A 60,039-nucleotide genomic window follows, 5' to 3' on the forward strand; every position below is an offset into this window, starting at 1 on the left:
TTTTTTTACTAAAAACAACGCGGTGGAATTCAATCTCTGATTTATGAAGATCGTTCCGCATCGCGAGTAGCCGCGTGCGTGCGTCGTGGCTCGAACCCGCGATTGTATCGCCGGCGGTCTACGGGCGCGACGTGGGCACCGGCTGCGGTCGCGGTGGTGGTGGGGGGGGGGGCGACCTCGGCCCGCAGTCGCGCTAGGCAAGACCGTGGTCTGCACCCCCCCTCCTCGTTCCGACCAGGCCGCAATGGGGGACCGCTGATTTTATCTGCTTATTTAAAGCGAAATTTATTTTGTAAACATTTCCACCCCCCTTCCACCACCGCGTATTTTCCCAACAGCGCTAAACAAAGTAAGTGCATTCGTCTGCTCCGAGCTTCGCTGCTCGTTGTGGATGTTTATTTTATTGCTGTTTTGTGTGAAACCGGTTTAATGTCGTAACCTCTAACGCGAGATTGCAGTTCGCTCACGGGTCGAGCAAGAAGGGGGAGACAAAGGCAATGTTCTAATTAGACGGGGAGTCGTGCACATCGTGAGAATAATGCGGGTTAACGTGGGGGAACATTGCGGGCCGCGCGATGTTTCCGTAGCGCGGGCTCGGATAACGGAGCGCAGGAATTGATAACGGGGGCGTTCGATCAGCCGAGAGCGAGCGAGCGATACTCGATAAGAGGCATCTCGTGTCACGGTATTTGGTATTTACGATCGCACGTTCGCGCAACAGCGATTCGGAACGGGATTCTGAACAGATTTGCTGCGATGATGGCAGAGCGGTAAACCCGCATTATCGCGAGGCCAGTTGAACGAGCTGCAGTACGACATTTAGGCTCGGCCAAACACTAATTAATCAATCACCAGCTACCTCTGGTATTTTAAACTATTTACTCTAATAATAGTGTTATTATTTAAAATTCGCATTTGCTGAGCGACAGACCCAATAGCCTCCCCCCCCCCTAAAAAAACGACGCGCGGCCAGCAACTAACAGCACTAATTGAAGGTTTAAACGCCGGTACCAAGCGACCTCATCGGGGGCGCCTCGCGCCGCGCCCCGCGGGCGCCTCGCGCCGCGCCCCGCGGGCGCCTCGCGCCGCGCCCCGCGGGCGCCTCGCGCCGCGCCCCGCGGGCTCCTCGCGCCGCGCCCCGCGGGCTCCTCGCGCCGCGCCCCGCGGGCTCCTCGCGCCGCGCCCCGCGGGCGCCTCGCGCCGCGCCCCGCGGGCGCCTCGCGCCGCGCCCCGCGGGCTCCTCGCGCCGCGCCCCGCGGGCTCCTCGCGCCGCGCCCCGCGGGCGCCTCGCGCCGTGCCTTGCGAGGGTCTCAATCCGCACCCCGCGGGCACCTCGCGCCGCGCCCCGCGGGCATCTCGCGCCGCGCCCCGCGGGCTCCGTGAGCGATCTCTCGAGACGCGCATTCGAGCGAGTCAACTGGGCACCCCCCTCCACCCCCCTCCACCCCCCGCGGGTCCTTCCACCGTCGTTCTTGTCGAGTCTCACGCCTCCCACGGGCTCGGAAATCTCACGGCCCTGCTCGCGACCTCCCCCCCCGCCGCCGCCACACCGAGAGAGGCGACAGAGACGGAGGGGGAGGAGGAAGAGGAGCTGCTGTAAGGTGCGTGGTGGAGGAGCGCCGGCTATGGACATGGCGAACCACGCCGCCGGCGTGGGGAGACGCAGGGCCTCCGTCAAAGACCGATTCTCTGCCGAGGACGAGGCGCTGAGCCAGATCGCCCGAGAGGTAGCGTCCTAACACCACCGTGTGTGGTGTGTGTGTGTGGTGCGTGGGTGTGTGTGGGGTGTGTGTGTGCTACGTGTGTGGTGTGTGTGTGGATGTGTGTGGTGTGTGTGGATGTGTGTGGATGTGTGTGGTGTGTGTGGTGCGTGTGTGTGGATGTGTGGTGCGTGTGTGTGTGGTGCTTGTGGTGTGTGTGTGCGTGTGTGGTGTGTGTGGTGTGTGTGGTGCGTGTGGTGTGTGTGTGGTGTGTGCGTGTGTGTGGTGTGTGCATGTGTGTGGTGTGTGTGGGCGTGTGGTGTGTGTGGTGCGTGTGGTGTGCGTGGTGCGTGTGTGTGTGGTGCTTGTGGTGTGTGTGTGCGCGTGTCTGTGTGTTGTGTGTGGTGTGTGTGTGGTGCGTGTGTGTGTGGTGTGTGTGCGCGCGCGTGTGTGGTGTGTGGTGTTTTTGGTGTGTGTGTGTGTGGTGCTTGTGGTGTGTGTGTGCGTGTGTGGTGTGTGGCGTGCGTGTATGTGGTGCGTGTGGTGCGTGTGGTGTGTGTGTGTGTGGTGTGTGCGTGTGTGTGGTGTGTGCATGTGTGTGGTGTGTGTGGGCGTTTGGTGTGTGTGGTGTGTGGGCGTTTGGTGTGTGTGGTGTGTGTGGGCGTGTGGTGTGCGTGGTGCGTGTGTGTGTGGTGCTTGTGGTGTGTGTGTGTGCGCGTGTCTGTGTGTTGTGTGTGGTGTGTGTGTGGTGCGTGTGTGTGTGGTGTGTGTGGTGTGTGTGTGCGCGCGCGTGTGTGGTGTGTGGTGTGTGTGTGTGGTGCGTGTGGTGTGTGCGCGTGTCTCTCGCTGTCTGTCTTGTGTCTCTGTCCGATTCACGCTCACGAGACGATAACGGTGGCGGATGTGTATATGAACGTGTCCTCGTGGGCCTCCTCTAGGTTGACTCGGCCTCAGGTGAGTAGCTGGTGTCATGTGTAAACATCGCCACTCGGGAGACAAAGGCGGCCGGGCGTGGTGACAGCGACCCGCTCCTTCGCGAGCTGTGCCGGCCTTCATAGGTGCTCGCTAGGATCTTCGTCTTCGTTGTCGAGAGGCTGTGTGTCTCATGTGTGTCTCATGTGTGTCCTGGGTCTGTACCTCACGTGTCTCTGTGTCTGCATGTATCTTTGCCGTGTCTTTGTAGCCACTTTTTCCCCTTTGTGTCTCTTGCGTTTCTGTGCCAAGGGTGTCTGCGTCTGTGTCTGCGTGTATCTCTGTGTCTGCGTGTATCTCTGTGTCTGCGTGTATCTCTGTGTCTGCGTGTATCGCTGTGTCTGCGTGTATCTCTGTGTCTGCGTGTATCTCTGTGTCTGCGTGTATCTCTGTGTCTGCGTGTATCTCTGTGTCTGCGTGTATCTCTGTGTCTGCGTGCATCATGTGTCTCATGCGTAGACGGTGGCCCTCTTGTCCGCCTATGTTTCCTGTCTCCATACTCATGCCTTGTTCCTCTTTTCTCCGTGTCCCTGTCTCATCATGTCTGTCCCTTCTCCCTGTCTTTATTATGTCCCGGTGTCTTTTTATGCTCCCCGTATCTGTTTTCCTCTTCGTTACTCTTTGGTTTTTTCGGTAAAGTCACGTAGGTAAAACAATTAATCAAATAAAATAAATGAAAACAACTAAATTAAATCACGACGTTTCGGAGGCAACACGAGCCTCCCTCATCAGAGTATGAATCCTTGCAGTCACGAAAGCTTCGAATCTATAATTAATGCCTCTTCCTTCTCGCTGGGTCCCCTTGCCCTACGTATGTATATGTGTACGTATGTTGACATTCTTTCCCACCGTACATAGCCAGCAGTGCTAACTGTAGGTGTGTCACTGTCCCTGTGTCTATGTGCCTTTGCGTCCCCCTGTCCCGATGTCTCCGCGTTCCCAAGTGTCCACGTCCCCATGTCCGTGCGTCCCAACGTCCGTGTCCCTCTGTCCCAGTGTCGCGTGTCCCTGTGTCTCCATGCTGTCACGTCCCCGCGTCCCCTGCGTTTCCCGTGTTCACGTCTCCTCGCACTCCCTGTGTCTCCCTAACCCTCCTGGTGAACCGCGTGAGTTGATCGCGCAGCGCTCGCTCGGCTGACTCCTCTACTTGAAGCGGGCGAATGAATGGGGGTCCATTGACGCAACCACGTGCACCCAGCAAGGAGAAAGACCTCCTCGACGCGGGGGGGGGGTAAATAAACAGACCTGGGCCATCCATTTATTTATAAGCTCCGAAATCGGCTCTTGCCAGGCGGATTGTTCCATCGCAAAGCCGCGAAGAGATGGTGACGACGAGGGGGAGGGAGGCCTTCATCCAGCAGTGGATCAATCACGGCCGCTGACGATGACGACGACGCTATGCAGGCACTGTTATTTTTCCACGATATTTAGCTCCCCTCTCTTCACCTCCTCCCCTGCTGTGTCCGCCTCTGACCCGGCTCGGCCCGGCCCTTCTCTGCAGGGATAGAAACACGAGCGCACGGAGAGTTTTAACACTCGCTGCATTGTTCTACCCTTCGCCACCGCCACCGCAAATGCCTTCTGTCCACGCACGTGGAAGCCTCGCTCAGACCAGGGCCTAGAGGCCCCGGGGCGGACTGCGGGCAGTGCCAACCCTCGCGCCGATGTTGACGCTGGGGACTCACGAAATTAGCGATGCGTTACGTAAATGAAGGCAGTATTTTTGCGGTCGGCACGCTGGAGTTGTGACCCAGATGTCGCCGGTTAGATTCCGTCTCCTGGCGCGGCAGTTGAAACGTCTGTGAAAAAGAGCTTTGTAGCTCATCGGATTCCTCCAGTATAAATAAATATCCTGATTCTGAAACAAAGTCGCAAGTATCTTAAGTCCGCCAACCCCCCCCCCACCACCACGTCTGTCCACCCAGTGCCAGTGGTGTGAATGGCTAACGGCACCGTTAAGTCGGTCGGCAGGTCGCGTGCGGTGGCAGAGTAATGTGTGGGTACTCCCACCTCTTCCAACAACTTTGACCAGCGTGGAAGAGTAGGCCAAACAACTTTTACAGAGGGGCTATTCAGTGCTCCCTCAAGTGTGGAGGCCCTTCTGCTCGCAGTGGTGTGATGCAAGCAGTCACAGGGCTGCACCTTTTTCTGAAGCTCGCGTTGGCACGAGCAATAGCCTCCACCTTTCAAACTCGACGGTCTGTTGGTTGCTCACTGAACCGGATTATTAAACTTGTATATGAACCCGGTATTGAGCTCATCGCTCCGTCACTGAACCACGCATTGAAGTCGTAGCTTGGGTCACTCGCTGAACTACAAATCTGTAGCCATCGCTTACCCAATGAATTTGGTGTTACACCATCACCCTGTCGCTGGTGTTGAGCTCATCGCTGTGCCGCCGAACGGCTCCTGTTCGAGTCCTGGGAGGGGAAGGGAAGAGGCAGCGATTCCGTGGCGTCGACGTTGACGTTGGGGGAATTGAGAATCGGCGATGCGGTAAAGCCGGGGCGGTCGCTGCCAATGGTCTATACAGCTTCAAACTCGACAGCCTGTCACCCCGCTCACTGAACCAGGCGATGAACTCATCACGTCACTCACCGAAGGTGTTGAACTTATAACTGTCTCGCAAAGAATGGTGTTTCGCTTCATCGTCATCATCACTGTTATCACAACGGCCAACTTCACTGCTATCATCATTAACATCGGCACCATCATTATCATTAACATCGGCGCTATCATCATTAACAGCAGTTCCATGATCGTTAACGTCGGCACCACCATCGTTAACATCAGCGCTACCGTCATTAACAGCAGTGCCATGATCGTTAGCATCGGTACCACCATCGCATGGCTGTTGTGCATTCAGCTCTCCCCGCCTCATATCACCGCAGCGTCGCTTTGGCATCAGAAGCACTTACTCTGCGATCACATGAGCGGGGTTTTTTTTTTCTCTTCTACTCATTACAGTTGGCGTTCACGATCGAGTGTGAAAAGTGAGGTCATTGTTTGCTCGCCGCGTTACACGGGGACAAGCGGCCATGCGGCCGCTGGTGGCTACGCCTTCGGCACGCGGCCGCTAACCCATTCGCTGTGGAGGCAGCGGCGGCGAGGGTTGGCGGATCGCACACCGATGTTGAGAAACTCACTTCTCGTGCGTGGGCATCGAGGAGGTTTTTGTTTTTTTGGAGTGCAATTGTGGATAGACATACGAGACACGAGTACATCCATCGAATCGGCATCGTCAGTGGCTCACTGCAGCTCAAAGACTCAGTCCCTGCAAGGCGTGCGCTGAAGTTAGGAGATGTCCCATATGTGTGTGCTTGGCATTTGAAGGTCTGAAGACCACAAACGGTGATTTCGCCAGCAATGTGTTCAGGTAGGCAGTTCCATATCCGGGCAGCAGAGTGAAGAAGGGAGCATGTCCTGGCATACCCTGGCTTGCCATGAAAAAGTGGAACAGCAAAGTGTGGACTAATCCCCGTCTGTCACGTCTGTGTGGGATAGAGTGTTGCCCCCTCGCTTGTGTGGGCTTTTTTCTCCGAGCGCCCCGGTTTAAATAGTAACGTTAGGTTTTGTATCGCATTTTGGTCGATGCAAATTATATCTCACAAGGGGCGAGGAGAGAGAAAGAAAGAGAGGCTGAAGAGTGGAGCTCTGTGTGTAGGCTGTAGAGTGGAGGTCTGTGTAGGCTGTAGCGTGGAGCTCTGCGTGCAGGTTGTAGGGTGGAGCTCTCTGTGTAGGCTGTAGAGTGGAGGTCTGTGTAGGCTGTAGAGTGGAGCTCTGCGTGCAGGCTGTAGCGTGGAGCTCTGCACGCAGTTGTAGAGTGGAGCTCTGTGTGCAGGCTGTAGCGTGGAGCTCTGCGTGCAGGTTGTAGGGTGGAGCTCTTTTTGCAGGCTGTAGTGTGGAGTTCTGTGTGCAGGCTGTAGCGTGGAGCTCTGCGTGCAGGCTGTAGCGTGGAGCTCTGCATGCAGGTTATAGGGTGGAGCTCTTTTTGCAGGCTGTAGTGTGGAGTTCTGTGTGCAGGCTGTAGCGTGGAGCTCTGCGTGCAGGCTGTAGCGTGGAGCTCTGCATGCAGGTTGTAGGGTGGAGCTCTCTGTGTAGGCTGTAGAGTGGAGCTCTGTGTAGGCTGTAGAGTGGAGCTCTGTGCAGGCTGTAGCGTGGAGCTCTGTGTGTAGGCTGTAGAGTGGAGCTCTGCGTGCAGGCTGTAGAGTGGAGCTCTGCGTGCAGGCTGTAGAGTGGAGCTCTGTGTGCAGGCTGTAGGGGGGAGCTCTGCGTGCAGGCTGTAGAGTGGAGCTCTGCATGCAGGCTGTAGAGTGGAGCTCTGCGTGCAGGCTGTAGAGTGGAGCTCTGCGTGCAGGCTGTAGAGTGGAGCTCTGTGTGCAGGCTGTAGGGGGGAGCTCTGCGTGCAGGCTGTAGAGTGGAGCTCTGCGTGCAGGCTGTAGGGGGGAGCTCTGCGTGCAGGCTGTAGAGTGGAGCTCTGTGTGTAGGCTGTAGAGTGGAGCTCTTTGTGTAGAGGGGGTGTTGAGCTCTATGCCTGGCCTGTGCTGAGCTCCCCTCCTCGCTGCGTGCGGTCGCGCTCTTTGCACTCGCAGCCGTTTACCAGTGGAAAATGTGCGCTCATGGGGAGCGTGCCTCTAGCAGTGGGCGGCCAAGACACCCTCCTCCTCCTCCTCTTTCTCCTTCTCCATCTCCTCCTGCACGCTTGCACGCACGCACACGAGGCCAGCGCGGAAACCGTGGCGCCGGCGAACCGACACTGCACGGTGTGGGAAGATATCGCACCTGGTCAGGGTGACCCGTGACCCTCGCTGACCTTGAACCTGACCAGGGTCGCCCACGACCCTGACTGACCGGCGACCGGCGACGACCGGCGGTGACCGTGCCGGCGCGTCTGCGCTGTCCCGCGTGCAGGCCGAGGCGAGGCTGGCGGCGAAGCGAGCGGCGCGCGCGGAGGCACGGGAGTTCCGCATGCGGGACCTGGAGAAGCAGCAGAAGGAGGTGCGGAGCAGCGGAGCGCACGCACACACACACACGCACACACACACACGCACACACGAGCACGCACACACACACACGCACACACGAGCACGCACGAACACACATGCACACACACGCACACACACGAACACGCACACACACACACGAGCACGCACACACACACACGCACACACACGCACACACACACAAGCACGCACACACACACACGCACACACAAGCACGCACGAACACACATGCACACACGCACACACGAACACGCACACACGAACACGCACACACGCACACACGAACACGCACACACACGCACACACGAGCACGCACACACGCACACACGAGCACGCACACACACGCACACACACACGCGCGCACACACGCACACACACGAACGCACACACATGAACACACGCATGCACCCACACACATGCATGCATGAACGCGCACACACACGCACACGAACACGCACACGAACACGCATGCACGCGGGTGTACACGCACACCAGGGTATAGGCATTCACGCACGTGGGTGTACGTGCACACCAGGGTACCTGCATTCACACACGCACCTACGCGGGTGTACGTACGCACCAGCGTACACACACACGCGTGTACAAGATTCCCCATATTGCCCTAACAGGCTGTAGGGGCAAGTGCTGTTAGCGAGCAGCAGCACCTGTGAAGGCCGGCACGGCACACGAGGGGGTGGGTGGCCAGCACCACGCCCGACCGCCTTTGTCTCCTCGGTGGCAATGATTTACACACCCCGACACCACCGACTAAACGTCGGTGGTGTCGGCTCGCCGCCTGGGCTGCCTTCCAGCTCGTGTCTCTGATTCCGCAGCGATCGTGGGAGATGCAACTACCGCATCGGTGACGGCGATTAGACGCTCTGCACGAGACTGCTACGCCGTTTCATTCGGTCAATTAGCAAGTTTCAGAACTCGTGTTCTGGGCAGCCCCCCCCCAACCCCCAGGTCACTCAGCCTGGGTGTTGGAGCCATCGGATGTGAGACGTTTTCCTTTTGCTTTGCGCCCTTTTTTGTTTTAACCGTTGTGCTCCTGCCCGTGGCCTTTTCTTAAGTCGCTGCTGAAGCTCGTATCCTGAAAACTGTCTCTGTCTCTCCTCTCTTTTAACGCTCTCCACACACTCCCCCCCCCCCCACTCTTCCTTGTCTTCCCTCCATCAGATGTTCCAGGTGCAAAAGGTAACTGTGTCGTGATCTTGGTCTGTGCTGGCTCGGAAGGTTTATCTCTGTTAGCTATGAGGGTTTATCTGTGTTAGCTATGAGGGTTTATCTGTGTTAGCTATGAGGGTTTATCTGTGTTAGCTATGAGGGTTTATCTGTGTTGACTATGAGGGTTTATCTGTGTTGACTATGAGGGTTTATCTGGGTTGACTATGAGGGTTTATCTGTGTTGACTATGAGGGTTTATCTGTGTTGACTATGAGGGTTTATCTGTGTTGATTGAGGGTTTATCTGTGTTGACTATGAGGGTTTATCTGTGTTGACTATGAGGGTTTATCTGTGTTGACTATGAGGGTTTATCTGTGTTGACTATGAGGGTTTATCTGTGTTGATTGAGGGTTTATCTGTGTTGACTATGAGGGTTTATCTGTGTTGACTATGAGGGTTTATCTGTGTTGACTATGAGGGTTTATCTGTGTTGACTATGAGGGTTTATCTGTGTTGACTATGAGGGTTTATCTGTGTTGGCTGTGAGGGTTTATCTGTGTTGGCTGTGAGGGTTTATCTGTGTTGACTATGAGGGTTTATCTGTGTTGACTATGAGGGTTTATCTGTGTTGACTATGAGGGTTTATCTGTGTTGACTATGAGGGTTTATCTGTGTTGACTATGAGGGTTTATCTGTGTTGACTATGAGGGTTTATCTGTGTTGACTATGAGGGTTTATCTGTGTTGACTATGAGGGTTTTTCTGTGTTGACTATGAGGGTTTATCTGTGTTGACTATGAGGGTTTATCTGTGTTGACTATGAGGGTTTATCTGTCTTGACTATGAGGGTTTATCTGTGTTGACTATGAGGGTTTATCTGTCTTGACTATGAGGGTTTATCTGTCTTGACTATGAGGGTTTATCTGTGTTGACTATGAGGGTTTATCTGTGTTGACTATGAGGGTTTATCTGTGTTGACTGTGAGGGTTTATCTGTGTGACTGTGAGGGTTTATCTGTGTTGACTGTGAGGGTTTATCTGTGTGACTGTGAGGGTTTATCTGTGTGACTGTGAGGGTTTATCTGTGTTGACTTTGAGGGTTTATCTGTGTTGCTATGAGGGTTTATCTGTGTTGACTATGAGGGTTTATCTGTGTTGACTGTGAGGGTTTATCTGTGTTGACTGTGAGGGTTTATCTGTGTTGACTGTGAGGGTTTATCTGTCTTGACTATGAGGGTTTATCTGTGTTGACTATGAGGGTTTATCTGTGTTGACTGTGAGGGTTTATCTGTGTTGACTATGAGGGTTTATCTGTGTTGACTATGAGGGTTTATCTGTGTTGCTATGAGGGTTTATCTGTGTTGCTATGAGGGTTTATCTGTGTTGACTATGAGGGTTTATCTGTGTTGACTATGAGGGTTTATCTGTGTTGACTATGAGGGTTTATCTGTGTTGACTATGAGGGTTTATCTGTGTTGACTATGAGGGTTTATCTGTGTTGACTATGAGGGTTTATCTGTGTTGACTATGAGGGTTTATCTGTGTTGACTATGAGGGTTTATCTGTGTTGACTGTGAGGGTTTATCTGTGTGACTGTGAGGGTTTATCTGTGTGACTATGAGGGTTTATTTGTGTGACTGTGAGGGTTTATCTGTGTGACTGTGAGGGTTTATCTGTGTTGACTATGAGGGTTTATCTGTGTTGGCTATGAGGGTTTATCTGTGTTGACTATGAGGGTTTATCTGTGTTGACTATGAGGGTTTATCTGTGTTGATTGAGGGTTTATCTGTGTTGACTATGAGGGTTTATCTGTGTTGACTGTGAGGGTTTATCTGTGTGACTGTGAGGGTTTATCTGTGTTGACTATGAGGGTTTATCTGTGTTGGCTATGAGGGTTTATCTGTGTTGACTATGAGGGTTTATCTGTGTTGATTGAGGGTTTATCTGTGTTGACTATGAGGGTTTATCTGTGTTGACTATGAGGGTTTATCTGTGTTGACTATGAGGGTTTATCTGTGTTGATTGAGGGTTTATCTGTGTTGACTATGAGGGTTTATCTGTGTTGACTATGAGGGTTTATCTGTGTTGATTGAGGGTTTATCTGTGTTGACTATGGGGGTTTATCTGTGTTGACTATGAGGATTTATCTGTGTTGACTATGAGGGTTTATCTGTGTTGACTATGAGGGTTTATCTGTGTTGACTGTGAGGGTTTATCTGTGTGACTGTGAGGGTTTATCTGTGTTGACTATGAGGGTTTATCTGTGTTGACTATGAGGGTTTATCTGTGTTGACTATGAGGGTTTATCTGTGTTGCTATGAGGGTTTATCTGTGTTGACTATGAGGGTTTATCTGTGTTGACTATGAGGGTTTATCTGTGTTGACTATGTGGGTTTATCTGTGTTGACTATGAGGGTTTATCTGTGTTGACTATGAGGGTTTATCTGTGTGACTGTGAGAGTTTATCTGTGTTGACTATGAGGGTTTATCTGTGTTGATTGAGGGTTTATCTGTGTTGACTGAGGGTTTATCTGTGTTGACTATGAGGGTTTATCTGTGTTGACTATGAGGATTTATCTTTGTTAGCTATGAGGGTTTATCTGTGTGACTGAGGGTTTATCTGTGTTGATTATGAGGGTTTATCTGTATTAGCTATGAGGGTTTATCTGTGTTGACTATGAGGGTTTATCTGTGTTGACTATGAGGGTTTATCTGTGTTAGCTATGAGGGTTTATCTGTGTTGGCTATGAGGGTTTATCTGTGTTGACTATGAGGATTTATCTTTGTTAGCTATGAGGGTTTATCTGTGTTGACTGAGGGTTTATCTGTGTTGACTATGAGGGTTTATCTGTGTTGGCTATGAGGGTTTATCTGTGTTGGCTATGAGGGTTTATCTGTGTTGACTATGAGGGTTTATCTGTGTTGGCTATGAGGGTTTATCTGTGTTGACTATGAGGGTTTTTCTGTGTGACTATGAGGGTTTATCTGTGTGACTATGAGGGTTTATCTGTGGTGACTATGAGGGTTTATCTGTGTTGACTATGTGGGTTTATCTGTGTTGACTATGAGGGTTTATCTGTGTTGACTATGAGGGTTTATCTGTGTTGACTATGAGGGTTTATCTGTGTTGACTATGAGGGTTTATCTGTGTTGCTATGAGGGTTTATCTGTGTTGACTATGAGGGTTTATCTGTGTGACTATGAGGGTTTATCTGTGTTGACTATGTGGGTTTATCTGTGTTGACTATGAGGGTTTATCTGTGTTGACTATGAGGGTTTATCTGTGTTGACTGTGAGGGTTTATCTGTGTTGACTATGAGGGTTTATCTGTGTTGACTATGATGGTTTATCTGTGTTGCTACGAGGGTTTATCTGTGTTAGCTATGAGGGTTTATCTGTGTGACTGAGGGTTTATCTGTGTTGACTATGAGGGTTTATCTGTGTTGGCTATGAGGGTTTATCTGTGTTGACTATGATGATTTATCTTTGTTGACTATGAGGGTTTATCTGTGTTGACTATGAGGGTTTATCTGTGTTGGCTATGAGGGTTTATCTGTGTTGACTATGAGGGTTTATCTGTGTTGGCTATGAGGGTTTATCTGTGTTGACTGTGAGGGTTTATCTGTGTGACTATGAGGGTTTATCTGTGTGACTATGAGGGTTTATCTGTGTGACTATGAGGGTTTATCTGTGTTGACTATGAGGGTTTATCTGTGTTGGCTATGAGGGTTTATCTGTGTTGACTGTGAGGGTTTATCTGTGTGACTATGAGGGTTTATCTGTGTGACTATGAGGGTTTATCTGTGTGACTATGAGGGTTTATCTGTGTTGACTATGAGGGTTTATCTGTGTTGGCTATGAGGGTTTATCTGTGTTGACTGTGAGGGTTTATCTGTGTGACTATGAGGGTTTATCTGTGTGACTATGAGGGTTTATCTGTGTGACTATGAGGGTTTATCTGTGTTGACTATGAGGGTTTATCCGTGTTGGCTATGAGGGTTTATCTGTGTTGACTATGAGGGTTTATCTGTGTTGGCTATGAGGGTTTATCTGTGTTGACTGTGAGGGTTTATCTGTGTTGACTGTGAGGGTTTATCTGTGTGACTATGAGGGTTTATCTGTGTGACTATGAGGGTTTATCTGTGTGACTATGAGGGTTTATCTGTGTTGACTGTGAGGGTTTATCTGTGTGACTATGAGGGTTTATCTGTGTGACTATGAGGGTTTATCTGTGTGACTATGAGGGTTTATCTGTGTGACTATGAGGGTTTATCTGTGTTGACTATGAGGGTTTATCTGTGTTGACTATGAGGGTTTATCTGTGTTGCTATGAGGGTTTATCTGTGTTAGCTATGAGGGTTTATCTGTGTGACTATGAGGGTTTATCTGTGTGACTATGAGGGTTTATCTGTGTGACTATGAGGGTTTATCTGTGTGACTGAGGGTTTATCTGTGTTGACTATGAGGGTTTATCTGTGTTAGCTATGAGGGTTTATCTGTGTGACTGAGGGTTTATCTGTGTTGACTATGAGGGTTTATCTGTGTTAGCTATGAGGGTTTATCTGTGTGACTGAGGGTTTATCTGTGTTGACTATGAGGGTTTATCTGTGTTGGCTATGAGGGTTTATCTGTGTTGGCTATGAGGGTTTATCTGTGTTAGCGGGTTACAGTCGTGTCACAGCGAGCATCTCTTGTGTGTGCTGCGGGTGTGCCGTGTACTTTTGGGTGCTTCAGAAATCGAAAATTGCCGGCCTCAAACTTACTCGACCAAAATAGTTTCCAAAGCGGCTTCAACACCGCGACGAATGCTTGTGTTGTGTCTGTGCTTGTGTGTGTCGTGTCGTGTCTGTGTCGTGTCTGTGTTGTGTGTGTGTCATGTCGTGTTGTGGTGTCTGTGTTGTGTCTGTGCTTGTGTGTGTCGTGTCGCGTTGTGTCTTTGTTTTGTCTGTGTTTGTGTCTGTGTTTGTGTCTGTGTTTGTGTCTGTGCTTGTGTTGTGTGTGTGTCATGTCGCGTTGTGGTGCTTGTGTTGTGTCTGTGCTCGTGTGTGTCGTCTCTTGTTGCGTTGTTCGCGCTACGTCATGTGTCTTGTGGCCTTTGCGTGTGTGTCGTGTCGGTGAGCGGGTGACGCTGCATGCGTTTGCCAGTCGCTGTGATTGGATTATTCCACCTGATGATTTGCATGGGAAATATCTATGTATTTTTTACGTGGAGAGACGGATACGTGTACGAGACGTACTCATGCCCGCTTGTTTATTTTGTGACCTGTGGTCTCCACAACGGCGCTTATGGCTCATTTTGGGTCATTGAGGAATCGATCCCATGCCTGTTGCCCGGCCTCACGCTCTGTGTCTCTCCTAGAAACAAGGGCAGGCCGACTCGAGCTTCGGACACATCCAGCAGTGGATGGTACGGGCGAGGCCGGGGGGGGGAGCACGCTCCTAGAGAATCGTCGTCCTGGTCGTCACCCTCCTCATCCTCGTCATCACCACGGTCAAATTCATCATCAATGGCACCTCAGTGTCGTCATCGCCACCATCATTGTCACCACCGCCACCACCAACATCGTCATCGTCACCTCCGTCACAATCAGCTTCGTCACATCACTGTGGTCACCATCATCATTCGTCAACATCGTCATCACTTTCACCCTCGTCATCACGATCATCGTCACCGCTCTAGGCTTTAAGGACAGCAATTGCAAATCGGCTTTGACCAGCGGCTAATTAATGTCACGAGTAAACGAGGCTTGTGCCACTCTGTCTCTCGCCGTGCGCACGCGTGGTGTCGTATCACCCCTGTAAGAACCAGTGACATACAAATTATGCTAACAATACGCAGACGTTACCTTTGGGCTCACGGAACAAACGAAGCGGAGGCAGCATCATCTGCCTCTGCAGTCGCTTGTAAAAGTCAGTCACGTATATGCGTGCCCACCTTCAACTTGCACTGACCAGCATGATGGACGTATTAACTAAACACTATTTTTATTTTACCAGGTCAGGCCCACTGAGCTAAATGGCTCTTTTTCAAAAGCGACCTCGCCACAAATGATAGCCCAACGAAGTGGCTTATCGTCACGTGGAAATTTATAGCAGCCAAATACTGTAAACGCGTGTTTCTAAATGTGGAGAGACCAATTCGGAGGCCCCGGATAAAAATCCACGCGACCACGGGGAGAGAAAGAGAGAGAGAGAGAGACACGCAAACTCCAAATATACAGCGGGCGTCAGGGTCGGTATCGAACCCACACCCTCCTGGTGTGCGGTGGTTTAGAGACGGCAGAGAAGGGGCCTGCGGCTTGGTGTGCACGTAGCCGTCGCATAACATTCGGTGGCAACGCATCGCCTCCACCCGCTCCGAAAGCTCTCCAGGACCCTCCTGAAGAGGCATCTTGAGACTCGTTGAGGCTTTTCTTGGGTAAACGAGCGTCATGGTAATAATACAAAAAGATATATTCATTTTCTTAAAAATGTAATGTAGGCCATGAGTTGTGGGGTGGATGGACCGTTGCGGCTCTGTCGATGCTCGCTAACGCCCTCGACCTGCTCACTCGCTCCCCCCCATCGCCCGCTCGCCCGCTCGCCCGCTCGCCCGGGCAGGAGGACTCTGAGAGATATTCCCGGAGGCGGCGCTGGGCCACGGTTTGTAACGACGTGTCTCTGATATGTCACCCCGCGGCCACCAACGCCATCTCCGAGAGCACCAGCTCCATCCTCTTATTCACCACCACCAGCTCCATCAACATCATCAGTACAGAGCAACCGGCATCTCCTGGTTCACTCCAGAACCACCACCACCTCCATCTCCTGGTTCACTCCAGAACCACCACCACCTTCATCTCCTGGTTCACTACAGCACCACCACCACCACCTCCTCCATCTCCTGGTTCACTACAGAACCACCACCACCTCCATCTCCTGGTTCACTACAGAACCACCACCACCTCCATCTCCTGGTTCACTCCAGAACCACCACCACCTCCATCTCCTGGTTCACTGCAGAACCACCTCCATCTCCTGCTTCACTGTAGAACCACTACCACCTCCATCTCCTAGTTCACTCCTGAACCACCACCACCTCCATCTCTTTGTTCACTGCAGAACCACCACCACCTCCATCTCCTGGTTCACTCCAGAACCATCACCACCTCCATCTCCTGGTTCACTCCAGAACCACCACCACCTCCATCTCCTGGTTCACTCCAGAACCACCACCTCCATCTCCTGGTTCACTACAGAACCACCACCACCTCCACCTCCTGGTTCACTGCAGAACCACCACCACCTCCATCTCTTTGTTCACTGCAGAACTACCACCACCTCCATCTCCTGGTTCACTACAGAACCACCACCACCACCATCTCCTGGTTCACTACAGAACCACCACCACCACCACCATCTCCTTGTTCACTACAGAACCACCACCATCTCCTGGTTCACTACAGAACCACCACCACCACCATCTCTTGGTTCACTACAGAACCATCACCACCTCCATCTCCTGGTTCACTACAGAACCACCACCACCTCCATCTCCTGGTTCACTACAGAACCACCACCAATTCCATCTCCTGGTTCACTACAGAACCACCACCACCTCCATCTCCTGGTTCACTACAGAACCACCACCACCTCCATCTCCTGGTTCACTACAGAACCACCACCACCTCTATCTCCTGGTTCACTCCAGAACCACCACCTCCATCTCCTGGTTCACTACAGAACCACCACCACCTCCTGGTTCACTACAGAACCACCTCCATCTCCTGGTTCACTACAGAACCACCACCACCTCCATATCTCCTTGATCCCTATCTCCTAAACCACCACCACTGGCCAAATGACACTGCACCTTCACCACCACTTTTATCACCCACCCCCCTGCTCCCGCTTCTGCGTCCATCGTTTTGTCTGAGATGCTGCATCGCTGCTCCGGGTTGTGAGTGTTCGTTGCACTGAGCGAATTGGTGCTGGTGTGTGTGTGTGTGTGTCATGTCGTGCGTGGGGAACCCGTGTGTGTGTGTCATTTGTGTGGGGATCCCATGTGGCTGTACCGGGTGGGATGGGCATGAGTCACGCCGGAGAGGACATTCTGCATTTACATCAACACCGCTCTTTATTTTTATATTTCATAACTCATCTGATTCATCGCGGCCTCTTTGCCTCTTTATTTCTGCCCTGGCGCGAGAGTGTGGTCCCGCCTCCCGCCTTGCACAACAACACTCTCGTTCACGGCCTGCCAATGTCTCTGATTGTCTCCCCCTGCCCCTCTCCTCCTGTGACTCTCACTCAACCCTAACCCTCCCCTTCTGCCCATGCCCCCGCGCCGGCCCCCCATCCTCCCTGTCTCTGCCCCTGTCTCCTGTACGTCACCCGCTGTCTCCTGTACGTCACCCCCTGTCTCTCCTGTCTCTGTCCCGTGTTTCTCCTCCTGCGGTCGCCCCGCAGCCTTCTGAGTGTAGCTTCTACCCGGGCTCGAGCTCCCGGGCCTCTTCCAGGGCCTCGTCACTGAGAGCCAGCCCCGTGGTGAGCAGCGCACGCCACCCATACAGCCAGCTGGTGAGCCGGCCAGTGAGCCAGCCGGTGAGCCAGCTGTTGAGCCGGCCAGTGAGCCGGCCAGTCAATCGATCAGTCAGGCTGACTTGGTGTCGACGTCCGACGGGTCGTGCCGCGCGTTGTGGCCGCACGATGTCCGACGTTCCGCTGCACGTGCCCGGGAGTTGCTTCAGCAAGTGACAGTGAGTTGTGATGATAGACCACCTTCTCAAGTCCCCAGTGAGTTCACGAACACAAAATAACAGCGCGCAACATTCCTTCTCTGCGCTTAGTTTGGCTTACTTCCAGCTCTGAAGGTTTGTAGAGCTGTGGTTCTTCTTCTTCTTAACCTGGGGTGCACGCTGCACTCCGTGGGGTGCAAGACATGGGCAGATTTCTTTAGAAGGTAAATCATTGAAAACACAAATGAAGCACGGGGCAACGTAAGTACAACAACTAACTTTGTTTCATCAAACCCTCTGTCTTTATTAACATTGTACATTTTTTGAACGATTGAGAGCCAAACGGGGTGCAAAGCTGCGGCAAAGGTTAATTGTTCGATTGTCACGCCCACGGACGTTCCTTGTTATATGGCAGAGCGGGTAGGAGAGCACCGCCCTCCCCCCCCTCTGTGTGTAGGCCAGAGCGTCACTTGACCGAGGGGTTTCATCGGGAGCCCTTGTCAAAGACCCACGCAGATCCCCTGGGGTTTGATCTTTCACGAGGCTGCTCTTGGTCCACCCCTAAACCGCATCCACTGCACAACCCACGGCAGTAGATGCGGATGCCCTGATGATGCACAGATAGAAAACTAAACACTGTCCGGTAGTAGTGATCGTGCGACTGGTCATCCAGAACGGACCGTAGTACAACGGGTAACGACGCAACGCCCCGATCCGCGAAGGAGACGCCGCAGCGAGGATGATGATGATTGATGATGATTGATGATGATGATTGATGATGATTGATGATGATGATGATGATTGATGATGATGATGATGATTGATGATGATGATGATGATTATGAATGATGATGATGGATGATTAATGATGATGATGATGCACTTACTACTCCCCTGCTGCTCCTGGCGTGGTTGTCTGGGCTTGACCTGAATGTGAAATTGTAGTCGTTGCTCTGCATCGACATCTGCAGCCCATGCGACAAGAGTAAGATACTGATTTGTGTGTTTAGTTTGTTGTCCTTCCCCTGCGCCTCCGATTGGCTACGCACGGTGCGAAGGAAGTTCAACATACGCACATGCAGCATACGAGATAGGTGGCTCTGTGCTGTCCGCTTCCGTGGATCGTTTGTTGGCGTGGAGAAGGGTCGCGCCGCTCAAGAGCGCCCCGATGGGTTCCCCGTGCCTCGGCGATGCGACGCCGTTCCTGTGAGTTCGTGGGGAGAGAGAGCGGGGGAAGTGAATGAGTCGCCCCACTTTCGTGTCGTTTCAGTTGGATGAGAAGAGCGACAGGGAGGGCATGGAGCTCGTCCGGGTAAGAGTGAGCTGACCTGTGTCTCGTTTGTGTGCCTGAGGTGTCTCTGTGTCTCTGTGTCTCTGTGTCTCTGTGTCTCTGCGTTTCGTGTGGTGGGGAGTGGCGCAGCGGTTCGCGCGCTGCGCTACCCGAGTTCGATTCCCGCTCGCGGCCAACACCGGTGACGGTTATCCGAACCGGTCCTGGGCCTCCCCTAGGTCGATTCGGCCTCATTTGAGTACCTGGTGCGGTGTGTAAACATTGTCACTGGGAAGACAAAGGCGGCCGGGCACGCTGCTGGCCACCTACCCCCTCGTGTGCCGTGCCGGCCTTCACAGGTGCTCGCTAACAGCACTTGCCCCTACAGTCTGTTAAGGCTACACGGGGGATCTCTGTGCTGCGCGTGTATCCGTGCGTGCGTGTGTAGCCCACCTCGCTGTGCCGCGCTTCCTCGGGCGTCTCGGGGCTGTCGGCCGCCACCCTGGCGTCGCTGGGCAACGGAGGGGGGCCCCGGGGGGGGCCACCCGGCTGGGAGGGGGTGCGGGGGGGGCCCGCGGGGTCCTCGCGGAGGGGCAGCGGAGACACGAGCGCCTCCCTCGAGTCGGAGGCGTGCGTGCGCGAGCTCCGGGTGAGGCGGCACGGGGACACGGACACGGGGGGACACGGGGACAAGGGGACACGGGGACAAGGGGGTTCGGTGGCACGGGGGTAGAGGGCACTGGGGCACAGGGAACGGGGACGGGGGTAGAGTGCACGGGGACACAATGACCTGGACAAATGGAGGTGCAGAGGTACAGAGGCATGGGGACATGCTTCAGATTATTATTTTGTATTATTACGTTTGCGAGACAACTGTGGAGATGGAGCGGCCGTGCACGACCCGCGAGCGTAGGACTCTGGGATATGGGGTGGGGGTGGGGGGGGGGAGCGGCGCAGGTGCCATGGCGCAGACGTCCGGAGGGAGATGGAATCACCCCGAGGCCACTCATGAATCGTTAACGCGTGCACGTGCACGCGCGTGCACGGAATTGTGTCCGCGCCGGTTGGGGCTTGTGGGGTAGGAAACAATAAGGGGGAGGCATTCGTTTGTTCTGCCAGATGTTCACCTGGATTAAAGGGGGGGCACGCGACCGACACTTCGTCACTGCAGTGGCAGCAGCAGCGCCAGCAGCAGCAGCGCCAGCAGCAGCAGCGTGAGCACCAGTTACCCTGACCTGAGAAACAGCAACAGCAGTAACAGCAGCGGTAGCTGTATCAGCAGCGCTGGCATCAGCAGTTACAACAGAAGCAGCTGTAGCAGGAGCAGCAAGGGCAGCTGTGGCAGCGCTATCAGCAGTCGTGACAGAAGCAGCAGCAGCCTCATCAGCAGCAGCAGCAGCATCATCATCATCATCAGCAACAGCAGCAGCAGCAGCAGCAGCATCATCATCAGCAGCATCATCATCAGCAGCAGCGGCAGCGGTGAAGCAGCAACTGTGAGACGGCCAGCCCGCGTCTCTACGGAACTCTCTCTCTCCCTGCTGCGTGTAGAGTTCCTCACGGCGTAGGGGAACTGTCAAGTGGTGCTCAAGTGAGAGGTTGGCTTCAGGTTTCAGCGGTTTTAGTTGTCGCGGTTCCCAAGTAGAATATAAATTTCCTATCGCGGCCGCGATTCGAATTTGCGCGGCGTGCAAATCTGCGAACGCGGCTCGCGGTGCCGAGCGGACTACCGGGTCGGGAGCGCCGGGAGCCGGGCTGAGAGAGTTTTATTTTTCGAAGATGTCGTCGTCCGAGGAGTCTCCGGAACGTGACCTCACGGTCCGGACCCCCCGACCGGAAGAACCGACCGCGGGGCGTCGTGACGATGGCGAGGAGGTGGAGGTTGAGGTTGAGGAGGAGGCGCGACTGGGAGGCCCTACTCACAATGGCGGTGCTGGTGACGGACGACGTGGCCTTGATAATGGTGGTGGTGGCGATGGCAACGATGTTGGGGGACAGGAAGAGCAGGGGAAGCAAACAGGACCCGACTGCTGCGATGACGACGACGATGCTGCTGGTGGTGATGATGATCACGATGATGGTGTTGAGGTGGAGCGTCGAGGACCTGATTCTGACAAAGAAGACAACAAAGACGACCATCAACATCATGATGACGGTGGTGGTGATTGTCGTCGTCATCATCAGGATGATTTCCACCGTCAAAATGATGAGCAGCGACGATCTAATGAAGGCAGCGACGGTGGCGACGATGGTGGTCAACAACATCAACCTTGCCCTTCCAGCGAAGATGATGACGGCGGTGGTGGAGATGACGGTGATGATGGGGCTGATGATGATGATGATGATGAAGAGGGTGCTCTCGTCGCTTTGCCACCACGATCGTCGTCATTGCTGCTTCTGTCTGCGCTCCGTCGAGTCGATATTGATTCCCAGCATGCTGGCTCACTCGGCTCCGCCCAACTCAACATCCCGGACTCCCTGGACTCACCGCCACACGGCTTACCGGACTCACCACCGTACGGCTTACCAGACTTTCTGAGCTACTCACCACACGGCTTACCGGAGTCACCACTACATGACTTAACAGACTCTCTGGGCTACTTACTACCGCACGGCTTACGGGACTCACTGCTGCACAGCTTCCCAGACTCGCCACCGCATGGCTTAGCGGACTCACCAGAACCTTCACACATCCTGTCAGATTCTTCACCTCACGGCTTACCGGACTCGCCAACGCACGGCTTACCAGACTCATTACTGCCTGGCTTAACAGCCTTGCCAGACTCCTCACCACAAAGCTTACAGAACTCATCGCCGCATAGCTTACCAGACTCATCGCCGCACGGCTTACCAGACTCATCACCGGATGGCTTGCCAGACTCATTACCGGACGGCTTACCAGACTCATCGCCGCACGGCTTACCAGACTCATCACCGGATGGCTTGCCAGACTTACCACCGCACAGCTTGCCGGTTTTAGCAGACTCCACATCACACATCCTGCGGGATTCTTCGCCACCCGGCTTACAGAATTTCCCACCGAAGGACTTCTCGGAATCCCTTGGGAATAGCTCGCGGGACTCATCGCACCATGGGTCCTCGCCGGACTCCCCCCGGCTCGGCTCATCGGGCGACGTCGGAGACGCCGGGATTGCCGGGGCGGACGACTCGGACGACGACCGGGACTCGGATCGCACGGTGGGGCGCTCGGTCTGGCCGGGCCCACGTGGCTGCCCCGGTCGCACTCGCCCCCGCCGGCGGGCGGAGGAGCGTTTGCACTACCGCGTCATCTTGTGCCGTGCCCCGCTTCTCCGTGGCACGCTTCTCTTCCACCCGCTTTTCCACCGGGGCAAATCCGAGCCGAGCCAGCGGCTGCGCCGTGATGGCACTAAAACGCCGTCATCCGGAGATCTGAATGTGGCCTCGGGGGGGGGGGGGGGGGGGGCGGAGGGTGCTAACGGACACGCTCTCTTTTTAAATCCTTTATATTAAGTTCACTTGCTTGCTTGCTTGCGCGCTTACGACCGTGCAAATCTTTTGGTCGTTTTTTAACCCACTTCCCGTGATCCAATCGAGCTGACATTTTGCACACAGACTCGTTGTGCGTGACAATTTATTTTCGTGAATTTTTTTTTCCTAAATTTTACACTTTTTAGGAAAAAAAAATTATATTTAATTACCAATTGCTTAATGGTGGCAGGCAATCATCTGACCCATAGGTGGCAGCCATCTCAAGCCAGAGGACGAGAGGACTCTAGCCGCCACGCATATAAAGGATTTATAGTGAAAAACTTTGTTTTTACGGGTTAATTTTTTTTAAGTGTGATGTCGACGGCACGGCTCGGGGAAAGAAAAAAAAAAGACGACGTGAGCCGGCGCCGTGCCCGGCCGAGCACGGCGCCGGCTCGGTTCGCTCGCACCGTGGGAACGGCGGCATTAGCCCCCCTCCTCCCCCGGTGCGCCGGCTGCCGGTTCAGTTGCTGCACCGGGGCTTGGGCCCCGCGGGGTCCCACGGAGAGCAGGGGGCAGAGCAGGGGGCCGTCGTCATGGCCGCGAGCCAGAGTCGTGTTGACGTGGGACGGGGCCACGCCTCGCTCGCTCACGGTGCGCCGCTCTTAAGGAGGAGGGCGGTGGGGGGGTTCACCTCTGTGCCAGATGTGCTGGCGGGAGTCCAGCGTTGAAGGAATTGACATCCTTAAGGAGGATTCGCATCCTTCAGAAATGTACATCCTCGGGTTAATTTGTAACCTTACAGGCCGGCTGGCCCGGCGGTAGAGCACGCGGCTCGCGATCGGAGGGTCGCGAGTTTAAGCACCGGCTGTGTTGGTGCTTGACTCAGCCCATCATCTTTCCCTCCTGCGTCAATGAACTATATACTGTCGATTCTCGATTATCTGCGTGCGGTTTGTCCGATTTGCGGATTAACCGCACACCTGAGATTTTGACGTAAATAATAACACGTGGATTTTCCCTTGAGCCCCAAATTAATAATCTAAAAACAGTTATACATTGTTATTCTTGGAAATTGTATTACAAGTCACGTGCTTAAACCGGACAAATATGTTGCGTCTGTTAATTTGAAATCCACGCAATAGCCTCTACAGTACAGTGGTTGCATATCTTTACAACGGTGGGTGGAGTTTGATTGATGTTAATTGGCGTGGCTCTGCTGCTATCCACTTCGTGGGCAGAGTCTTCTGTGCGGGAGCAGGAAAGTGTTGTCACTGAACACACGCATCAATCGATCTATCGTGAGTATTCGTTCTAAATCTAAAGAGTAACAATCGAACTCGTCAGTTTGTTTTGAGTGATTTTATCCGATCATTTATTTTGCGGATTGTAATTCACGAAACTGTGCAATGGCAGAGACACTCAAACATTATTTGTTTCTTTACGAGTGGTGTTTGGCATAGAGATCCGTGGAAAATGGTTCTATTTTTAGACAATTATCCACAACCGTCCTCCCGGTCATTATCGTGGATAATGGAGAGTCTTACTGTGACGAGTTGCGTGGAAGTCAGCAGCAGTTGTCTCTGAAGGAGAAGCCTCACCCCCCCCCCCCCACCATTGGAATGTGGAATTTCCAAGACGTGCTCTGCAGGGCTGTAAACGGCAATTGGGCCTCAGTGCTCATTTGAGCAGGACATCACTTTGTTCCAAGGAGTTTACACTCTTTAGCAAATTGGTATGCGGTCAGGTGGAGACGTCCTTCAGCGCTTTGTAATCTTCGGGGCGCTTGTTGCAGAGGGTCACGGTTTGAATCCGGCAGGCCGCCCTGGTTATTACTGCGGTGAGAATCAACCGTTAATAATACGACGCGTCGTCTGCTTCACGCCATTGAAACCCACAGACTCACACACAGATCTATAGACTCACACACAGATCTATAGACTCACACTGAGACCCATAGACTCACACAGAGACCCATAGACTCACACTGAGACCCATAGACTCACACAGAGACCCATAGACTCACACACAGATCTATAGACTCACACTGAGACCCATAGACTCACACAGAGACCCATAGACTCACACATAGATCTATAGATTCACACAGAGACCCATAGACTCGCAGAAAGACCCACAGACTGACACAGAGACCCATAGACTCACAGAGAGATCTATAGATTCATACTGAGACCCATAGTCTCACAGAAAGATCCACAGACTGACACAGAAACCCATAGACTCACACGGAGATCTATAGACTCACACTGAGACCCATAGATTCACACAGAGATCTATTCGAAGGAGGAGGCATCATCACAGCAGTGCTGATTCAGCACTCCGCTATTCCTCGCGCAATCATCCGGCTCGCGCGCCGCGTCGATGTGACATTACAGCTGCTGCTCTGCACCAACATTAGCAGCCACACGACGGAGCGGGCGCCCTCCTGCGTGGCGGTCGCCTTGCGGCGCTGTGCGAACGAAAGCGCCAATGCCAACCGCACTCGGCTATGACGATGACGACGGTGGCGACGGTGATGATGGCGATTGTTTGATCCGCAACGTGCAGGACTCGCTGGGGGAGGCGGAGGAGCGCTACCGGCGGGCGATGGTGCGCGCCGCGCAGCTGGACAACGAGAAGGCGGCGCTGGCCTACGAGGTGGAGGCGCTGCGCGACGCCCTGGAGGGGGCCGAGGAGTCACTCGCCCAGGAGCAGCGGCGCTGCGAGCAGCGCGGACTGGTGAGGGGGCACCCACCCCCCCCTCGCCCCTCCCCTCGCCCCTCCCCTCCCCTCACCCCCCCTCGCCCCTCCCACCCCTCTCCCACCCCTCTCCCTCCCCTCTCCCACCCCTCTCCCTCCCCTCGCCCTCCCCTCTCCCTCCCCTCTCCCTCGCCCACCTCTCGCCCTCCCCTCTCCCACCCCTCTCCCTCCCCTCGTCCCCTCCCCTCGCCCACCCCTCTCCCTCCCGTCACCCACCCCGTCTCCCATTGCCCCTACCCCGAGTTGATGACACCACCACTCAGCTGTCCGCTCCAGGAGCTCGCTCACTTGCTCGCTTGACGAGCGGCACGAGCAGCCGTCTCGTTGTCGCCGTTCTGCCGCTGCTACAGTGCCCAGCTGTTCCCGTGAACGTTGCGCTCATGTAGTGTGTGTGGTGTGTGTTTGTGTGGTGTGGATGTGTGGTGTGTGGTGTGTGTGTGTGTGGTGTGTATGTGCGGTTTGTGTATGTGCGGGGTGTGGTGTGTGTGTATGTGCGGTGTGTGTGTATGTGCGGTATGTGTGTGTGGGGTGTGTGTGGTGTATGTGTGGTGTGTGTATGTGGGGTGTGTGTATGTGTGCGTGGTGCGTGGTGTGTGGTGTGTGTGTATGTGCGGTGTGCACCATTTCAGGAGGTGGAGCGCCACAGGCAGGCCTGTTCTATCCTGGAGCACAAGTCTACGCAGCTCCAGGCCGCACTGGCTCAGAGGGAACAGCTCATGGAGGTGAGCAGCCCTCACCTGGCACCCCTCACCTGCTGCTGCTGCTGCCATCAGCACCTGCAGCAGGCCCCGCGCGCGTTCCCCGCACCGCCCCGGGGTTCCCCACGCGGCTCCACATCCCCTCGGCGGTGTCGGCCCCGAGCGCTCCTTTCCCCGGACCCCCTCCGCCTCCTCGTTGGCCGGCGCTCCTCATCTAACCTTCCGATTCTCTCTCCTTGTCCCCCCCCCTCCCCCGCCTCTCCTCGTTTCTCCGCTCCCCCTGTGTTGCTGTGTCCACTCCGCTGCCCACGTCTCCAACTGCCCTTCGCTCTCTGTTGTCCCCTCCGTCGTTTCCCTTCCGTTCCCTCCGCTCGCTCGCCCACTCGCTTGCTCGCTCGTTCAATCGCTCACTCAATTTATTGTTTGCTCCATCAATCGCTTGCTCGACCAATAAACCACTCACTCGATCAATAAACCACTCGCTCGACCAATAAACCACTCGCTCGATCAATAAACCACTCGCTCGATCAATAAACCGCTCGATCAATAAACCACTCGCTCGGTAAATAAACCGCTCGCTCGATCAATAAACCACTCGCTCGATCAATAAACCACTCGCTCGCCCATCAGGAGAACGCGCGTCTCCACGTCCACGAGTGCGAGCTCGGCCAGGAGGTGTTGGATCTGCAGGAGACCGTGGGCTGGAAGGACAAGAAGATAGCGGTATGGCGACACGGCCGGGGTCAGTTAGAGGTCAGGGTTCACAGTTAGAGGTTAGGGTTCACCGTTAGAGGTCAGGGTTCACGGTTGGAGGTCAAGGTTCACAGTTAGAGGTCAGGGTTCACGGTTAGAGGTTAGGGTTCACGGTTAGAGGTTAGGGTTCACGGTTGGAGGTCAGCGTTCACGGTTGGAGGTCAGGGTTCACGGTTGGAGGTCAGGGTTCACGGTTGGAGGTCAGGGTTCACGGTTGGAGGTCAGGGTTCACGGTTGGAGGTTAGGGTTCACAGTTAGAGATTAGCGTTTTGGGTTCAAAGTTTGGTTTTGGGGTATGAGGTTGGGGTCACGTGGCGATCGACTGCTTTCCTCACCCCGTCTCTTGGATGGAGTTCTCCGTGCACTGACCTCACTTCTCTCCCGTCGCCCGTGTGTGACCGCCCCTCCCCTCCCGCTTTCCCTATCTCCGTTATCTCTCTCCCGCCGGTCTTTCCATCTGGCCATCTGTCCGCCCGTTTGTACCATTGAATCCGTCCGGCTGTCCGTCCGTTTGTCCGTCTGCCTATCCCTTCGTCCATCTGTCCTTCCGTCTGTCCTTGCTTCCGTGGCGGGCCTGCTGCCAGGCCCTGGAGAGGCACAAGGCCTACTGTGATAGCCTCAGAGCGGAGAGAGATGATGAGCCGGGAGCTGAGGTTTGCCGTCCGCTCCACGGGATTCAGGTACGGTCGCCGCTGCCGCCGCCACCACCGGCAGAAACACCGAATGCGCGTGTGGGCGTGGTGCTGGCCACCCACCCCCTCGTGTGCCGTGCCGGCCTTCATAGGTGCTGCTCGCTAACGGCGCATGCCCCAAACATCTGTTAAGGCTACACGGGGGATCTTTTGTCTTTTTGTGTGTGTGTGTGTGCGCGTGCACATGTGTTTTGGTGAGTGTGTGTGGGGAGCGTAAGTACGGTGGTTAGCGCGCTGTGCTACAAACCCAGCTACCCGAGTTCGATTCCCGCTCACGGTCATCACCAGTGAAACATTTTCTGAACCAGCGCTGGCCACCCACCCCCCTCGTGTGCCGTGCCGGCCTTCATAGGTGCTGCTCGCTCACAACACATACCCCAAACATCTGTTCAGGGCTACACGGGTGATCTGTGTGTGGGTGTGTGCGTGCGTGCGTGTAGAGGCACGGGCTGGCCGTGGTGCAGGGCTCCGTGTGTAACGGGGAGCAGGAGGAGACGGGGGCGGCGCCGCTAGCGCTGGTGTCGCGGGCGTCGGCGCGGATCCTGGACGCGCTGGGGGACGGGCCCCTGGGTACGTCCACGGCACACACCGTGCACGACCACGGCACACACCCTGCACGACCCCGGCACACCCCGCACGTCCACACACGCGGCACGTCCGGACGTCCACCCCGCTAGTGGCGCTTGTGACGTCCGAAGATCTTTTTAAAATCTACATAGAAAACTCATTTCTTTATAAAACTAATTTATTTAGAAATGAGTTTTATTCATAATATAGGTTTTTGGGTTAGATCGCGTTATTTATAAATGTGTCATAACCCTCCACCACCCGACACGGCCAAACAGTAAAAAATGGACTAAATAATTGACTTCTTTAGCCCACCGGTGTGTTGAAGAGAGAATCAACAGCATTTTAAATTTGAGTAGTACGACGTTTCGCTGATAATTACAATCAGCTTCATCAGGCAAGAATAGTGAAGCTCTCCTGTTGCTCCCGGTCTTAAATAGAGCAGCAGCAGAAGGGTGACGTCATCATTTAATTCAATCTGGTGCAGTGTTTGGCCGTGTCGGGGGTGGTGGAGGGTTACGACACATTTATAAATAACGCGATCTGACCCAAAAACCTTTATTATGAATAATATTGGTGGCGAAAGCCTGCTGCGTGTTAAAATGAGTTTTGTGTTTAGTTTGCTGTCCTCCCCCACCCACCTGCACCTCCGACTAGCACTGTTGGCTACGTACGGTGGTGTGAAAGAAGTGCAACATACGTACTACGTACGCACACGGAGCAGCGTCTGTTTTCACAGGGGGCGGGGAGAGGTGGAGGGATTCAGAGTGTGGGTGGCCACACAAAGGTCACGTGATTTACCGGTGACTTGAGCTGTTTTATATTCGTCCGTGGCCGTGACCACCGACTGGTGTCGTCTTAATAATCGCTGTCAGTGTGCCAGTGGTTGGCAGACTTCACACTGAAGGTTCTTGCCACGAGGGAGACGGCTTAATTCCTGTCGCAGCCTCGTTAGCAGTTCGCTGTCCGTGCACAGCCAAGCAGACACGAGCATTTCCTCTAACCCGAACTACACTATCCAACCAGACCTTTAGCCCTAACCCTTACTACACTAGCCAACCAGACACTATCTATAACCCTTACACGAGCCAACAAGCTCCTAGTCCTAACCCTTACTACAATAGCCAACTATACACTAGCCCTGACCCTCACCACACGTACATAGCGGAACCCGTCGGATGAGCATTGAGGCATCGGCACTCGTCTCCTGTTCGCATCACTGCACAGCCAGTGGCGGAAATTCCACATTCCTATGGCGGGAGCGAGTCTTTCCACAAGACAACCGCTGTTGACTTTCCCTACCACCCCCCTCCCCCACAAACTGGCGACCTGCTGATGTGGCGACGCTCACTTCAACCGGCGTGTCCTGTTGCACCAGTGGGGGGGGAGGGGGGGCTGCACCAGTGGGGGGGGGAGGGGGGGCTGCACGAGTGGGTAGGGGCTGCACCAGTGGGGGGCGCCGTGTCTCTGACTGTTCTCTGTCCCCCGTGGGTTCTGTCTCTGCAGACGTGAGGCTCACGAAACTGACAGAGGAGAGGGACGGGCTCGAGGAGCAGGTAACCCCCCCCCCCCCCCACCCTGGTGGCGGGCACCTTCATTGACCCCTCGCACCTCCCTCATCGGAACCCTGCACTGACTCCCTGTGGACCCCCTGCACCCCCCCTCGACCCCCTGCACCCCCCTCGACCCCCTGCACTGACCCCCCTCGACCCCCTGCGCTGACTCCCCGTGGACCCCCTGCACCCCCCTCGACCCCCCCCCCTCGACCACCCCCTCGACCGCCCCACCCCTTGACCCCCCCCGCCCCCCGTAGGTGCGGAGGCTGAAGTCGGAGCTGGAAGCGGAGCGTCAGAAGGGGGGCGGCGTGAAGGGGGGCGAGGTGGGGGGGGGCCCCGGCGTGGGGGGGGCCGGCGAGGCGGGGGTCCCCGACGACGTCGTCACCGGCGACGGCGACGCCGCCCACGTCGCCGAGATGCAGAGTGAGGGCGGCTCACGGCGGCCGCGTCGCGAGTCGCGGGGTCGACGCTGGGCGGGTCACGGGGTCACGGTGCAGCTCCTGCAGTTGGGTGGGCGTCTCTCACTCGTGTACAGCAGCTCCACTGCTGGATGATGAGTCCCCGCCCCATACTGTGAGGGCTTCCTGATTGGACGGCACTGGAATCCTGCTGCTGCTGCTGCAGCTGCTGCTGCTGCTGCAGCTGCTGCTGCTACTGTGATATCTGGGAAGGAGCACCCCCCGGTTGCTTGCGCACTGATGCACGCGATAGAATTCCGAGCGTAGCAGCGGTCGGGGAGATTTGATGATCCAGCCGCTCGCCGAGTTACTCCAGGCGCTCGCTCGCCTGCAGTCAGTCGTCTCCTTGCAACTCTTCTGTTGCTACTACCACTACTATCACCGCCACGGGAACTGTTCCGTGGTGATCTTCACTCGTGGATTCCGGGCATTGACTGCTTCTGTCTAAACCGCCGCACTTTGAGCGCGTCACAAATTCTCTTTATAGTTATCGTCGTTGTTCACCAGGCTACTCTTTTGCGACGTGTTGTGACGTGCGTGCGTGTCGGTCCGTCGCGGCAGGGGAGGCGCAGCGGCAGGTGAGCGAGTTGAAGTTCAAGGTGGCCAAGGCGGAGCAGGAGAAGGCGGCGCTCGAGCAGAACGTGAGAGCGGCACACGCGATCGCACCGCTGCTGCCACTGCTGGTGCTGCTGCTGCTGCTGCCGCTGCTGTTGCCGCTGCTGGTGACGCTGCTGCTGCCGCTGCTGTTGCCGCTGCTGGTGACGCTGGTGGTGACGCTGGTGGTGACGCTGCTGTTGCCGCTGCTGTTGCCGCTGCTGGTGACGCTGCTGTTGCCGCTGCTGGTGACGCTGGTGGTGACGCTGGTGGTGACGCTGCTGTTGCCGCTGCTGTTGCCGCTGCTGGTGACGCTGCTGTTGCCGCTGCTGGTGACGCTGGTGGTGACGCTGGTGGTGACGCTGCTGGTGACGCTGCTGTTGCCGCTGCTGGTGACGCTGCTGTTGCCGCTGCTGGTGACGCTGGTGGTGACGCTGGTGGTGACGCTGCTGGTGACGCTGCTGGTGACGCTGGTGGTGACGCTGGTGGTGACGCTGCTGGTGACGCTGCTGTTGCCGCTGCTGGTGACGCTGCTGGTGACGCTGCTGGTGACGCTGCTGGTGACGCTGCTGGTGACGCTGCTGTTGCCGCTGCTGGTGACGCTGGTGGTGACGCTGCTGTTGCCGCTGCTGGTGACGCTGCTGCTGCCGCTGCTGGTGACGCTGGTGGTGACCCTGCTGCTGCCGCTGGTGGTGGAGCTGCTGGTGACGCTGGTGGTGACCCTGCTGCTGCCGCTGCTGGTGACGCTGCTGGTGACGCTGGTGGTGACGCTGGTAGTGGTGCTGGTGGTGGCAATGGTGGTGGTACTGGTGCTACTGATAATGGTGGTGCTGCCGCAAAGGCTGGTGGTGGTCGTTTGGTCTGAGCTGCTGCTGCTGGCTCCTCTAACTCTCGATTGCACTGTCATTGCTCGCGCTACCACAAACACCACTACCACCTCTACCGCCACGACCACCACGATCATCGCTATCACCATCTCCGCAACTGCTAACACCACCCTCGCCACCAACACCACCACTACCGCTGCCATCGTCACCATCACCACCTTCATCACCACCTTCATCACCACCATCCCCGCATGCGGCACTGCCACCACCGCCCCAACCACTACCGCCACCCACACCGCCACCTCTGCCACCATTACCACTCTCACCATTCCCTCCCCTCCCCCACGCCCCCCCCGCCCCCCGCGAGTGCAGGTGCTGCGTCTGGAGGCGCAGGCGTTGCGTCTGCGTGGGGCCGCCGAGGGCTGGGAGCGCACCGAGGACGAGCTGAAGGCGGAGCGGCGCCGCCTGCAGCGGGAGCTGCGGGCCGCCCTGGACCGTCTGGACGAGCTGCAGCTCACCAACGGCCACCTCGTGCGGCGCCTCGACAAGATGAAGGCCAACCGCTCCGCCCTGCTCAGCCAGCAGTAGCACGCGCGTGGGGGGGCGGGGGGAGGTAGAGCGCGGGGGGGAGGGGCCGGTGCGTCGGTGGGGTGGGGGGGGGTCTGAGAAACCCCTCGTCCCCCTACTCCCCCTCGCTGGATGGGGGGGTAGCGGGAGAAGGGGGGCCACGGGGAACGTGCGCGTGGGGGTCTGAGAGACCGCTCGTCCAGCAGTGGCAGGGGGTTAAAGGGGGGGGGGGGGGTGGCTGGAGGGGCGGTGGGGTGGGTGTGACTTCCACTCACAGCAGCAAAAATCCAAGTGTGTGGAGGGAGTGTGGGGACCCAAAACCCTTAGGGGGTGACCTCATCCAGCAGCGCTAGGGAGCTGGGGCGGGGGGCGGCGGTGAGGGGGGTGTACTAGGCCTGCTGAGGCCTGTGGGTTGCTTCCACTCATCCAGCAGTGGAGATGAAGTGGAGGGAGGCCCCAAGGCTGGCCGGCAGCAGCCTTGGCGGGGCGCTCAGGAGGAGGGCGCCGGGCAGGCCGCAGGATGCGGGGTTCTGTGCGGTGGGTGAGCAGCAGTAGGTGGCGGCGGCGTAGCACCGTGGTGCCACGGTGAACCACGTTGAACCACGGTCGCGTCTGGGATGACCACCACCACCACGAGCAGCAGCAGCTGTGGCACTTGGGATGGAGCTGGGCAGGGGTCCCAGAGGCCCCAAAATGAGCAACTTGGTCAGTCGGAGCGTGAAGCCACCGGTGGACGTGGCCTAATATTCCGTTTTTTTCACGGTCACATCCGAGCCAGTTTGGATGTGATACCATCACGGCACGGGTGGGTTTCCCCCGGCTGGTTGCCGTGTTGAGCCACAGGCAAAGCCGCTGGCCTCGCGAGACGCCCGAGTCTGGGGCCAAGCAGGGCCAGGGCCGGCACCCGGTTCGTTCGCTGCGTTGCGACGCCAGCGACTCGGCTCGGATCGGCTTGTGCAGTGGAAAAACAACCCGGAGTCTCCTGAGCTACGCTGGCTTGGGCACGGCCCTGGCCCTGCCGCGGCTCCCGCCCTCGGTTGGGCAGTGGAAAAGGGGGGGGGGGGGGGGGTGAGGACTCGACATAATGAGCAGTGGCATTGGGAATCAACCTGGGCTGGAGTTGGGAGGTCCCAGTTATTGGGCACTCGCTCCTGACCCCCCTCTAGGCCTATAGGGCTGTGAAAAGCATCGGACACGCCGTCAAAGACACATTTTTGTTGTCCTCCCCCCCCCGCACCTCCGATTAGCACGGTTGCCTACGCACGGTGCGAAAGAAGTTCAACACACGTACAAGTTGCGTGTGGAGCTACCGCTACTTTGCTCTTTAAATTATAATCGCTTGGGTTGGGGGGTGGAGGATGCGGGATGGGGGGGGGCTCGTGCCGGGGGCTCGTGCGGTGGTAGCGGGGAGGGGGGGAGCTGGCGCTTGGGCCAGCACCGGCGTCAGATTTCAGCGAGGCAAGGCGAGCAGTGTGCGCGCGTCTGTGCGACGCTGTCGGTGGGGAGCGGTGGCGTGGTGGTTGGCGCACTGCGCTACAAATCCAGCGACCCGAGTTCACACCCACGGCCAATATTGGTGACGATTATTTGAACCGGTGCTGGGACCCCTCCCCTGGTGCGGGGTGTGTACAGCATCAGCACTGGGAAGACAAGCGGCCGGGCGTGGTGCTGGCCACGCACTCCCTCGTGTGCCGCGCTGCCCTTAATAGGTGCTCGCTAACAGCACTTGCTCCAACAGCCTGCTAAGGGCTGTACGGGGGGTGGGGGGGGTATTTGTGTTTGTGCAACGCTGTTTAACGCATGACGGCGGCAACGATCGCACACTTCAGTCGGCTCGATTCAAACACAGCGCTGGGTTCTGTTCACGATGAGGGGTGCCCATCGCAGCGGGAGAGTGCGTCCCGGGCCGAATAGACACATTGATGTAAGACAGGCCTGAGAGGGCCGTGGCTGTTAGCGTCGTTACGATGGCTCACAACAACGCGTGTTTACACAGGAAAGCCTCAACTGAGGTCTCAAGATGTTTTGTTTCTTCCAAGAGGGGGTCCTTGCCAGGTTTTCGCAGCAGTAGCGGGGGGGGGGGGGCGATGTTGCCTCTTGCCGCGCCGCTGCCGCGCACGCCTCGGCGTGTGATTTCGAACGACGGAGAGAGGAGCGAGCCCTCCCCTCGAGCAGGAGGGTATTTGGTCTACCCTTCCACGCTGGCCAGACGTCGTCACGTTGCTTCCCGTTGGAGACGGGCGCCCGCACGCGCATGCGTCGCATCCGCTCGGCCGATTGGCAACGACCCGGCTCCGGGGTCGGCTCCGAGGTCGGCTCCGAGGTTGGCTCGAGTTCGCCCGGGGCGTTTGCGATCGAAATCGCCCGACGGCCTCGCGAATCCTCGCAACCGCTCGCTCTCTCGCTCTCTCTCGCTCTCTCGCTGGTGGATCGCAGACGAAGGAGTCGCGGGCGACGATTTTGAGACGAGCGATTTTCCCGCACATCTCCGATTAATGGCAGCAGCAGCCGCCGCTGTGGATTACCTGTGGAGCTCTGGTGGAGGGGGGAGTGAATTACATTGCACACCACCCCCCCGCCTTCCGGTTCGATCAGTTTACCCCCCCCTTCTTCCACCCCCCCCTCCCCCCGTGGTCTCTTACCAGGGCCGTCGGTTTACATTCACAATGGAATCATCTCGTTTAATTTATCAAGCAAGAGCCACTTTTGTTTTTATTTTTCGCCGTTATGTATTTTGTGGGGAATTTTTTCAGTTAAGGGTTCGTTCGGGGGTCGTTAGAGACTCGGGACAGGGCGGGGGGGGGGGGGCGGGGGTGGCAACCGAAAATAACGAGAAGGGACTTTTTTTTCTACCAATTTGGTGAAAAATTGTCAATATTCCCAAGAGCCGCAACGCACGTGGTGAGCACGAGAGACGGCGGTCCTCAATAAACGAGGTCACGAGGGAGTTCGATAATCCTCCTCATCCCGTACGGGGCAGGAGGCCGCAATGAGTTCCCTCCTTCCTCCTGTCCCTGGCCACGTGTCGAGCGTCGCCCCAAGAGAGGGCGATCGCTGCCGCCAGCTCGTCCTCCGTGGCCTTGCGCCACGTGCTCTCGGCCCTCCCGGAGTTTCCCTTTGCCCGCTTGGTGTCCGTCTCGCGGCAACTTTTGGCGCGCGGTGCTGAGAACGAGCCGTCGGGGTCGCCATCTCTCGCGCGTGATATTAGGACAAGCGGTCTTCCTGTACACTTCGGCGTTGCGGATTTCGTTTGGCCACGAGGAAGCGGGTGTCCATTCAAGAGCCGCAGGTTGCACGACCCCCTGGGCTAGGGTGACAAGAATGGGGAACCCAGTTAAAAGGCTGCAAGTTCCAGATTTACATCTGTCCCGAGTCTTCAAGAGGACGGGGGCGGTTGCGAGGCCCCTTGCTTCCGAGTAACTTCGGGGCCCAGCTCCTCGTTCGGTAAGCGATGTTGTGAGCGAGCGAGCGAGCGAGGTTGTTGGTAGTGGTAGTGTTCACGATGCTCGGGGAGGATTCCCGGGCGTTTGGGGAAACATTGACGTTCCGTCACCGTATTCATTACAAGGGCCGGCTTACGGGCGCCCTGCCGTATGTATCTTAGGGCAGTAGAGGCGTCTCGTAATTAACGCGCGTTTTTTTGCATTTAGTGCCAACTACACTCGAGTGACACCACGTAACGCGTTCATTAACAGCGTGTCGGGCAGGTGAAGGGCGATGACACGATCTCCATGCGGCAACACGCGCGCCGCCGTTGTTGCGTGCAGAGGTCGCCTCGAGTTGGGTCTTCATTGCGTTTACCTGTTGCCTGTGACCTCTCGCCTGGGCACAGGTGTGAGTTGCGTCTCATCACCCCCTGGACACGGGTGGGTGGGTAGCTCACCTGCCTACAGGTGTGGGTAGCTTACCTGTCCACAAGTGTGGGTGGGTTGCTTACTTAGCCATAGACGTGAGTTGTATCTCATCGCCACTTGGCCACAGGTGTGAGTGGGTATCTCACCTGGGCACAGGTGTGTTGCATCTCACCACCGCCTCTGCACAGGTGTGCGCTTGCGTGACGCTGCGTCGCTGCGGGGCGACCTGCACTCACGTACACGCCTGTGTGTGAGGAGGGTGCGCACGTAGTGTGTGTGTTCACCATCTCGCAGGTGTGTCTGTGCGTGCGGTGTGCGTGCAAGGAGCCGTGCGGGGTGACCCCCATTCACCTGCAGACGTCTCTGGCCGCTGCCGCAGCCGCTGATCTCAAACGGCGAGACTCGGATTTGTCCGCGAGCCACGGCTAGAAGTGGCGATCACCCGGGAGAGCGGACACGTCGTGTTGTGTGGCGGCACCAGGTTCTTTACATGGCCAATAAAAGCTGAATCGTGACAGCCCGCAGCGTTTATTTCGTTTGGTGCATAATAAAACACAAAAACAAAACTGAATACAGTACATGCTTCAATAGCGCGGCACCAACAGGAGAGCTCTGTGTGAGTGACGACATCCCGGGCAATGCCTCTTCCTGGCAGACGAGGTCCATCGCCCGACACGTCGCCCGCCATCTCTACAGAAGACGCTTTACTCTTGCGGCCCACACACGGTGTTGGCGAATTCGTGTGGAGTTGTCAACTGAAATGGCCCTCACGTTTTATGTCCTATGAAGAAGGGCCATTGCCCAAAACGTCGCCTATTTTATGTTGTTGACGAATTTCGTCGGGGTTTTTTGTTCATTGTACAGGGACTCATCTACTTAGTAACATTCGACTCATGAACTTTCATAGGTACGAACAAACCTGTCCGTAGGAAAAAATACGAATTATTTTACCCTTTCTGGCAATAAAAGAGGTGTTAAGATGTTCCAACACCAAATAGAAACCTTTTGCACGGAATCCAGTGCTGCATTAACCACACGTACTTGTGGTGAGCATGCAAAGAAACATGCTCTGTACTCTTTGGTTCTTTCGGTAAAGTCACGTAGGTATAAAATTAACAAAAACATTCTCTGATAATCTATGGCATTGTCTCTGAAACTGATTGGCCTTCGCCAGAGCTGCAGCCTTCTTTAGGGCCTCGTCTCACCAGTGTCAGACCAGGGCACGCCACAAGGCGAACAGCACAAAGACGATGCACGTGTCAGAGCATTTATAGCTCTGGGTGAGCAGCTACCAAATGGGACCTTTTTGCCTGTCCGGCGATCCTGTTCGGAGTGATGTTCCATAGGTCTGCTCGTAAGTCGATTTGTTCGTAAGTTACCTGTTCGAACCCAGAGTCGGTTCAACTGCTGTGAAATACATGGCGGCGGTGGCATCTGTAGAACATGAAGAACCAGTGGCATCTACAGGAGGTTATACAACTCTTAAAGCCATTCCCCACGTGTTTAGTGTACACGCCGTACAACGTGTTTGTAATCGACAGGAGTAAAATTGGACAAATCGACTTACGAACAGACGTCTGGAACCTCACTCGTTCGTAAGTAGAGGAGTCCCTGTAAATGAAATTGAGGGTTTGGTTACAATGCCACCCGACTGCCAGCCGGCCCTACGCGAGCTCGTGATTGCACACCGCAACTCACCACCACACGACTCACTCCCGGGTCAACTCCTCCCACGATTTGCAATAAAGTCACATTCCGTAGGACGCGTGGAGGAAAGTGTGCCGCGTGTGTGAGCGTGGTGAGTGATGGCGGGCGATTGTGTGAGGAGCTCAGAAATCCTTGAAAGATCTGGTCAAAGTCCCATCGGTGAGCTCCGGCAGGCAAGGCTGCGTTGGCTGGGTCATGTAGCACGCATGCCCAGCCACCAAATGCCTAAACAGCTTTTGTTCGGCCGGATCGAGGGGGCTAAACGGGCGCGGCACGGGCTAGAGAAGAGATGGAGTGATGTGGTACAGGAGGACGTGGAGCTGAGTGGACTTGCCGATGACTGGTACCAGCGGTGTCAAGATCGGCCTCTGTGGAGGAGGCTCGTGAAGGACGCTACTGGGCAGTTGGAGGCAGTCGCCCTCCAGCAACAACGGAGGGCGGAGGAGCGACGCTCACAACAACGAGCGGAGCGCCGGGTGTCTAAAGCACAGCAAGTTGGCACAGTAGGGGGCACAGGTGATGCATCGGCCAGTCATCTCGGTAAACCCATGGCACCTGGGTCTGTCCCGTGGCCTGCCAGGAGGCGTCCGACACGCTGCACGTGGCGTTAAAGTGCACATAGCCTGGCACAAGTGCCGTGGTGATGTCACCGTTGTGGTGGTGGGAAAGCGGCAGTGCAGCGCTACGAACCCTGGGACCCGAGTTTGATTCACGGTCACCAACAACGACCCCCCACCTCTGATGAGCACGATTTGAAACGTACGGTGCAAAAGAAGTTCAAGAATACATACCAGTGACGATTATTTGAACCGATTCTGGACCTCCCCTAGGTCGACTCAGCCTCAATTGAGTACCTCGTGCGGTGTGCCACCCACCCCCTATTGTGCCGTGCCGGTCTTCATCGGTGCTATTCGCTAACACCACTTGCCCCAACAGTCTGTTGAGGCTACACGGGGGCTCTTTGGAGCGGTGGCGCAGTGGTTAGCGTATTGTGCTCCAAACCCTGCAACCTAAGTGCTGTAACCGGGCGGGAGCGGTGGGTGTAGTGGTTAGCGCGCTGTGTGTGTGGGGGGGGGCGGTGGGTGTAGTGGTTAGCGCACTGTCTGTGTGTGTGGGGGAGCGGTGGGTGTAGTGGTTAGCGCGCTGTCTGTGTGTGTGGGGGAGCGGTGGGTGTAGTGGTTAGCGCGCTGTCTGTGTGTGTGGGGGGGGGAGCGGTGCATGTAGTGGTTAGCGCGCTGTCTGTGTGTGAGGGGAGCGGTGGGTGTAGTGGTTAGCGCGGTGTGTGGGGGGAGCGGTGGTGCAGTGGTTAGCGCGCTGTGTGTGTGTGGGGGGAGCGGTGGTGCAGTGGTTAGCGCGCTGTCTGTATGTGGGGGCGGTGGGTGTAGTGATTTGCGCGCTGCGCTACGAACCCGGCGACCCGAGTTCGATTCCCGCTCGCGGCCAACACCGGTGACGATTATTTGAACCGGTCCTGGGCCTCCCCTAGGTCGACTCAACCTCAAACGAGTAAGTGGTGTGGCGTGTGAACATCGCCACTGGGGAGACAAAGGCGGCCGAGCGTGGTGAACCGTTATGTATGAGTATGTATGAGTAGTGAGTGTGTATGAGTAATGAGTGTGTATGAGTAGTGAGTGTGTATGAGTAGTGAGTGTGTATGAGTAGTGAGTGTGTATGAGTAGTGAGTGTGTATGAGTAGTGAGTGTGTATGAGTAGTGAGTGTGTATGAGTAGTGAGTGTGTATGAGTAGTGAGTGTGTATGAGTAGTGAGTGTGTATGAGTAGTGAGTGTGTATGAGTAGTGAGTGTGTATGAGTAGTGAGTGTGTATGAGTAGTGAGTGTGTATGAGTAGTGAGTGTGTATGAGTAGTGAGTGTGTATGAATAGTGAGTGTGTATGAGTAGTGAGTGTGTATGAGTAGTGAGTGTGTATGAGTAGTGAGTGTGTATGAGTAGTGAGTGTGTATGAATAGTGAGTGTGTATGAGTAGTGAGTGTGTATGAGTAGTGAGTGTGTATGAATAGTGAGTGTGTATGAGTAATGAGTGTGTATGAGTAGTGAGTGTGTATGAGTAGTGAGTGTGTATGAATAGTGAGTGTGTATGAGTAGTGAGTATGTTTGAGTAATGAGTAATGACTGGTGAGAGACATTTGAGTTGTCAGGGACAACCGTTTCAATCCGGGCAACAACAAAAATGCCTTTTTGTTCGTGTTTCTCCCTTGTGATGGGGCTTTGTGGATGCAAGTCAAGATGTATGGGGGCACGGGGTGACCAATGAGGTCTGACTTGTCTGTAATGAGGTAGGGCACTGACAAGGGTTCATCCTCTTAGTTCTTTCGGTAAAGTCACGTAGGTAAAAAATGAAATTAAATGGAACGTCGTGATTTTATTGTTTTTATTTTTTATTAATTTTAATTTCATTTTTTTCCTACGTGACTTTACCGAAAGAACTAAGAGTATGAATCCTTGCAGTCACGAAAGCTTCAAATCTAGAATCACTGACAGGGTTTGTTGACGGCTGTGGGTCACAGCGTTTCACTAGCGTCGGTACCCAACGAGACCACAAGGGGGGCCGGAACCTAAAATCTCTCGGAACCAAATTCAATCGCTCTGCAATCGGGGCGCGAGGGGGGACCTTAGTGGTGGGGGACACGGGCGGAAGGGATTCGGCCGACATGAGTTTCAGCTTCCCCTGGCAACACCGCTTCCCTCCCTTCTACACGTGAGTCGTCCACCTCTCTGAGTCGTCCACCTCTCTGAGTCGTCCACCTCTCTGAGTCGTCCACCTCTCTGAGTCGTCCACCTCTCTGAGTCGTCCACCTCTCTGAGTCGTCCACCTCTCTGAGTCGTCCACCTCTCTGAGTCGTCCACCTCTCTGAGTCGTCCACCTCTCTGAGTCGTCCACCTCTCTGAGTCGTCCACCTCTCTGAGTCGTCCTTCTACACGTGAGTCGTCCTCTCTGAGTCGCCCCTTCTACACGTGAGTCGTCCTCTTTGAGTCGACCCCGCTTCACGTGAGTCCCCTCCATCAGTCTCCACTGAGTGTGACCTCTCTGAATGTCTCTGCCGGAGTCTTTCTCCATGAATCTTCCCTTCCCTCTTCATGTGAGTCGTATAGAACAAATTCATTTGTGGCAGTGGGCCTTGGGTGAGTGTGTGGGCGAGCGAGCGAGTGTGTGGCTGGACGACTGGGCGAGTGAGCCACTCCGTGAGCGAGCGAGTGTGTGGCTGGACGATTGAGCGAGTGAGTGCGTGGGCGAACGAGTGAGCGACTCCGCGAGCGAGTGTGTGGCTGGACGATTGAGCGAGCGACTCCGTGGGCGAGCGAGCGACTCCGTGGGCGAGCGAGCGAGTGTGTGGCTGGACGATTGAGCGAGCGAGCGACTGGGCGAGCGAGCGAGCGACTCCGTGGGCGAGCGAGCGACTCCGTGGGCGAGCGAGCGAGTGTGTGACTGGACGACACCGTGGGCGAGCGAGCGAGCGACTGGGCGACTCCGTGGGCGAGCGAGCGAGCGCGTCTACCGCTGCGTCGACCCGCTTGCAGGCTGCAGCCCAATGCGGACACGCGCCAGAAGCAGCTGACCGCCTGGTGCTCCCTGGTGCTCGACTACTGCCGCGCAGAGCGCATCTTCGCCATGGACGTGCTCGAGGTGCAAGACGGCGCCCTCTTCCACAACAAATCCATCCACCGTATCCTTGTGGTCGCCACCAACCCCCACCACCTTCACCCCTTTTCCACTGCACAACCGAGCCGTGTTGGGGCAATCTTCCTCCCATCAGTTCCCTCCCCCGAGGAATCCTCCCACGCACTCGTCTCTGAGCCAGCCCAGTTTGGCTCAGGAGGTTGTGGTGAGATGTCAACTCCCTCACCTGGTATACAGGAGGTCGTGGGTTTGACCTCGACCCTGACACCTGCTGTATATTTGAAGTTTGCGTGTCTCTCTCTCTAGCCGGGGTCGTGTGATTTTTTTTCTCTGGGTCCTCCAGTTTTTCCCTGCACATTTAGAATCAACGTCACGCTTTTAGAGTATTTGGCAGCTATAAATTTCCACGTGATAAGCCTCTGCGTTGAGCGGTCATTTGTGGCCAGGTCGCTTCTGAAAAAGAGTTCGCACATTAGGTCAGTGGGCCTTACCCGGTACAATAAAAAGTAACCCGTAAAAACAAAGTTTTTCACTATAAATCCTTTATATGCGTGGCATCGGTTTTATTTTATTATTCTTTCTGTTTTTCTTGAGTAAGAGTTTCATTTTTATCACATTGGTATTTATAATTAAATATGAAAAAATACATTTCCTAAAAAGTGGAGAATTTTGGAAAAAAAAATTCACGAAAATAAATTGTCACGCACAACGAGTCTGTGTGCAAAATGTCAGCTCGATTGGATCACGGGAAGTGGGTTAAAAAACGACCGAAAGATTTGCACGGTCGTAAGCGCGCAAGCAAGCAAGTGAACTTAATATAAAGGATTTAAAAACAGTTTCGTCTTTAGTTTGTTTTCCCTCTGCAGAAACAGCCGTGCTGCAGAACGTCGCACGCAATGGTCGCGTGGTGAACCATGCGGTCATTTGGGAAACCGATATTACGATGATCGTCATGTCGTGAATACGTATTCGGTATCATATCATAAAAAATGTGATATCGTGGCAAGCTTACCAATAGTTGGGCCAAGTTACATTGTGTCAGCCGCTACATCATATGCTTTAGTCCAAATCCCAATGCCTGTGATCTTTAAGGGTGCATAGAGCTACGTTGCAAAATTATTCTTAGGTTTTTTCAGTAAAGTCACGTGGTTTTTATTTTATTTTACTTTTATTAATTAAAAATTTTTACCTACATGACTTTACCGAAAAAATCTAAGAATATGAATCCTTGCAGTCACGAAAGCTTCAAATCTAGTTGCAAAATTAATTTCACTTGTCTTATCTTCCCCTGTTCTTGCGGCACCAAGGTATTGAAGGATCACACGTCGTGAAATAAAGTATCGATGTGAATCTGAGGTTTTCCTTAACTACAGTTGCAGGGAAGCTGTCACTTGAGATGATTAACATCATCATGGATGAGCTGAGGAAGAGAGGTAAGAGTGTTGTCTGTGTGTGTGTGTGCGTTCAATGTGGGTCCTGTGTGGCGGTACGTGCGTTTTGAGTTGTGTGCGTCCGTCATGTGTCATGTGTCATGTGTCGTGTCGACTTTGTGTGTCCGATGTGAGTGAGTGAACGTGCCGTGTGTGAGTGTGATCTGTAACTTTCATCCTCACCCGTTTATCGATAGTTACATTTTAATGTGCAACTTTATCGAGGGACTGTGTGGCGTTGTCTTGGCGTGGTATGGGACTGTCTTTGCTGTTGTTTAGATGTTGCAATTTGTAGTTTTTCCTTTATTTTTAGTGATTTGTTTACCTTTCCTATACTTGCACTCCTATCCTTTTTGTGTATTGTTGTAACTTCTGGACATCTGTGAAAAAGAGCTTCACAGCTCATCGGATTTCTCCAGGATACACGAAGATTCTGATCCTGAGAGACCTGTGAGCGCCCCTTTGTGCCGCGTGTGTTTGTGTGAGTCGTGTGTGAGCGAGTGTGCTGCCTGTGTGTCCATCGCGGTGTCCGTGTGGTTGTGCGAGTCGTGTGTGAGCGAGTGTGCCGCCTGTGTGTCCATCGCGGTGTCCGTGTGGTTGTGCGAGTCGTGTGTGAGCGAGTGTGCTGCCTGTGTGTCCATTGCGGTGTCCGTGTGGTTGTGCGACTGCGTGGCAGGCAATGTAGAGTGGCAGGACAAGACCAGGACTCGGTGTCTGGTCATGTGGAGGCGGCCTGAGGAGTGGGGGAAGCTAATCCACCAGTGGGTACGTACTGCCCTCTCTCCCACCCGCTCGCCCAAGTCGTTCACCCACTCACTCGGCGATTGGCTCACGCACGCAACCGCCCATTGACCCGCTCGCTCGCTCGCTCGCTTGACCCATTCACTCATCCAGTCACTGACGTGGTCACTCGCAGCATTTGCGGTCTAACGTGGGCTCCCATGTGCGATCTTTGCCTCTGCGCTGACGCGCGTGTTCTCAGGTGATGAAGTCTGGGATGTCGAACACGGTGTGCACGCTCTACGAGCTCACGCACGGGGATGACACGGCCGGAGAAGGTAACGTGCGCTCGGGGTCCGCGTTGGAGACGCGGGGCAACGGGGGGTGGTCTCATCCTTACCGAGGGCCTAATTGCACTTTCAAATAGGGTCTTGTTCGCCTATAACGCGGTGGTAGTAGCTGTGTTCATGAAGAACATCGCGTTATGGAAAAAATGGCGTTATAAAGTTCGGTCCGTGATAACAGGTGAGATGTGTAACGCAGGCGGAACAAAGAGGCACGTGGGTAGCATCTAGAAGCATCCAGCAGCATCCCGCCTTGCGTGATGCCATGCCGAGGCGGCCGTACGACCGCTTATTCCTACTCGCGCGACGTAGTTCTGTTCTGTTCTGCGTTATATATGCAAGTCGCATCTGCGTTATAACAAAATGTGTTCGATAATACATTCATCGTGTAATACATCTAATTTGCGTTATGAAAACACGCTTTGTAGGAGAACAGACGGGCTTAGCCAACCACAGATCGGGTGTATGTATGTTGAACTTCTTTTGCACCGTACGTAGCCAACCGTGCTAATCGGAGGTGCGCGGGGGAAGGACAACAAAATAAAATCACAAAAAGCAGTTCGAAAGAAATTCATTTTGAATCTTGATTTAAAAGTCCATAGCTCCAGTGGCTTCCTAGTTCTCAACTTTTTATCATCCTTGGACTGTATGGGTTTACTGTGCTCAGAATTACTTGAAAGATGACAGGTGACTAGCGTGCTAAATTAGAGACACAGTGTTGTAACCAGGTCTAAACACAGTATCTACAATATTTTCCTCGAGTATTTTAATGTCGTAACGCCCCGTGTCAATTGAAGTCCAGTCCCTGGGTCATTGCTTCCTCATCCCTGAGTAAGGGTCAGGGATAGGTGAGCTGGCTGATGTGAGTGTGAGTGTGTGTGTTTGGCACATTGATGATGGTGGTGCATCTGCCTATCGCCATAGCTAACTAACCCCTAAGATCTTTATATTCTTAGGTTTTTTCGGTAAAGTCACGTAGGTAAAAAATTTTAATAAAAATAAAATAAAAATCACGACGTTTCGGAGGCAACACAAGCTTCCGTCCTCAGGTGGAAAGATCTCTAAGATCTGTAAGTAATTATTTTAAAAATTGCAAGAAATATGTTGCGTTGCGTGTGTGCGCTCAGAGTTCCACGGGCTGGATGAGTGGCTGCTGCTGCGAGCGTTGGAGAGCCTGCAGGAGGAGGGACGCGCCGAGGTCATGTCAATCGGCGACGGGAAAGGAGTCAAGTTCTTCTGAGTGGAGCTGGAGAGAGCCGGACGGACAGAGTTTGGCGTTTGCCACGTGAAAAGATCCGCGGCTCCTGCGTCTCCTCGCCGTTCGTTACGTGGTGCTGCTGGGTCTCGAGGATGTCTCCCCCCCCCCCCCCCGCTTGCGTATCTTTTTTTAGTCGATCGCTTTTGCTGCTGTCCGACATCAGTGGCCGATGGCTCGTCGGTTTCTCCCGTGCAGCTGGTCGAGGTTTTTTTACGTGCGTTCTCATCTCCATCGTTGCCGTTGAATCGCGACGTCCGGTTATCGGTCGGGGAAGAATAATGAAGACATCGGCCGCCCGCAACGGCCGTTCCAGAGATGGCCAGCTCAACGTTCTTGCATGGAAACTTGTCTTATTAAAACATTGGGGAAACAACGTTGGCATTCGTGTAGAAAAGTGGTATTTCCATCACGCGAAACGCACTTCTGTGTGGAACGCACCTTCGTGGCAGCGCCTTGCAGCACGTGTACAAGAGACCTCAACGCGGTCGTCGAGAACACTGCCCTGAAAGGCGACACAAGTCTCTAGGATAGGTGACGTTTCGATCGGTGGCGTTGATCAGCTATGAAGGTAGCAGTTGACGCTGTGGGCAACGGCCTTCCGAAGCCACATGGAGAAGGGCCGTTGCCCGAAACGTCGCCTGTGATATTTTAGTTTCCTACGAGGGCAGCGTTATTGACGGGCGTCTTTGAGGTATTGTTGTTTGCACTGCTTCACTCCTGGCAACGGACGCAGCACCGCAAACACAACAACGGCGTTGTGCTTCACGCGCACGTGCAGTGCTTTGTCACTCCACTGCTGGATGAGGGCCTTCCCATGCCGTGCGAGTCGTGGGCGTTGTTTGACCATACTTTGCCACACTGGGTGAAGGCGGAGAGCATAGTACATACAGTACAACCATGGCATTATCCTGGACCGCCCTCGGCTGACAACAGAGAGTTGCAATAAAATACTTTCATTCCGGCCGTGTTTGAGGTTTCCATGAATCAGAATGTTTATTTCGACTGGAGGAGGAATCCGATGAGCTATGAAGCTCTTTTTCCACATGTCCAGTAGGGGGCACGGGCTCAGAACGTGACGACAACAACAAACGGTACAAAAACACGAAGCGCTGCACAGTTTAGGAAAGAAAAGCAAATCACAAAAACATATCTAGAAATAACACTTTTTTATCTTGACAAGTAAGGCCCACTGAGCTATTAGCTTATTCAGAATCGACATGGCTGTCGCAAATGATAGTTCGACGAAGTTGCCGATTATCATCGTGTGGAAATGTCCCGTAGCAGCCAAATCATCTAAAACACGCGAAGCTGACTGAACCCAACTGAGCCACATTGACATTCGAGTTGCCAAGTGAGACACATTGGGGAGGGGTTTATTTAAGACTGGGAACTTGGGTTCAAATTTAAGTTTCACATCTGTACAAGAGACTCTTCTACTTATGAACATTCGACTTACGAACTTTCAGAGATACGAACAAACCAGTTGCCTGTTCAAACCCAGAGTTGTAAGTTCAAACGCCGTGCAATAGATGGCAGCAGTGGCATTAACATCTGCAGTACGTGAAGAACCAATGGCATCGACATCTAACAGGACATGATACAACATTTAAAGCCATTCCCCACATATTCTTGGTTCTTTCGGTAAAGTCACGTTGAAGGGAAATAATAAAATAATAAACCCACAGCAAGAAAATTTGAAAAAACCGCCACTTTTTTCAAAATTTGTTGCTGTGGTTTTCACACCTGATGATGATTGCTTGTGTTGCAATCGAAACGTCTTGATAATTTTATTGTTTTTTTATTTTGTTATTTCCCTTCTACGTGACTTTACCGAAAGAACCAAGAATATGAATCCCTGCAGTCACGAAAACTTTACATCGAAACATTCCCCACGTGTTGAGTGTACACGCCGCACAACGTGTTTGGAATCGACGCCAGTAAAGTTGGACTTACGAACAAATCGACTTACGAACAGACCTGGAACCGAATTCGTTCGTAAGTAGAGGAGTCCCCTATACCCGTTGCCGTGGTAACGGGAGCCGTTGATGAAAGTCGTTGGCGGGGCTCGGCCGTCACGTGCTGAGGGGGGGGGTCGCGTCGCCCAATCAGGACGCGACCGGCGGCGGGACGCGGACCAATGAGAGATGCGGACGCGGCGCCTCGCGCGTTCAAATCGCGGGGACGATGGCGGCGGAGACGACGCGCGGAGCGGGAGGAGCGCTTGGGTGGGGGCACACTCGGAGACCGGGGACAGACACGGGGACAGACACGGGGACAGACACGGGGACAGACACGGGGACAGACACGGGGGGGGAGACACGGGGGGGGAGACACGGGGGGGGAGACACGGGGGGGGAGACACGGGGGGGGAGACACGGGGGGGGAGACACGGGGGGGGAGACACGGGGGGGGAGACACGGGGGGGGAGACACGGGGGGGGAGACACGGGGGGGGAGACACGGGGGGGGAGACACGGGGGGGGAGACACGGGGGGGGAGACACGGGGGGGGAGACACGGGGGGGGAGACACGGGGGGGGAGACACGGGGGGGGAGACACGGGGGGGGAGACACGGGGGGGGAGACACGGGGGGGGAGACACGGGGGGGGAGACACGGGGGGGGAGACACGGGGGGGGAGACACGGGGGGGGAGACACGGGGGGGGAGACACGGGGGGGGAGACACGGGGGGGGAGACACGGGGGGGGAGACACGGGGGGGGAGACACGGGGGGGGAGACACGGGGGGGGAGACACGGGGGGGGAGACACGGGGGGGGAGACACGGGGGGGGGAGACACGGGGGGGGAGACACGGGGGGGGAGACACGGGGACAGACACGGGGGGGGGGGGTAGACACGGGGGGGGGGGGTAGACACGGGGGGGGGTAGACACGGGGGGGGGTAGACACGGGGGGGGGGTAGACACGGGGGGGGGGGTAGACACGGGGGGGGGGGTAGACACGGGGGGGGTAGACACGGGGGGGGGTTAAGTAGACACGGGGGGGGGTAGACACGGGGGGGGGTAGACACGGGGGGGGGGGTAGACACGGGGGGGGGTAGACACGGGGGGGGTAGACACGGGGGGGGGTAGACACGGGGGGGGTAGACACGGGGGGGGGTAGACACGGGGGGGGTAGACACGGGGGGGGGTAGACACGGGGGGGGTAGACACGGGGGGGGGGGTAGACACGGGGGGGGGTAGACACGGGGGGGGGGTAGACACGGGGGGGGGGTAGACACGGGGGGGGTAGACACGGGGGGGGTAGACACGGGGGGGGTAGACACGGGGGGGGGGGTAGACACGGGGGGGGTAGACACGGGGGGGGTAGACACGGGGGGGGGTAGACACGGGGGGGGGTAGACACGGGGGGGGGGGGTAGACACGGGGGGGGGGGGTAGACACGGGGGGGGTAGACACGGGGGGGGGTAGACACGGGGGGGGGGGTAGACACGGGGGGGGGGTAGACACGGGGGGGGGGTAGACACGGGGGGGGGTAGACACGGGGGGGGGTAGACACGGGGGGGGGTAGACACGGGGGGGGGGGGTAGACACGGGGGGGGGGGGTAGACACGGGGGGGGTAGACACGGGGGGGGGTAGACACGGGGGGGGTAGACACGGGGGGGGGTAGACACGGGGGGGGTAGACACGGGGGGGGGTAGACACGGGGGGGGGGGTAGACACGGGGGGGGGTAGACACGGGGGGGGGGTAGACACGGGGGGGGGGGGTAGACACGGGGGGGGGTAGACACGGGGGGGGGTAGACACGGGGGGGGGGTAGACACGGGGGGGGGTAGACACGGGGGGGGGGTAGACACGGGGGGGGGTAGACACGGGGGGGGGTAGACACGGGGGGGGGGTAGACACGGGGGGGGGTAGACACGGGGGGGGGTAGACACGGGGGGGGGGTAGACACGGGGGGGGGGGTAGACACGGGGGGGGGGGTAGACACGGGGGGGGGGTAGACACGGGGGGGGGTAGACACGGGGGGGGGGGGTAGACACGGGGGGGGGGTAGACACGGGGGGGGGGTAGACACGGGGGGGGGTAGACACGGGGGGGGGTAGACACGGGGGGGGGGGGTAGACACGGGGGGGGGGTAGACACGGGGGGGGGGGTAGACACGGGGGGGGGGTAGACACGGGGGGGGGGGAGACACGGGGGGGGTAGACACGGGGGGGGGGTAGACACGGGGGGGGGGGAGACACGGGGGGGGTAGACACGGGGGGGGGGGGTAGACACGGGGGGGGGGGGAGACACGGGGGGGGGTAGACACGGGGGGGGGGGGTAGACACGGGGGCATGGGGATGTAGGAGACACGTGGGGGACACGGGGACGTGGGGAACATGGGAGACGTGGGAGACACAGAGAGCTATTGGAGACACGAGTGACGTGGGGACATGGGGGGGGCATGTCATCAAGTCGAGTCAACAAAGTTGACTGCCACCACACGGCCACTCGGTTGCGCCCCCCTTCCCCGAGCAACATGGGGCGGCGTGAGTGAGGTGTGACAGGTCTGGCCGCGTGTTCGCAGGGTGCTGGAGGAGGCCGACTCTCTCCTCCTCCTCCACGCGTCTCGGGGTGGCCACGACGACGGGAGCCGTGACGAGGTGACGGCGGTGCCGGCCAGCGTGGCGTACGAGCGATCGGTGGTAAGCCGTGCGTGTGGTGCGTGTGTGTGCGTGTGGTGTGTGTGTGTGCGTGTGGTGTGTGTGTGTGTGTGCGTGTGGTGCGTGTGTGTGCGTGTGGTGCGTGTGTGTGCGTGTGGTGTGTGTGTGTGTGCGTGTGGTGTGTGTGTGTGCGTGTGGTGTGTGTGTGTGCGTGTGGTGTGTGCGTGTGGTGCGTGTGTGTGCGTGTGGTGCGTGTGTGTGCGTGTGGTGTGTGTGCGTGTGGTGTGTGTGTGTGCGTGTGGTGTGTGTGTGTGCGTGTGGTGTGTGTGTGTGTGCGTGTGGTGTGTGTGTGTGCGTGTGGTGTGTGTGTGTGCGTGTGGTGTGTGCGTGTGGTGCGTGTGTGTGCGTGTGGTGCGTGTGTGTGCGTGTGGTGTGTGTGCGTGTGGTGTGTGTGTGTGCGTGTGGTGTGTGTGTGTGCGTGTGGTGTGTGTGTGTGTGCGTGTGGTGTGTGCGTGTGGTGTGTGTGTGTGCGCGGTGTGTGCGGTGAGGTGGGAGACGTCATACACTGGGAGTCCATAATAGAGGTTGTTTTGGGTTAGATTGTGTGAATATATAAGTGTGTCGTTAAGACCCGCCACCACCCGACACAGCCAACTAGTAAGGGTTGTCACGTAAACAGAACGTGGCCAGCTCGTCACTAGTACAGCACTAGTGTGTAGTGTATAGTGTAGTATACTAGTACAGCACTAGTGTGTAGTGTATAATGTAGTATACTAGTACAGCACTAGTGTGTAGTGTATAATGTAGTATACTAGTACAGCACTAGTGTGTAGTGTATAGTGTAGTATACTAGTACAGCACTAGTGTGTAGTGTATAATGTAGTATACTAGTACAGCACTAACCGGTTGTGTGTTGGAGAGCCAAGCCACGACATTTACAATCTGAGTACGACAGTAATTACAACTGGGAGTGTGGAGTGAAAGGGTGGGGTGGGTGAGGTCGGGTTAAGTGAGCAGGTGGGCGAGTGAAGGGTGAGCTGGGTGAGTGGCAGGGTGAGGTGGGTGAGTGGCAGGGTGAGTGGCAGGGCGAGTGGCAGGGTGAGCTGGGTGAGTGGCAGGGTGAGCTGGGTGAGTGGCAGGGTGAGGTGGGCGAGTGGCAGGGTGAGTGGCAGGGCGAGTGGCAGGGTGAGGTGGGCGAGTGGCAGGGTGAGCTGGGCGAGTGGCAGGGTGAGCTGGGCGAGTGGCAGGGTGAGGTGGGCGAGTGGCAGGGTGAGCTGGGCGAGTGGCAGGGTGAGCTGGGCGAGTGCCAGGGTGAGCTGGGCGAGTGGCAGGGTGAGGTGGGTGAGTGGCAGGGTGAGCTGGGCGAGTGGCAGGGTGAGGTGGGTGAGTGGCAGGGTGAGCTGGGCGAGTGGCAGGGTGAGCTGGGCGAGTGGCAGGATGAGCTGGGTGAGTGGCAGGGTGAGCTGGGTGAGTGGCAGGGTGAGCTGGGCGAGTGGCAGGGTGAGGTGGGTGAGTGGCAGGGTGAGCTGGGTGAGTGGCAGGGTGAGGTGGGTGAGTGGCAGGGTGAGTGGCAGGGCGAGTGGCAGGGTGAGGTGGGCGAGTGGCAGGGTGAGCTGGGCGAGTGGCAGGGTGAGCTGGGCGAGTGGCAGGGTGAGGTGGGCGAGTGGCAGGGTGAGCTGGGCGAGTGGCAGGGTGAGCTGGGCGAGTGCCAGGGTGAGCTGGGCGAGTGGCAGGGTGAGGTGGGCGAGTGGCAGGGTGAGGTGGGTGAGTGGCAGGGTGAGGTGGGCGAGTGGCAGGGTGAGCTGGGCGAGTGGCAGGGTGAGCTGGGCGAGTGCCAGGGCGAGTGGCAGGGTGAGCTGGGTGAGTGGCAGGGTGAGGTGGGCGAGTGGCAGGGTGAGGTGGGTGAGTGGCAGGGTGAGGTGGGCGAGTGGCAGGGTGAGCTGGGCGAGTGCCAGGGTGAGCTGGGCGAGTGGCAGGGTGAGCTGGGTGAGTGGCAGGGTGAGGTGGGCGAGTGGCAGGGTGAGCTGGGCAAGTGGCAGGGTGAGGTGGGTGAGTGGCAGGGTGAGGTGGGCGAGTGGCAGGGTGAGCTGGGCGAGTGGCAGGGTGAGCTGGGCGAGTGGCAGGGTGAGGTGGGGCGAGTGGCAGGGTGAGCTGGGCGAGTGGCAGGGTGAGCTGGGCGAGTGGCAGGGTGAGCTGGGTGAGTGGCAAGGTGAGCTGGGCGAGTGGCAGGGTGAGCTGGGCGAGTGGCAGGGTGAGGTGGGCGAGTGGCAGGGTGAGGTGGGTGAGTGGCAGGGTGAGGTGGGCGAGTGGCAGGGTGAGCTGGGCGAGTGGCAGGGTGAGCTGGGCGAGTGGCAGGATGAGCTGGGTGAGTGGCAGGGTGAGCTGGGTGAGTGGCAGGGTGAGCTGGGTGAGTGGCAGGGTGAGGTGGGTGAGTGGCAGGGTGAGCTGGGCGAGTGGCAGGGTGAGCTGGGCGAGTGGCAGGGTGAGCTGGGCGAGTGGCAGGATGAGCTGGGTGAGTGGCAGGGTGAGGTGGGTGAGTGGCAGGGTGAGGTGGGCGAGTGGCAGGGTGAGCTGGGCGAGTGGCAGGGTGAGCTGGGCGAGTGGCAGGATGAGCTGGGTGAGTGGCAGGGTGAGCTGGGTGAGTGGCAGGGTGAGCTGGGCGAGTGGCAGGGTGAGGTGGGTGAGTGGCAGGGTGAGCTGGGTGAGTGGCAGGGTGAGCTGGGTGAGTGGCAGGGTGAGCTGGGTGAGTGGCAGGGTGAGGTGGGTGAGTGGCAGGGTGAGCTGGGTGAGTGGCAGGGTGAGGTGGGTGAGTGGCAGGGTGAGCTGGGCGAGTTGCAGGGTGAGCTGGGTGAGTGGCAGGGTGAGGTGGGCGAGTGGCAGGGTGAGCTGGGCGAGTTGCAGGGTGAGCTGGGTGAGTGGCAGGGTGAGTGGCAGGGCGAGTTGCAGGGTGAGCTGGGCGAGTGGCAGGGTGAGCTGGGTGAGTGGCAGGATGAGCTGGGCGAGTGGCAGGGTGAGCTGGGCGAGTGGCAGGGTGAGGTGGGCGAGTGGCAGGGTGAGCTGGGCGAGTGGCAGGATGAGCTGGGCGAGTGGCAGGATGAGCTGGGCGAGTGGCAGGGTGAGCTGGGCGAGTGGCAGGGTGAGCTGGGCGAGTGGCAGGGTGAGCTGGGCGAGTGGCAGGGTGAGCTGGGCGAGTGGCAGGGTGAGCTGGGTGAGTGGCAGGGTGAGCTGGGCGAGTGGCAGGATGAGCTGGGCGAGTGGCAGGGTGAGCTGGGCGAGTGGCAGGGTGAGCTGGGCGAGTGGCAGGGTGAGCTGGGCGAGTGGCAGGATGAGCTGGGCGAGTGGCAGGGTGAGCTGGGCGAGTGGCTGGGTGAGTGGCAGGGTGAGCTGGGTGAGTGGCAGGGTGAGCTGGGCGAGTGGCAGGATGAGCTGGGCGAGTGGCAGGATGAGCTGGGCGAGTGGCAGGATGAGCTGGGCGAGTGGCAGGATGAGCTGGGCGAGTGGCAGGGTGAGCTGGGCGAGTGGCAGGATGAGCTGGGCGAGTGGCAGGGTGAGCTGGGTGAGTGGCAGGGTGAGCTGGGCGAGTGGCAGGGTGAGCTGGGTGAGTGGCAGGGTGAGCTGGGTGAGTGGCAGGGTGAGCTGGGCGAGTGGCAGGATGAGCTGGGCGAGTGGCAGGGTGAGCTGGGTGAGTGGCAGGATGAGCTGGGTGAGTGGCAGGATGAGCTGGGTGAGTGGCAGGATGAGCTGGGTGAGTGGCAGGATGAGCTGGGTGAGTGGCAGGATGAGCTGGGTGAGTGGCAGGATGAGCTGGGTGAGTGGCAGGATGAGCTGGGCGAATGGCAGGATGAGCTGGGCGAGTGGCAGGATGAGCTGGGCGAGTAGCAGGATGAGCTGGGCGAGTGGCAGGGTGAGCTGGGTGAGTGGCAGGGTGAGCTGGGTGAGTGGCAGGATGAGCTGGGCGAGTGGCAGGATGAGCTGGGCGAGTGGCAGGGTGAGCTGGGCGAGTGGCAGGGTGAGCTGGGCGAGTGGCAGGGTGAGCTGGGTGAGTGGCAGGGTGAGCTGGGCGAGTGGCAGGGTGAGCTGGGCGAGTGGCAGGGTGAGCTGGGTGAGTGGCAGGGTGAGCTGGGTGAGTGGCAGGGTGAGCTGGGCGAGTGGCAGGATGAGCTGGGCGAGTGGCAGGGTGAGCTGGGTGAGTGGCAGGATGAGCTGGGTGAGTGGCAGGATGAGCTGGGTGAGTGGCAGGATGAGCTGGGTGAGTGGCAGGATGAGCTGGGTGAGTGGCAGGATGAGCTGGGTGAGTGGCAGGATGAGCTGGGTGAGTGGCAGGATGAGCTGGGCGAGTGGCAGGGTGAGCTGGGTGAGTGGCAGGGTGAGCTGGGTGAGTGGCAGGATGAGCTGGGCGAGTGGCAGGATGAGCTGGGCGAGTGGCAGGGTGAGCTGGGCGAGTGGCAGGGTGAGCTGGGCGAGTGGCAGGGTGAGCTGGGTGAGTGGCAGGGTGAGCTGGGCGAGTGGCAGGGTGAGCTGGGCGAGTGGCAGGGTGAGGTGGGCGAGTGGCAGGGTGAGGTGGGTGAGTGGCAGGGTGAGGTGGGCGAGTGGCAGGGTGAGCTGGGCGAGTGGCAGGGTGAGCTGGGCGAGTGGCAGGATGAGCTGGGTGAGTGGCAGGGTGAGCTGGGTGAGTGGCAGGGTGAGCTGGGCGAGTGGCAGGGTGAGGTGGGTGAGTGGCAGGGTGAGCTGGGTGAGTGGCAGGGTGAGCTGGGTGAGTGGCAGGGTGAGCTGGGTGAGTGGCAGGGTGAGGTGGGTGAGTGGCAGGGTGAGCTGGGTGAGTGGCAGGGTGAGGTGGGTGAGTGGCAGGGTGAGCTGGGCGAGTTGCAGGGTGAGCTGGGTGAGTGGCAGGGTGAGGTGGGCGAGTGGCAGGGTGAGCTGGGCGAGTTGCAGGGTGAGCTGGGTGAGTGGCAGGGTGAGTGGCAGGGCGAGTTGCAGGGTGAGCTGGGCGAGTGGCAGGGTGAGCTGGGTGAGTGGCAGGATGAGCTGGGCGAGTGGCAGGGTGAGCTGGGCGAGTGGCAGGGTGAGGTGGGCGAGTGGCAGGGTGAGCTGGGCGAGTGGCAGGATGAGCTGGGCGAGTGGCAGGATGAGCTGGGCGAGTGGCAGGGTGAGCTGGGCGAGTGGCAGGGTGAGCTGGGCGAGTGGCAGGGTGAGCTGGGCGAGTGGCAGGGTGAGCTGGGCGAGTGGCAGGGTGAGCTGGGTGAGTGGCAGGGTGAGCTGGGCGAGTGGCAGGATGAGCTGGGCGAGTGGCAGGGTGAGCTGGGCGAGTGGCAGGGTGAGCTGGGCGAGTGGCAGGGTGAGCTGGGCGAGTGGCAGGATGAGCTGGGCGAGTGGCAGGGTGAGCTGGGCGAGTGGCTGGGTGAGTGGCAGGGTGAGCTGGGTGAGTGGCAGGGTGAGCTGGGCGAGTGGCAGGATGAGCTGGGCGAGTGGCAGGATGAGCTGGGCGAGTGGCAGGATGAGCTGGGCGAGTGGCAGGATGAGCTGGGCGAGTGGCAGGGTGAGCTGGGCGAGTGGCAGGGTGAGCTGGGCGAGTGGCAGGATGAGCTGGGCGAGTGGCAGGGTGAGCTGGGTGAGTGGCAGGGTGAGCTGGGCGAGTGGCAGGGTGAGCTGGGTGAGTGGCAGGGTGAGCTGGGTGAGTGGCAGGGTGAGCTGGGCGAGTGGCAGGATGAGCTGGGCGAGTGGCAGGGTGAGCTGGGTGAGTGGCAGGATGAGCTGGGTGAGTGGCAGGATGAGCTGGGTGAGTGGCAGGATGAGCTGGGTGAGTGGCAGGATGAGCTGGGTGAGTGGCAGGATGAGCTGGGTGAGTGGCAGGATGAGCTGGGTGAGTGGCAGGATGAGCTGGGCGAATGGCAGGATGAGCTGGGCGAGTGGCAGGATGAGCTGGGCGAGTAGCAGGATGAGCTGGGCGAGTGGCAGGGTGAGCTGGGTGAGTGGCAGGGTGAGCTGGGTGAGTGGCAGGATGAGCTGGGCGAGTGGCAGGATGAGCTGGGCGAGTGGCAGGGTGAGCTGGGCGAGTGGCAGGGTGAGCTGGGCGAGTGGCAGGGTGAGCTGGGTGAGTGGCAGGGTGAGCTGGGCGAGTGGCAGGGTGAGCTGGGCGAGTGGCAGGGTGAGGTGGGCGAGTGGCAGGATGAGCTGGGCGAGTGGCAGGGTGAGCTGGGCGAGTGGCAGGGTGAGCTGGGCGAGTGGCAGGATGAGCTGGGCGAGTGGCAGGGTGAGCTGGGTGAGTGGCAGGGTGAGCTGGGCGAGTGGCAGGGTGAGCTGGGTGAGTGGCAGGGTGAGCTGGGTGAGTGGCAGGGTGAGCTGGGCGAGTGGCAGGATGAGCTGGGCGAGTGGCAGGGTGAGCTGGGTGAGTGGCAGGATGAGCTGGGTGAGTGGCAGGATGAGCTGGGTGAGTGGCAGGATGAGCTGGGTGAGTGGCAGGATGAGCTGGGTGAGTGGCAGGATGAGCTGGGTGAGTGGCAGGATGAGCTGGGTGAGTGGCAGGATGAGCTGGGCGAGTGGCAGGGTGAGCTGGGTGAGTGGCAGGGTGAGCTGGGTGAGTGGCAGGATGAGCTGGGCGAGTGGCAGGATGAGCTGGGCGAGTGGCAGGGTGAGCTGGGCGAGTGGCAGGGTGAGCTGGGCGAGTGGCAGGGTGAGCTGGGTGAGTGGCAGGGTGAGCTGGGCGAGTGGCAGGGTGAGCTGGGCGAGTGGCAGGGTGAGGTGGGCGAGTGGCAGGGTGAGGTGGGCGAGTGGCAGGGTGAGGTGGGCGAGTGGCAGGGTGAGGTGGGCGAGTGGCAGGGTGAGCTGGGCGAGTGGCAGGGTGAGCTGGGCGAGTGGCAGGATGAGCTGGGCGAGTGGCAGGGTGAGCTGGGTGAGTGGCAGGGTGAGCTGGGTGAGTGGCAGGGTGAGGTGGGTGAGTGGCAGGGTGAGCTGGGCGAGTGGCAGGGTGAGCTGGGCGAGTGGCAGGGTGAGCTGGGCGAGTGGCAGGATGAGCTGGGTGAGTGGCAGGGTGAGGTGGGTGAGTGGCAGGGTGAGGTGGGCGAGTGGCAGGGTGAGCTGGGCGAGTGGCAGGGTGAGCTGGGCGAGTGGCAGGATGAGCTGGGCGAGTGGCAGGGTGAGCTGGGCGAGTGGCAGGGTGAGCTGGGCGAGTGGCAGGGTGAGCTGGGCGAGTGGCAGGGTGAGCTGGGCGAGTGGCAGGGTGAGCTGGGCGAGTGGCAGGATGAGCTGGGCGAGTGGCAGGATGAGCTGGGCGAGTGGCAGGATGAGCTGGGCGAGTGGCAGGGTGAGCTGGGCGAGTGGCAGGGTGAGCTGGGCGAGTGGCAGGGTGAGCTGGGCGAGTGGCAGGGTGAGCTGGGTGAGTGGCAGGGTGAGCTGGGCGAGTGGCAGGATGAGCTGGGCGAGTGGCAGGGTGAGCTGGGCGAGTGGCAGGGTGAGCTGGGCGAGTGGCAGGGTGAGCTGGGCGAGTGGCAGGATGAGCTGGGCGAGTGGCAGGGTGAGCTGGGCGAGTGGCTGGGTGAGTGGCAGGGTGAGCTGGGTGAGTGGCAGGGTGAGCTGGGCGAGTGGCAGGATGAGCTGGGCGAGTGGCAGAATGAGCTGGGCGAGTGGCAGGATGAGCTGGGCGAGTGGCAGGATGAGCTGGGCGAGTGGCAGGGTGAGCTGGGCGAGTGGCAGGGTGAGCTGGGCGAGTGGCAGGATGAGCTGGGCGAGTGGCAGGGTGAGCTGGGTGAGTGGCAGGGTGAGCTGGGCGAGTGGCAGGGTGAGCTGGGCGAGTGGCAGGGTGAGCTGGGCGAGTGGCAGGATGAGCTGGGCGAGTGGCAGGGTGAGCTGGGCGAGTGGCAGGATGAGCTGGGTGAGTGGCAGGATGAGTTGGGTGAGTGGCAGGATGAGCTGGGTGAGTGGCAGGATGAGCTGGGTGAGTGGCAGGATGAGCTGGGTGAGTGGCAGGATGAGCTGGGTGAGTGGCAGGATGAGCTGGGCGAATGGCAGGATGAGCTGGGCGAGTGGCAGGATGAGCTGGGCGAGTGGCAGGGTGAGCTGGGCGAGTGGCAGGGTGAGCTGGGCGAGTGGCAGGGTGAGCTGGGTGAGTGGCAGGATGAGCTGGGCGAGTGGCAGGATGAGCTGGGCGAGTGGCAGGGTGAGCTGGGCGAGTGGCAGGGTGAGCTGGGCGAGTGGCAGGGTGAGCTGGGCGAGTGGCAGGGTGAGCTGGGCGAGTGGCAGGGTGAGCTGGGCGAGTGGCAGGGTGAGGTGGGCGAGTGGCAGGGTGAGGTGGGCGAGTGGCAGGGTGAGCTGGGTGAGTGGCAGGGTGAGCTGGGTGAGTGGCAGGGTGAGCTGGGCGAGTGGCAGGATGAGCTGGGCGAGTGGCAGGGTGAGCTGGGCGAGTGGCAGGGTGAGGTGGGTGAGTGGCAGGGTGAGTGAGTGGCAGGGTGAGTGAGTGGCAGGGTGAGTGGCAGGGTGAGGTGGGTGAGTGGCAGGGTGAGGTGGGTGAGTGAGCGACTGTTCAGCCGGATGGGTGAGCGGTACCCGTCAACCCACACGGTTCACCCCGTGTTGTTGTGCAGGGAAATTGAGTTGTCAGGTCCATACGGCGTACAGCCGTTTCAATGCGGGCTTTGTAGGATGAACGTTGAGATTTATAGGGGCTCGGGGTGACCAATACGGTCTGAATTGGTCTGTAATGAGGTTGGCACTAATAAGGGGGTTGACAGTATGTAGTGGTGAGTGTAGTAGTGGTGAGTGTACGAGTAGTCATTGTCTTGGTGAGTGTAGTAGTGGTGATTGTGTTTGTGTTTCTCCCTTGTGATGGGACTTTGTAGGATGAACGTTGAGATTTATAGGGGCACGGGGTGACCAATGCGGTCGGAATTGGTCTGTAATGAGGATGGCACTGATAAGGGGTTGACAGGTATGCAAGCAGGTAGATGGGTGAGAAGGTGAGGGATCGAGCAGGCGGGTGAGTGAATTGAGCGGGGGGGGGGGGGGTGAGAAGGTGGGTGGGCGATTTGAGTCGTGCGATTTCGAGAGTGACTTTGTTGAGCGACCGGTGGCTCAGTGCGGCCCTGGCTTGAGACTCCTAACTAGGATGAAGCACTCCCACGACCCCGACGCGTCTCTGTTGGCGCGTCGACAGCCAGGGGGGTGAGCCGTGGCGTAGCGGTGAATGCGCCGCGCTACGAACCTGGCAAACCCGAGTTGAATTCCCGCTCACGGCCAACGGCAGTGACGATTATCTGGAACCGGTCCTGAGCCTTCCCTAGGTCGACTCGGCCTCGAACGAGTACCCGCTGCGACGTGTAACAATCGCCAACTGGGGATGCAAAGGCGGCCGGGCGTGGTGCTGGCTACCCCAGCCCCCTCGTGTGCCGTACCGGCCTTCTGCCATGCGTTGACAGCACCCGAACAGTCTGTTAAGTCTACACCTTCTGTCAACAGTGGGAGCTGCGCAAAGTCAAGAGCTGCTTCATGGCGCGATACGTGAACCACCACATGGTGAAGTTCCTGTGCGGGGACGAGGACCGCCGCCTGATGGACGCCGCCAAAATCGGTGCGAAGCAACGCGACGCCTCTGGGTGGCGCGGCGGGGGGGGGGGTTAGCCCGGCACCACACGGCACCACACGGCACCACGCACCACACGGCACCACACGGCACCACACGGCACCACACGGCACCACACGGCACACACGGGTGCCCGTGGTCAAACCAGGTTCTCGAGTGTAGCGAGTTGACGGTCTCCGCCACCTGGCCACTCGCCTGCTGGCTCTACGGGGGTGACACTCGCCCGAGGGTCTAGACTCAGGGTCCTCGACTTTGTTGGCCATCGCGGTCCCCCAATGAAGTTTCACTCGGTGCGTTGGAGTCTCCGCAACACGACATCGGCGTTTCACCAACACATTCAACATCTCTCTTGCACGATATCCATGCTGCAGACTTCGTGCACCCCCCCTCAAATCCTGAGAGGCTAGGAGGTGGGGGGGGAGTGGGGAGCACGACCCACCGGTTGGGGACTGCCGACCTCGACTTTAGATCGGCAACGTTTAATAAGGAAAGAGAAACGTGCTGGGAGCCCAATTAATTTGGCAGTGACGCTCTCACCGGCACGCAGAATGAAACGTCGGCAACACCGCGCGGCACGACCCGAAAGAGGCACAACCGCGTAAGGGGCCCCCGCCCCCTTTAGAACGGCCGCGTTGCTCACAACGGTTCTGCCACGCGCGCGTTGTGACGGCGCAGGAGCGGAGCTGGCGGCGACGCAGCGCGAGGTCAAGCGGCTGAAGGGCGCCTGCGGCCGCGTGGAAGAGGCGGTGGGGGTGGCCGCCGACGAGCTCTGTGACAACCTGGAGCTGCTGGAGGCCGCGCGGGGACGCCCTGCGCGCCCGGCTCGCCGCCAGGCGCACCGACGCGGTGAGGCACCGGCGTGTACAGCCACGGCCCTCGGTGGAGGAGGGGGGGGGGTAGCAAGTCGATGGTCTCCGCACGTTCGCCGATGATCACACCCACGCGCTCACAAATTGTTTGTGATATTACATTCCTTCTACAGTTAAATTGGCGAATTCCAACGTAAACTTTTATGGGCGCGTGCAGTTGCACCAACTGCACACTCGTAGTGGTTGCAGGGGTAAACAACAAAACCGATTGTTTATTTTACCAGCTGAGGCCCGCTCAGCTACGTAGCTCTTTTTGAGGAGTGACCTGGCCATAAATGATAGCTTAACGAAGT

At 57.3% G+C, this 60,039-nt stretch overlaps 3 protein-coding genes across 3 annotated transcripts in view; all 3 read left to right on the top strand.

Moving 5' to 3' along the window:
- The first annotated feature begins 1,019 nt into the window (after nucleotides 1-1,019).
- On the top strand, nucleotides 1,020-31,796 carry LOC144951415 (leucine-rich repeat flightless-interacting protein 2-like). Its single transcript, XM_078881657.1, has 17 exons — nucleotides 1,020-1,727; nucleotides 7,584-7,670; nucleotides 8,855-8,872; nucleotides 14,200-14,247; nucleotides 15,441-15,482; nucleotides 17,289-17,366; nucleotides 18,828-18,869; nucleotides 19,276-19,476; nucleotides 24,846-25,016; nucleotides 25,667-25,759; nucleotides 26,366-26,458; nucleotides 27,073-27,168; nucleotides 27,621-27,750; nucleotides 29,254-29,303; nucleotides 29,561-29,726; nucleotides 30,323-30,402; nucleotides 31,555-31,796. The coding sequence occupies exons 1-17, from the start codon at nucleotides 1,626-1,628 to the stop codon at nucleotides 31,768-31,770; spliced, it is 1,713 nt and encodes a 570-aa protein (XP_078737783.1). The 5' UTR covers nucleotides 1,020-1,625; the 3' UTR covers nucleotides 31,771-31,796.
- Nucleotides 31,797-39,874: 8,078 nt separating this feature from the next.
- VPS25 (vacuolar protein sorting 25 homolog) lies at nucleotides 39,875-45,661 on the top strand. Its single transcript, XM_078881568.1, has 6 exons — nucleotides 39,875-40,027; nucleotides 40,849-40,994; nucleotides 42,328-42,381; nucleotides 43,055-43,143; nucleotides 43,361-43,436; nucleotides 44,570-45,661. Exons 1-6 carry the CDS (start codon nucleotides 39,981-39,983, stop codon nucleotides 44,680-44,682), a joined length of 525 nt encoding a protein of 174 aa, XP_078737694.1. The 5' UTR covers nucleotides 39,875-39,980; the 3' UTR covers nucleotides 44,683-45,661.
- A 1,193-nt stretch (nucleotides 45,662-46,854) lies between these two features.
- The window catches only part of LOC144951383 (uncharacterized), a 19,787-nt gene continuing 6,602 nt past the window's right edge, over nucleotides 46,855-60,039 (top strand). Inside the window, exons 1-4 of the mRNA XM_078881622.1 lie at nucleotides 46,855-46,925; nucleotides 49,231-49,348; nucleotides 58,754-58,865; nucleotides 59,553-59,723. Of these exons, the coding sequence (XP_078737748.1) occupies nucleotides 46,885-46,925; nucleotides 49,231-49,348; nucleotides 58,754-58,865; nucleotides 59,553-59,723 (442 nt within the window). The 5' untranslated portion in view covers nucleotides 46,855-46,884. The remainder of the gene's footprint in view (nucleotides 46,926-49,230; nucleotides 49,349-58,753; nucleotides 58,866-59,552; nucleotides 59,724-60,039) is intronic.

The sequence above is a fragment of the Lampetra fluviatilis genome, chromosome 62 (assembly GCF_964198595.1).
Source record: "Lampetra fluviatilis chromosome 62, kcLamFluv1.1, whole genome shotgun sequence".
Classification (NCBI taxonomy): domain Eukaryota; kingdom Metazoa; phylum Chordata; class Hyperoartia; order Petromyzontiformes; family Petromyzontidae; genus Lampetra; species Lampetra fluviatilis.

Bases quoted from the DNA above. Each gene is read 5' to 3' on its own strand.
- LOC144951415 (XM_078881657.1), top strand. From the start codon at position 1,626: ATGGACATGGCGAACCACGCCGCCGGCGTGGGGAGACGCAGGGCCTCC. The intron at 25,017-25,666 runs GTGAGGGGGCAC...GCACCATTTCAG, and splicing joins GCTGCGAGCAGCGCGGACTG to GAGGTGGAGCGCCACAGGCA. The intron at 29,304-29,560 runs GTAACCCCCCCC...CGCCCCCCGTAG, and splicing joins GGGACGGGCTCGAGGAGCAG to GTGCGGAGGCTGAAGTCGGA.
- VPS25 (XM_078881568.1), top strand. From the start codon at position 39,981: ATGAGTTTCAGCTTCCCCTGGCAACACCGCTTCCCTCCCTTCTACAC. The intron at 40,995-42,327 runs GTATCCTTGTGG...CTACAGTTGCAG, and splicing joins CCACAACAAATCCATCCACC to GGAAGCTGTCACTTGAGATG. The intron at 42,382-43,054 runs GTAAGAGTGTTG...ACTGCGTGGCAG, and splicing joins GGATGAGCTGAGGAAGAGAG to GCAATGTAGAGTGGCAGGAC.